At 40.7% G+C, this 72,089-nt stretch overlaps 1 long non-coding RNA gene across 1 annotated transcript; it reads right to left on the bottom strand.

Moving 5' to 3' along the window:
• Window positions 1-16,201: 16,201 nt before the first annotated feature.
• On the bottom strand, window positions 16,202-46,317 carry LOC113942894. The gene is made up of 3 exons (XR_003526101.1): window positions 46,262-46,317; window positions 41,923-42,028; window positions 16,202-16,318 (listed from the first exon to the last, which is right to left on the bottom strand). It is a non-coding gene; the product is annotated as an uncharacterized LOC113942894 (long non-coding RNA).
• Between the last annotated feature and the right edge of the window lie 25,772 nt (window positions 46,318-72,089).

Raw genomic sequence — 72,089 nt, 5'->3', positions numbered from 1 at the left:
TGTGTATGTCCATACGCCAGCTTCTCCCCCTCCCCAGCTCCCCAAAATGAGGCTGCTTTTGAACTGCAGGCCCAGCACACAGAAGCCTGCAGAGATAATTTTTAATTTTATTTCTCTTCCACTGATGATGGGGCTTGCATTTATCAAAGAAGAAACATACAAGAAACACCTTTCAGATATGACAGAAATTCTGATTACAAAAATAAAAAGAGAGTATTTTTTTGCCTGGCAGAAGGAGAATGAAAAGGCTAGGTGTAGTAACTACTGGTAGATTGCAGTGCTGCAGAAGCTTTTTGTGTAATGGCTTGAATCAGCAATGCTTTTTGTGGCAAAGGCCAAGATATTTAGCATGCCTTTATATTTAGCCATTCTGCTATCCAGCGCATCTTTTGAAATTGTGTTTTGAAGAAATACTTAAGCTTAATCCATTCTGCTCAGTAATTTAAAACAAACAAACTAAACAAACAAACCAAACAAACAAACCCGCAACACAAATAAACATGACTTTCATCAGTCCTTTAATTCCAATCATCATGTAGAATCTGGTAAATCAGCTTGGCCTTTTGGAGATAATAATGCTAAGGACAAAGTGACGAGGTCTTGCACGGTGCAGTGCCAGTACTTCAGTGATCTTGGGACCCAAGCTAAGACAACACAGCAAGTATTACAGTGCCTCAGGAATCACTGCCATCATCATCATTGCATGGAGCAAGCACATATCTGGAGAGCCATGGAAAATCATGCTCTTAGTATGAACAGAAGGGAAGGCCAGAATGTTTATGATGGAAACTGGTATTGTATTAGCAGGGTAAGAAGGATCAGCTCTTTTCTTCTGCTGCCATCAGCTGTAGTAGCATCACCAAAACAGTTTCAGAAGGGCTCCCTGGCTCTTTGTTCTTCCCCACTCTTGCCTTCAATCTGTTTCCTTACAACAGAAGGCAGCAGCCCAGGCCACAATCCCTGCTAGAGAGAGATGATAGTTGAGGTTTTCCCAGACAGGAGACCTTGAGCAGTACATAGTCAACTACCTTGGTCCATCACCTTTCAAGTCCTGTTTCTACCAGGGGAGATTTTATATGTCCAGTGTACAGGCCCACATGGAATAGGAGACACAGAATTCTGCTCCTGGAAACCACAGATGTTGTGATTTTGTGCATGTGGGAATTGGAACTTAATAGCTCGTGTCCTTTCTAGGCATTATCTTGATTGAAACAATTGAGTTAGAAATAGAGTGAGGAAAAAGGTAGAGGAAAAAGGTTGAGGAAGACACAAAATATTTGTGCAAAAATTCTTCATAATATAAAAATTATAAAAGTTCCAAATAACTAAGTTCAAGTCCAAGGGAGTAAAAGGATCAGAATCACAACTGTAAGACTCCTGACTGTGAGGAGCTGCTATCCAAACATCCTCTCTTTTCACTGGACATGTATGTTAAGGAGACTGTTGCAGTACTGCAGTCACTTGAGCCTCTCTGTGCTGTACATAGTTACAAACCTATTTGATTTTTTTTCTTATTTTATTATATAGGCTGACAAAGTGTTATTTTGTGTAATGCAGGGAACCAGGGATGTGTAGCCATTCACACTTACACTAAAGACCTGATCGCCTCAGTCTGCCATATACGAACTTAAATGACTAAAAAGAAATCAGCCTTCAGCTCAAATGCTCCAAATTACAATTTGTTTTGCATTATCAAGGAACATGCTGAGGATCACCTGCAAAGAATAATAATTACTTCACTGTAAGCAGTGTTCTTGGAGCTCTCTACCATGTGGTTATTTTCTCTTATTCGGTATTTTGATCTAAAATAATTTCTAAAAATACAGTCATTGCCTTTGGCTTTCATTCTGTTTAAACTATCACATAATGTTGCACATGGACTGTTTTCTTTCATTATTCCAGGCCACCCTGAGTTAGAGAGCATGCGTTAACACTGCACCTCCTATAGAGTAACACATCTAAGCCAAGGACTAGAACATAGGATCCAGTGTGCGAGCAAGTGAGCTAAATTTGCATTTATATGCTTGGCCAAAGTGATGCTGGGGGACGGAGTAAGCAGAAGCTGTCACTTGATTCAGTCTCCCTAAATAAATTAAGGGAAAAAATACTTGATAAATGCATCATAATCAACAGAACTGTACAGTGAAAGAATTATGGCAGGGAGGGTAAGGAGGAAACAGACAAGTCTATTTGTAAAATACCATCCTAACAAGGAGAGAGCAAAAGTTATAAGATCACTCACCTAAATACCTCCCAGGGTGTCTTCTCTGATTAAGGATTTGTGAGAGTTATTGAGTTTTGAATTAGATGCACTTTAATAAAACAGTAGAATGTTCTTATCTGATTGCACCTGTATTGATTGTGTTAAAGAGGTCTATCCTCAGATCAAGGTCAACGATTTTACATAAACTGGCGCTAGCTAGGTGGAATCACTAGTGGTACTTAGGACCCATAGCATGTCCACCCTTTAAATGTATGATACTTAACTGTGAAACCTAGACAAAGAACTCAATGTTCATTACATGTTTTCTCTAGCAGTACAGTATTTACTCTAATTAAAGTGTAAAATTAATTTGGAAAAGACCATTCATGTTAGCAAAATCTCTAGCAACTGTCTTACCAGCTAGAAAAGGAAATTCTACACATATACTTAAACAAGAATATTTCACGGATTTAAAAGTACCTTTGACCATTTTGAAGTGCTGTACTTCATGTTAATATCCTTCTTTACCCAAGTAAAATGGGACATTAGTCTGATTCATTGTTCCATTGGCTTCAGTAAAGCTGATCCAGCTTTCTACTGCAGTGTTATAGTTTGGATAGTTTCTGAGTGATACACTCACAGTTCTCCTCAGTAACTATACATATATATTTTATATATGTATATATGTAACTATATACATACATGTATTTAAAGTATAGTACATATAATTATGAGTATGTATAAACCTTAAAATTACACATACCCACCTATCCGCTCTTAGTTAGCTTACCCTGCTTGGGACCCTGAGTGCAGATCTCAGGAGCCCAGCAAGTAGTGGCTGCCTGCCAATCCCCAGCTTTATTTAGGAGCAGATAAAAAGCTCTTCAGAGCTTAGCTAGACCAGGGAGCTACCACAATGAGTGAACATCCTAGCAGACTGTTCAGGTTAGCAGTAGTGCATGGGTGTGCAGTTGTACCTTACGGGATGACTTCAGCTTCAACATCAGCCATGAGAAGAGATCAGCTTTGCACTTCCAGAGCTGGCAGACAAACCTCCTCCTAGCCACCCTTACTTGCTCCTGACATCATGAACAATGAAGCAGACAAAGAGGACTGTTCAACAGGCTGCTTACCGCTAATGGAGACACAGCAAAGCAGAGGTGATACTGGAGCTGAGGGTGAGAGTCCTTTGTATGGGCATAGTGAGGCTGCACTGTAGCTGAGCAGGGAAAGAGGCAACCCTAAGCTGCCCATTCAAAACTCAGGCTGAAGATGTACTTGGCTTGTGAGTTTTGAAGATAATTGATATCTTGCTACCAATGAGCAGGTGGGGAGACATCCAGATAAATCTGTAGCTCCTCAAATGTTGCAAGAACATTCTTCACTTCACGGTAAGCAACAGAAACTGAACATTAACTGCAGGTAGAGAAGGCTCCTGTTACATTTGTAGGCTGGAAAACGGACTGGCCAGGATCCATAATCTGGTTTCTCTTGGTGGAGCTGCTGACAGACTGATGAAGAGAATCTGAAGGGGACAGCTGCAGGGGAAGAGATGGGCTTACTGTTGACAGAGACAAGGGTGCATCGGCAGTACAGGTGTTGAGGTTGCTGGAAGCCCAGATGGCAACAGATTTCCTAAGTAATATTTCCAAATGTTACAACTGAAATACATGAAGGGGAGAGGAGTCCCAATACCCATTAAAAGCAAGTTTTGTTTGTGACAACATGAAGTTGGTTGGCAAGGCAAGGAAAAGCTGCCACCACAACTCCAGATAGAAATACATCTTGTCCATATAAAATACCGGTCAAGAGCCTGTTAGGTAACTGCTAGTTTTTCTGTGAAAAAATTCAGCCCCAGCCACAGACACAGCAGGAAATCAGGATTTAGGAGATACGAAAGTTTGCCAAGGGCATCTGGAGCTTTCTCTGGAAAGTCTTATGCTTCTGCATGTCCCAAGCTTCAAAGACCACCTGGACAAGATGGTAAAAGAAGGTAAAAAGCAAAACACTCACTGCTAACTTTGAGCCAAAATATTCACATTTACTCTCTGTGGCAAAAGACACCAATAGGAATCCTGTCTCCTCTTCAGCTGGCACATTTTCATGAAGGGTGGGATTTTACTTGGATGATACATTGGCTCCCATCTGTTTGCCTAATTTTCCTGGTGCTGCTAAGTGCTGGGGAGGAGTGAGTGTCTTCATTTTTGAGTTTCCTACTCCCTGTGTCAGCCTGTTGGAGTGAAAGCAGAAGAGAATTAGGAGATAGTGCTTCTCAACCAGTGGTTCAGACTGGACTGTGCCTGAGCACTAACTCATCACGCAAGCTTCTCTGGATTATCTGTTATCACATTTGCCTTAGCAGCTGAATGTTCTCTGTCCATTAGCAGGTAAAACACACAGTGAATTTTTCTCAAAATTGAAGCAAGGATAAAAGACTTATTTCTTATCAGTGATAAGTAGGATCCCTTTTCCTTGCAATTCCACTGAGCTACTAACATACAAGATACCTAATCATCTTTCATGCACTAGCTTCTTGTTTCATTTCTCACTAATTAACTTAATGCAAGAAAGAATTTGTAGGCTTTTGAACAGGCTCAGCTACTTGTTTCCCTGCTGTAGCACTTACACGGTCTAATAAGGAAGGAGCTTCTGATGCAATTCCAGGAAGCAACATTGCTCTTTTACTGCTGCTCAGCAAGGATTTTGATTTTCTCTCATTTGGCAGGAATAAGCAGAGATCTCCTTCCAACAGACAGGTAGTTTGCTGAGAAAGGTTTATGTTCTGGGGCTTGGAGGGAGGGAGGAAAACTAAATGAGCAAGTGAGGCAGTGGCTTCACAGGAGCACAAGGCATCAGATCAATTAATTAAATGTAACAGAGTTAAACAGGTTGCTTCAATGTGATTTATACTGTGGCAACCACAAATTTTTAAAGCTTGTACCATGATGTTTGCTGATTTTCCTAGGCTCATTTTCACTTTTAGAAGCTGCAGGAATGAGGTACAAAAGCTGAAGACTGACTGTCTTCTCATCCTATGAGGCAAAGACCTGCATTTGTGGGAATCCTCAGCGATTTTGAGAACTTGGCCATGCTGGCTTTAAATGAGGAGGCATGGGTCAACACATCAGAGACCCCCACAGACGCTCAAGCAACATGCAACAGAGGCCAGAGATAAACTTCTGAACTGCACTCCTGTGCCACATGTCCCACTAGAGGAGTTGTGCTGCTGCTGGTACTCATGCTTGAGGATTTTAATCTGACCCACTTTACCTGTACAAGCTGCCTTCATTTTCAGAGCAGTCAAACTCTGCAGTATCTTAAAGGAAAATCGGAGTGGCAGTCCAGGTACATCAGCCAAGAAAATATGATGCTGAAGACCTGAAGCAGAGTCTTTGATTAAGTTTCTGTAATGACAGAGGCAAGATCTTTAGTGACAGCAGATACTCATATTTGTCCATTGCCCCTGCGCTATTCAGACAATGGGACAGGATCAGGGCCTTTCTCTACTAGGAACAACATCTAGGCAGCCAGAGAAACTCTTAGGGACTCTGGTGCTTTAGAGATGCAAATATAAACCAACTTCCCTAGACATTTCCTCTCTGGAAAAGGCTCAAGGAAACTATCCCAGACCTGCTAAACCCAGGGCTCCAGTGGAGTTTGCGTGGATGGACAGAAATAAGAGGGAGGGAGTAGGGAGTGTCAGGTGTAATTTTGCTTTGGAGTTGGAAGAGCTTTGAATTCAGATTATGTCTCCTTCACGGTTTCACTTCTGCACTTTCCTGCTAGTTTAACCCAAGCAATGGCAAATACTTCTTTTTTGCAGCCTTCCCAGCACAGCTCTGCACACCAGTGTTGTGGGCACTTCAGAGGCGGACAGAGAAGTCAGGGTGAATAAATTATGACTTTTTAGAGATCACAGTGACACACTTTCAATCTCACCAAACAGTCTGCAATATGTATTTGTGTCTGTCTTCACAAGTAGTGGGGCTGGAGATATGCCCTTTTTTTTACTCTTTAAATAAAAGGGAAGACAGAGTTATCTGTCAGGATGTCTGGCTGCAATCAATAGCGATACAGCAGTAAGCACTGTGGTTGCAATGAGCCAGAACTAGAAATAACAAGCCAGCTCAAATCAAATATCTGTCAAGTCTTCCCTAAACTAGGAATGTAAATGTCTCCAGTTTCTATAAGCACACATTGGAAGCAATCACCATATGTGGGGAAAAAAAAAAAAAGTCTGAAGCCAGGCAAAGAAAGTTCAATTTATGTGCATAAAAGGAAACATCTCAGATCTCTCCTTGAAGAGCTTTCAGGTGCGAAAACATACAGCATACTTTCACATCCAAAGCACTAAGCTCCCATTCCAAAAATCAGCATCATTCATGTTGTGCTCTAAGCAGCACAGCTGAAGGGGTAAATGAACACAGGTGCCAAGGAGATACAGTGCTGCCTGCCCAAACAATGTCTTGGCTGGCCTCTGACACTGCCACCTATGTTGTCTGCATCAACTGAGCACTTATCTCCTGACAGCTATTAAACAGGCTGGCACCTTTTGTGGACAGAGATGTCAATATGAAAAAATCAAAACACAGTCAAAAAGAAAAATAGAGGAAACTGGAAAGCACATTAAACTCCAACTGGGACTACAAAACATAAACCTGGGGTGGAGGAGGAAGAAATAGAAACTGTTGCTGGCGCTGCTCACTGCAAACACCAGATACTTCCAGGTCCACATGTTTTACCTTGTGAGACATCCACCTCTGTTGGAGTAGGCTTGCTTAGGTTCAGGCAGCAAACCTTATAAATAAGTGTTATACACAAAGGTGCATTGTTTGCTATGCCTCTTCTTTGCTTGTATTTTTACACGTTTCCTCTCCTCACAGTCCTTGGACATAACTTTACATAATGAGCCACCTCTCCTTCCCTTCTACCTTGTTCTTGGATGAGTTAGGGGAAAAGAGGAAGAGAAGTGCTGCCAAAGGTTGACTGAAGTCTGGCAAGGACAATCTAACCAGGATTTTCTATAGTTACAAGGGAGAGACAGACATCAACTAAAGCAAGATTTGGAACAGGAGCCCAAGTTGGCTGATTTAAATCAGTTCTCCATGTTTCAAGCTCTTGCTGCCTTATGGCCTGTGGGAGAAAACCACATTGAGAATGAGACCCCAGCCAGGACGGAAAGGTAGAGAGCCAGGAGAGAAAGCTATGGAGCCATCAGCACTGGGAGCCTCCAGCTGCTTCTGGAACTTTTTATACATTTTTGACTGAGTTATCAATTTTTGCTAGTGGGCTGCTTCCTCCAGCCTGCAGTGTGGTTTTCTTTGAGCATACATATTTCCCGGCTTCACTTTACTTTCTCTCTTTTTCTATTTCAACTTTACTTCTCAAGAAACCCATTTTTAGCCCTCCCCAAGCCTCAGTGCCAGCACACTGGCTGCTGCGACCACACCATTTTCTCCCACTGTGAGATCTACGTCTCCTTTCTGCCGTATGAAACCAGGCCAGCTACATGACTCAGGCTGCTGTGCAGAGGGTAGGACATGTCTGCTGGTTGTGCAGCACCTGGGACAGTGGAGCCTGTTCTTGGCAGCTTGTAAGGTATGACTTTAGCAAAGGGATGCCCCAAGAGAGGCACATGCAGAAAGCCACGCAGTCTTTCACTTGAAAATATGATAGTGCCAAGTCTCAGAGTCTCAAGGGGATGGCTAGAGAGTCTGGGGAAGGAGACATGAGCATTGAACACCTTTTCAACTCCACTTTGAATGTGTTCACTTTCTGAAAGTCATACATACACCCCCCAACCAATTGTTTTTTTCATGAGACTCAGATAAACACAAGGCAATGCTCCTTTCGGTCAGCAGAAGTGAATAAGAGCGATAACAAAGGCGACAGGGTAAGGAAGCCCACATCAATAAGATGAAAGCACAATTTTTCTATCTTCTGGAGCTTTCTCACTTTAAATGGCTTGTTTTCATTTTTTCATGTGTGTTAATAATTATAAACCAAGAAACCCAGCCTAACACGCCCAGTCTTCTTGCCTTTTTAGCGCCTTAGAGGTGTATTTTTTCAAAAAAATATTGAAGTTATGGCACTGATGCAGAGAGGGAGACACTGTGAACTGCCCTGCATCTGTGGGGTCAAGCAAGGTCAGCATAAACATCCTGGTAATACCACAACTGCATTGTACTAGGGTTTATATACTGCTTTCAGTATACTACTTTCAAGCCTATATTTAAAGCAGTACAAAAACTGCATGTAGGCAAACCCTTGGGAATATATTTTTGCTCTTCAAACAATTGTAATCAAAGGAACAATACTGACCCCACTGTAGTCAGTGGGAGTTTCACTACACATTGTTTTCAGAAGTTCTTTCAGCTCCTAGAAAAATTTCTGTTAAGTCAACAGGCTCACATAGTGCAAACAGCTTTTCGAGGTTAGATTAAAAAAAAGAGTCAAGAAAAAAACGGAAATAACACAGACTGATCAAAGGCAAATCCATGTTTGTGTCACCTACATACACATTAACACCTCATTAACACTATTTGTACCTATAGAAGAAGTCAAGCATGGGATCAGTTCTGTCACAAAGTAAATAAGTCCTAGGTAGAAATACTGCTTTTTTCTTCTGATAACACCAGAAATAGCAGGTCCTTTACTGCTGTGGCTTTGTTCCTGCCATTTATGAGAATAGAATTGAAAAATTCCAACATTCAATGATAAAGAGTTCCCATATGAGAATTCATAACAATCATGATAAAAACAAAAGCAGCAAATTGAAGATAACAGGATGGGCTTTTTTTAAACATAGTACCAATTTACGGTATGGTAAAAATACTACAATAATCTTTTGGAGAAAAAAGCATCAAAAGAATCATACAACCTCACAAATGTTTCATAGTCCTGAAGGCAAGACAGCATTAGAAATTTGTCGCATCTCAAAATTCTCCTGTGATTTCTGTTTTAACAATATAGTGCCTCACTTCTGCCAAGAAATGGAATTGCTGCTTCCTCCTCTTACCTCCACTGGCTCCCAGCACTGTTCCATGCCATACCTCCAGCTCAGCCATCTTTGCAAACCTCTTCAAAACACTAATCTGCCAGAAAACAAGTGCATTAAAACACTTAGAACAAAACCAAGATGGTTTGCTTCCTCGGTGGCCTGGGGTACTGCAGCCTGGGCAAGCATAGCTAGCGAGCTCTAAGCTTGCATCGCTTGCTATTCCCAAACCTCCTCCAGTGACCAGTGCAGTCAGGACAAGGATTTGGTTGTGCACAAGTTGCTGTGAAGAGAGTTCTTCATTCATGCAACCCCCTCTTATCTCCCTTTCTGTACATTTTGTTTCACAGGACTTAAGATTGGCATACGATCTGCTGAGGCTCTGCAGCATCTGGGGTTTTACTAGGATATCCTCTACCTCATCATTAGCAAGCAAAAAGAGAAAGCCTTCCTTGAACTTATGCTGCATCTGCACCCATTTCACTTCTCTAAAACCAATTTTGTTAAACCAGATCAGATGTTCTTATACTGACTTAGCTAAAATCAATTCCTAATTGATTAAAGCTAACTTGAAATAAAATTGCCTAGGCTATAATAAAGGGTGTCCGTAGCAATTTAACTAACTGGATTTAAAATAACCCCATCAATTAAGCAACTACAACTGTTGAGCTTTTCATGACCGAGTTTGCTTCCTCCTCTGTGCTCAGGAAGCATTAAGTGCAGGGGGACCTAATCCCAATTAGTGCAGCAGAGTGATGCTGTGGGAGAACAGTAACCAATCCAGAGCAAAGTTTATCAGGCAAGGCACTGGGCTGAAGGTCTAAGCTCTCAGCTTTCCCCTTGCATTGCCTCAGGCGTGATATCCTTTCTCCTTGCAGGTTATGAGCAGAGAAGGCAGGAGCTGTCTCATACCTTGCATTTGCAGTCTCATACCTTGCATTTGCAGGGCACGTTGCACCAAGCGGGTGCAGTCTTGTCTGTGTCTTTGGAGTTCTGACATTAACCAAATATCTGTCTTGTGAAACAATGAACATCAGTCTTGCACTTTCTCAACAGCACAGTCAAATATTTTTAAACTTGCATATATCCATAGATGAGAAACAAAATGAAGCCAAAGGATATTTTTCTCCCTTTTAAAGGCTTGCGTTCTGTTCTGAAGTCACATCCATGTGGAAAAAAATACAAATGGAAAAAACTGCTTCAGTCACAAACCTGCTGATGCAAGTGGACTCATGTGATTTGGTGTGCTAACTACACATTTGGGTATTCTCATAGGAAGAGTCTGCAGTACAGCAGGGATTTACCACCACCTTATAAACGAGGATTTGGGGAGGCATATAACACTTGGCTGCTTTCTCTGTTTTTCCTGTGTCCTCTGGAGCCCTTCTTGCCAAGCTGGAACCCACCCCAGGTTCAGAGCACTCCCAGTTTTTAGGACACAGCTCCATTTTGCTTCTTTGTAAATAGGAGTTGGAAGCACTGAGCACAAAACATCTTCCCTCTGTGAGACCAGCATTTTCTGCCTGGTACACAAGTCAGTACTGGGAGTGAGGGTGGCTGAACACTAGTGCCTTCAGGGAGATGCATCCATACAGGCCAGCAAAAGTTAAACAAATCGTCTCTTTCAGTCCTCTGTGCTGCATATCTTTTCTCTGCCAGCCCACAGGGATCTGAAAAATACCCAAACTGCTTAACTGCTTATTCAGAACAGACATGAGCCAAAGCTGGAATGAGTTATGCAAACGATCCTGAAGGCTGGATTTGCTGGTAAAACAGGATTCAAATCCAGGCCACCCTGCCTTTGTTTCTGCAGAACCAAAAGTTAGACAGTGATTTTCTCCAAAACAATCGGAATGTTTCTAGGTCTACTTCATTTCCATATTTTGATTCCTTGGTTTGCCATTCATCCTACACAATATCCTTTCCTTTCTCCTGTTAATCACTGCTTCATACTTCCAAAACTTATTGATCTTGCATTAGCCACATATAGAGGGTTTTCCTTTTTATTATGGTCCCACTCAAACCAGAATCTATATTCTGTATTGAACTCAGTACAAAACAATTATAGGGAACTAATAAACATTTTAAAATTTCTAAAATCTAGCTCGTGGATAATGAAAGAACTTTTCCAAAAAACTGCAATTGATTCCTTTGATTTTTTTTTCCATCAGCAACTTCTTTAGCTACTCAAGAAATTATTTAAAACCTTTTAAAATTTCAATTCTTTTGGGAAACAGAATCATAGAATCATAGAATCGATTGGGTTGGAAAAGACCTCCGAGATCATCGAGTCCAACCCTTGGTCCAAATCCAGTCCATTTACTAGATCATGGCACTCAGTGCCACGTCCAATCTGCGTTTAAAAATCTCCAGGGATGGTGAATCCACCACCTCTCTGGGCAGCCCATTCCAATGCCTGAATTTTCTCTTGATATCCAACTTAAATTTCCCCTGGCGGAGCTTAAGCCCGTACCCCCTTGTCCTATTGCTGAGTGCCTGAGAGAAGAGACCAACCCCCACCTGGCTAGAACTTCCCTTCAGGTAGTTATAGACGGTGATGAGGTCACCTCTGAGCCTCCTCTTCTCCAGGCTAAACAACCCCAGCTCCCTCAGCCTCTTCCCATAGGACTTATGCTCCAGTCCCTTCACCAGCCTTGTTGCTCTTCTCTGGACCCGCTCCAGCACCTCAATATCCTTTCTGAACTGAGGGGCCCAGAACTGAACACAATACTCAAGGTGTGGCCTCACCAACGCAGGGGAAGGATCGCTTCCCTGCTCCTGCTGGCCACGCTATTTTTGATACAGGACAAGATCCCATTGGCCTTCTTGGCCACCTGGGCACACTGTTGGCTCATGTTGAGCTTCCTGTCAATTAGTACCCCCAAGTCCCTTTCTGCCTGGCTGCTTTCCAGCCACTCTGTGCCCAGCCTGTAGTGCTGCATGGGGTTGTTGTCGCCAAATAGAGTCAACACTGGTGAAATTCCAGTCAAAGATGTATGTCACTTATTATTTCCAAGTATTACCAAGTTGCGTGGTTATGTATTGATATACATACATTGTGTCTATATGTGTGCACACACGTGCGTGTACATTTACACTCTTTGCATGTGGTATTATCTTTGTATTAGAAATAGATTTAACTTGCACAATTCAGTCTAGATCCAAGTTTGAATCTTTAAAGTTTCAGAGGTGTTTGGACCTAAGCCTCGTCCAAACATAACATTAAAAAATGGATCCTATTCAAATTTAAGAATCCATTTAAGGCTCAAATGTTTCTCACCAGTAACCTTTCCTGGAGTAGCAATGAAATTTGAGCTTTACAGATGAGACAAGGTCACATGAAAAATACAGGAATGTTATGTCTCTACCAGGATGACATAGCAAGATGGCATTTGAATAAGCAACTAGGATTCTACCAGTGTAAATAAGCATATCTATACAGAAATCAATATACCATGCAAAGGAACACAGCCATTTCAAAATCACATTTTTATCCTTTGTTATGAAAGGGAACAATACTAAGTCAGTAAGGCAAAATGACAACTCTTTTAATTTGATTTCTCTAAGCATTTGACAAGAATTTCACTTCCTCCTTTGTGTAATCAGTAAACCACATTTATGTAGGTTTTTCATGCAGTAACAAAGGACTGTGTACATGGATGTGAATAAATTATGAGAAATGTTGATGAAAAAAGTCAGGAATAGGAAGAGGAAGCTTAGAAATAAGTGCTACATATTATAATCAACCATATTCCAAGTTGAAGCTTTCCCTTTCTTATCAGCCTAAATATACATTTCTCCTAGTTGCAGTCTCAACACTTTAACACAATAAATTATTATGATTACATGCTAAAACACTAACGTATTAAAATGGCCTGCTGAAGACAATTAAATTCTTGTGAAGGCATGCAGAACAAGACTCTGGAATAATTATTAAAATTTAATACTAATAAATAATTATAATCAACACAAAATTTGAAGCCGAAATTTTGAATGTGTAGCTACAGGCAGCACAGGCATCTGAACCTTTGAAGAGATGTCTCATTTTCAGAGCAAGGGTGTGACTACAGTCACCACAGGCAATATCCACAGTGTGTTCAGCTTGGGAAGCCATGGTCTCCCCTCACACTGTTTTCTGCAGGGCACATATCCACCCCACAAACCTTCCTTGGGTTGTCTGTAGCTGCCTCCTGGTCCTCCTTGGCTGTAGGGGGTCACCATCAAGGAACACACTGCACCACTGCCTCCTGGGGTGACACAATGGATAAACTGCGCAGTGGCCCTACCCTCACACACATCACTCTGACTTTAATCAATACAAATCTGAAGCCCAAATTTTGAGTGTGTGAAGAAGTTAGCCATAAATATATACCCACTGCCTTACAAAGATATGTTACCAGCACTGAAGAAAGACAACACCTGTACAGCCAATAATTAGAATTGCTCCACTGCCATTGTTAGACATTTATAGCAAAGACTTCGCCTAATTTAAGGGTGCTGGGTACTTTTCTCTATCAACTCTAGCCAAGGACTGGGCAGACCTGACCATCAAGCAGGCTAAATTGTTCCTCACACCCCATCTCTTAGGGGCAATACCAGCCATAACACCTGCATTTGGCTGTACAGCCCTTGGTGTGACAGCAGTTCTTCTGCTCTATCAGTTTGATTTGCAGGTTACCACAAGAAACTGCAATAGTTTGCACACAATGAATATCCAGATGTATTTCTTACTGGGAGAAAAAAAAAATGAGAAAGGGAGAACATGAATAACTGGAAGAGAATTATGCTCCAAACCTTTCCTGATCACGGAGTATTAACAGAATAAGAAGTGCTGAACTGTGGGCTATTTGGAGATTTATTTGTCAGTCAGTACACAACTTCCCCAAAGTCTGGACTTTATATTTGGTTAATGGTATTAGAGCTGGGAAAGACTATTAGGAAACTGAGAGATGAAAATTATATCTGAAATTAATATTTCTGATTGTTTTTCCTTCCTCCAGGTTATTTCTACAAATCAGATATTGTGAATTCTTATCTTGTTCCCAAATCAAATAACTCCAGTGAGCGGCAAAGGCAGGGTTTGAAGGAGGAATCTCCAGTGGTCTGTGCCTCAGAGCTGTGGTTTATTCTCTTCCTCCTCAACTTTGAGGCAGCTTCATTAACTTGGACTTAGATTCCAGCTTCAGCTCCTGTTGTAGAGAGAAGAAAAGAAAAAAAAAAGGATGAAAGAAAACCCCAACATGATCCAGTCAGACCTTGAAAAATTAGACCCACAGAAGAAAAGAGTACAATCGGAACTTGCAAAGACATTTTTTTTTATTGGCCTTGTAATTTCCTCACTAAACACACTTTTAGCAGCCTATCCCTCTCAGAATCTTAATTATCTGGCAGTCCCTCATAATGGTCCCATTCATGGTTTTGCAGAGCAAAAGCACTGTGATATCGCAAACACAGGAACTCAGAAGTTACAGCATGTTCCTGAGGAAGGGCTGCACACCCACAGATAGTTGGCAGAGGGAATTTGCTACTTGGAGAAATAATACAAATATGTAGATTTTTTTCCTTCTTTCTTTTTTTTTCCTGAAGCAAGGAAGAAGAGATGCTGTGCCTGAGTTCTGTATAAAGGTAAAAAAAAAAAGCCCTCTGATATACAATTCTGAATAAAGCAGAATATTATAGGTTCTCAATCTTTCTCCTCCACCATTTCTGACTGTTCATTGACTACCATAAATTAATATGACGTGATATATTATATAGGCTGGAGACATTTTATGAGCTTCCGAAATCTTTTTCCCAACAGAAAATGTGAAGCATCACTTACTGTTCAGGCTTTTCTGGTTTGGTTTGGTTGCAAATGAACCACACGCTGAAAATATTTTATCTAAATCAAAATGAAGAATAACAAGTTGGTCAGCATCCTTGAGAACTGGACATTTTTAGTGATTCAAGTACATACCTTTACAGACCCTGTCTATGATAAAGAAAAAAAATGCTATTCTATCACTAGCTCTGAGAGTCTGTTATTTCTGAAGTCCACACTGATTTATGCTCTCCAGGTACCTTTTGTAATCAGTTTTGCTTTTTAAATTCTCAGTCTGACTTTGTCTAAAAGAAAAAAATTTTAAAATTTTAAAATTAAAAAAAAGTAAAAACCTCTACAGAACAGAACCCCCACAAAAAAAAAAAACAAACCTCTGAACAGAAACTACATTCTATGCAAAATATAGTCCAGAAAAATATATTAAAATACTTATGTTAAATAAAAATCTTCCCAAAGGGCTGTAACTTCTGTAATAAGAAATATAATAATTTTACTAAATTATTCAGTGTTCAGGGAAAATATCAACTCCGTATATCCACACTTGTCTTGGGATGACATTTTAATTAACACATTTAATATTCCAATAGAAGTGGTCCCAATTACTTCAGGATCTGCTGTGCCAGGCCTACTCAGTAAAGATTGACTAAGGTCCTAGGGATAACTTTATGAATACCTATTGATTTTTATTTCAGTAGGTGTGCTCCCTCCAGAACTGGTGGGCTAGCCAAACACCATGAGCCACATTCCTAGATGCAATGGCAAAATAAAAGCAATCCCAGAACAATTATGAGAATTATGAAAAAAAAAAAAAGACAAAAAAAAGTTTATCTAGGACCCTAGTAAGATTAAGTTTAATTTTGGTCCACTTCATCTCACCTAAAAATTACATTTAATAGTAAACCTATTTTATCTAGTATGTGCAGATGTGATCCAGATCAATTTACATATTAGAAATATCAAGATTAAAAACAAAACAAACAAACAAAGACAAATAAAGAGCCCACCCAACAACAAGAATACACAGAGGCATTTGGATCTGTGAGTATGAGGACTTATAGATAAAACCTCCCTGAAAACTTCTCTTCAAGCAATAAGGCAAGGAAAAAAAATACAAAATTGAGCTTGAGACATGACTCCTTTCCAGAGTCCTGTTTCTAACCTCCAGAAAGCCCACCTCAGAGAGAAACAGAAGCCAGAGTCTCCTCACACATACACAGCAGTCTGTAAGCGAGCTGGGTTAGGAGTCACCTTCAGGCTAGTTGTGTTCCAGGACCCACCGCCACCACCACACTGGCACCTTGTAAGAAAGACAAAGGAACATAAGAGAAAGAAATAACTGTTTTCTTTCATCTGAAAAATGTCTCCTCCAGAAAAGGGTGAGAGGTAGAGTGTGTGCATGCCAGGCTACCCAACAGCACCTGCTCTAGACTGGTACAATAGCATCAGTCTCCACATTTCATCAATAATGAATGCCTATGTTAAAGGAAGGGATTGCTAGAGAGAATAGGTTGAAAGAAAGCATAAGTTAAACAGTAAGAAATTAACCTAATACTTGCATCTACCAACTGAAGGCCAGAGTTTTGCATCTCTAGACAGAAAGAACAAATTGACCTCTTCACAGAAGTGGTGCACTAAAGATGTTTAATGAATTGCTTCAGAAGCAGAATCAGTTCTGAGCTTAACACGGGTATCTCAGGGAGGAAAAAGGCACATAAAAGCACTATGCAAACTGCTGACAGCACTAGCTATATGAGAGACAATCAAGGTACTTAACGTTTTAAAACACGTCCTGCATAATAACCAACGCTGTAGAAGCCTCTGTCGCTCTTCCAAGCACTGAATTAAGAGAAGCATCACTGTACCAGGATCATAAAAGATATCTTTTAAACCTCTTGCATAAATGCATGTGTTCTGAGACAGAGAAATGTGAACTTATATTCTTCATGTATTGAAGGGCCATTTCCCCCCTCAGAAGCTGAGGGAAGAGGGGGAAGGGGGCACCACACTGTTGATTTTCTACAAACACACTTAACCTTTAGTAGCTGCTGTCAGCATTTCCAGTGCTAATACCAACAGTGAACAAAGTAGCTAGAGGAGTGCAGAGCATTTGCTTCTGTTAGACACAAGATCAGTGATTATTGGGTCAGAACCACCTTGTGGGGAGAGTGTGTGCGTCTGTGTGTGTGTGTGTGTCTGTGTGTCTGTGTGTGTGTGTGTGTCCCTGAAGGGCTGGGTTGAACCTCACGGAGGTGAAGTGGCATTGTCTTCCTCATGGCAGGACCCTGGAATTCACATGGGGAAGCCCCGGAGTAGCTGTCAGTCACAAATAGCCCAGGAAAACTATAATACACCACACCTCCTGGAGCCCCTACCCAGCCTCAGATTGGCAGGGACAGTGAGGACACTGCCCCTCACCCTAGCCTGGAACCCCAGAGTAACTGGTGGGTCAGAGACCTCACCTGGGGGGCTTGTCCATAGGGACCAGAGCAGACAAAACCACAGGCATACGTTTGCCATGCATCACTGCCCTGCCGTCTGGACATGTGAGAGCTGGTCTTCCACAAGGTTTCAGTGGTAGCTATCTCTCCCTCTTTCTCCTTCTCTCTTCTTGTTCCCTCTGATTCTCTTTCTTTGCTTCTTGCTTGATGCTTTTGGTGGCTTGGAGTTGGAGGGATTGGTTTTTGACGTAAGTGCTGTGGATTGATTACATCTTGATTTAAGTGTTGTGGATTAATAGTATATTCTGAGTTGATATTGTAGTGGAACATGTTGTCTAGCTTATGTAGTGCCCTTTTTGAACTTTTGCCAAGTTCCCTTATTGTCTCCTCTAAATTAATAAAGAAACCCCTTGGCAACAAGTCTGTGGCTTATTCTCTTGACACTATCTCAAGGTATTAAAGAACCCTATACCTATATTTTAAAGTAAAACTCCTAGCTGAGCTCGTGAGCCCACAGCTCTGGAGCTGGAGTGTTCATAGGTGAGGATTAGGAAATCAGAGGTTCCTCACAACCCAGGGTGACTCGCTTTAGCAGCTATACCCGAGAGGGTGGCGATGCAGGAGAGAAAGTGAGAGGAGAGAAGGGGAGGTGTGTCCATGAGTTCAGGCAATATTTCCTGAAAAAAAAACCCAAACGAAACAAAACACAAGATTGTGGTCCGTAATTTCCCTGAGCCATCATGTCTGAATGAACTAACACTTATCATCTAGAATGTACACGTATCTTCTAGTAAACATTTCCTTTGATGAGTGCTTGCAGTATCATAAAAAAAGTGCTCAGGCTGTGGGTGATAGGGGGCAGCTGCTGCCTTGCAGGCCGGCAAAGGCTGGTGGAAGCAGGGTAACAGGAGTTTTGCAAGAGGCAGTAGCTGAAATGGTTGGTAATAGCTTCTGTAGCCCTTAGTTTCTGGGTCACTAGGTCGAACGCAGAACCATGCAAAAGTCAGCTTCATCTCTCTCACAATCACACAGTGCCTACATGAAGGGAGGCAGTGGCTTCAGCCCAACCTCTCCAGAGTCACTGCTCATTCCTATCAGGAGCCCAGACTGGCTCCCTCTGTGACAGTCTCCCAAGGAAAGCATACCAGCAAATTGGCACATAGCTTGAACTGCTTCCTGACACCTGAAAAGCCTTATTTATGTTAGGCAGGTGATGTGTCCTCATCACAGTAAATCAAAATCATCTTGAACTCCTGACCAACTTACCTACACTCAGCCCACTAATATACCTCTGCTGGGTGTACACCACACACCCCGCTGCTGCAGCAGCTCTCTGTAAAAGCAAACCAAGCAAGCAGAAGCACAAAGTCTTCCCTTGCCCCATTCAAATGCAGACATGCACATGCACCCTTCACAGCAAAGGGGATCAATGTTCAGTCCTGAGGCAACCACAGGGCTCCACTGTCATAACCCGTAGCTGGACAAGGGCTGAGCCCCCTGAGCAGTGCACCATCCACAGCACGCGCTCCCCTCCCACTTGGCAGTGGGTGCTGTGCCCTGGTATAATGGAGTTATAACTGAGTTTTCTAAAATGTATACTGGTTGCTATTTTTTGTTGCTATTACCTCCTCTGACACAGTTTGGGCTTGCAATATTAAGACAGCTTGGGTTTACATACAGATGGAATACAAATAGGTTTCCTGCAAAATAAGTGGTGAAAACACACCATTTGACGGTGCTGCGTGGTTCACAGGATTTATGGTCTCTTGTTTGGGATGAACAGCGCAGTTCTCTTGTGCTGTTTCCATTATGAATAATGCGGCAATGCTAAACTCACACTAATAAAACCTGAATGTATCACCGCACTGTTTGGCACTCTGTATAGGAGAAACCCATCCATTAACAAGGCGGGCACTGAAAACTCTTTGTGATAGGAGCAGCGCAGCGACAGCTTCACAGCAGCTATTCAGAGCCACTTTACAGCTTCCTGAGTAGAGCCTAGGCTGGGCTGCACGCCAGAAGTGCGGAAAATGGCTGGCAGAGACACTGGCCACTGATTTGTACAACATGTGAATCCCCTAGAAAAAAGGAACAGGTACTGACAGCACCTGCTAGAGGGTGCTTATAGAATGTCACTGTCCATCTTTAATATTTGTGTCAGCCCACCTATGCCTTTGGTGACTCCTTTGACAAAGTAAAATGACTAAGACTGTGCAAATGGGCAATCGCCACACCACTTCAGCTGCTACACAGCTATTGGTGACCACCAGGGCCTGCTTAGTCATCAGAAACGTTCCAGCCAAAGAAAAGCAGACAGCCATACTAGGGAGTGGGACAATGTGGTCTGATGAGGCAGTATGCTCAGAGGGGTGCTCCCTGCTCTCAAGGAAGAAGTGAAGGCACTGCAGACTTCCCGCTGCCACCAGCTGAGTTTCGGGGGCACAGCCAATGACCGCAAAAGGGATGATTGCTTACCCAGAGCACAGGCGAAACTAAAAGCAGTGAGAGCTGCAACACTACCTGCTTCATAGTCAACAGTCTCCAGCCTTCCTTGATAATTATTGACATGTGCTGCTTCCTGGATGTCCCTTGACTAGACTGGCTGGCCTACCTGTGTCCTGCTCCAAAGCACCTTCATTTGATGAATGCTTTAACCCTGGAGAGTTACCCAAGAATGTACTAACACCATCCCTTACATTTCTTCTGTGTGAAGTTCCTAACAAATGTCTTATTAAGTTGAACTTCCTTTCTTTAAACAAACTCATGACTTTGCATCTGGATTTCCCTTTCCTCTAAGCAGTGGTATTTAGCCATGCAAAACAGACCTGCAAATTCACCCAATTGCCATGGCACAAAGACAGCCCTGATGAGAAAGTTTAAATTGAACATCTTTCAGCAGATGACAATCCTTGGCCTGACTGAAGCCTTTGAAAGCTCAAAATGCAATGTAAATTAGAGTTCTAGAAGAAAACTATTTTAGCTTTAGGCTTTCAACCAAGCAAAAAAGAGTTAAAATTTTACTTCAAACAGCAGTTCAATCATTCAATTCCCCAGTATTAATGAATGCCTTCTGCATGTTTCCCCAGATAAGGCTCTGATTCACATATATCTTCACATATGCCTCACACAGCAGGCATATCCCAGAAACTCAAAAGGTCAAAAAGATGGCAACAAAGAATTTTGTTAATATTACCTAGAATCCACTCTGTTCCTTTGGCTATTTTAGCATCAGTAAATAACTCTCTACATTTTCTGACCTAAGCAGTTCCATTTGAGAAGCTTCCCAGGCTGAAGGTTTCTAAAATGTTACCAAATGATTAAACACAAATCCTCGAGTGAAGAGAGCAGGTTTTATTAAATATCCCAGAGCAGTGCTGTCTGCCCACACTTATGCCCATGTCTGGCTGCTGGCTGATAAATGCCTTGGCTTTAAGATATTACTTATTAGCATGCCTGTATATTTCCACCTCACACAGTCACCCAAGGGTGATTGCTATCTGTTAATTGAATTCCGTGCCAGCAACTGTGTCTTTGTGTGCCTGCCATTATAATTTTGAGGATTGTGACTTCATTTCCTATTTACAAGTTGAAGTGATAAAAAAGCATATTTATTCATATGTATAAATAAACTCAACATTTCTGTATCTATGTTGCAGGGGGTGGGTGGACATCACATGTGAAATGCACAGATGTGTCCATTTTTTTGCCTTCCTTTTGCTCTTTCTTTTTAAAGACATTCTGCTTCCCACCTGAAATAAGCTGGTGTGATGGAAGATACGTCCAGCGATGGAAGAGGGGGTCAGGGGAACAAGATTAGAGTCTTAAGTTAGAGCAGAGCAAGCTGAGGCTGTAGAATTTCTTGGGTTGAAGCCTTCCAAGTACTGGATTCTATGGTGCAGTCTTACTGCAGCAATGATTTGCACATCTACCATATTTTATTCAAGCATCGTCGAGCTGTTTCCCATCATTGCCATCATAAGAGTGGTTTATGGAATGTTTCTGCCATTTATTTAGATGAGGAAATGTGGTGTGTACATTGTTTGACTCTCCTGAGACCACACTGTGAGACTGAGGTGGGAGTAGGAGAAGAAAGCCAGCAGAAGAGACAGGACCCCAATGATATTTCGTTGAAGACTGATAGGTCTGATTTCTGGGCCTGCATCTTAGCAGCAGGAACCCATGCCTCAGCTAGCTTTTGCTGGTCTCCAGAAAGAAGCTGAAGCTTTCGAGAGGACATTAGTCCTTTTGCGTTTGGACTAGTCTGCTTGAGCAAACAAAGGGAACTCCTGAGCCACCAACCACAGTTGGTTGCTATTACAAGAAAACTTGGTCTGTAATCCCTTTCATAAACACACTGAGATCCACTTCATAAGCCCTCCTGGCTTTCTTGCCCCTCAATATGTCTGTAGGAAATTTGTTCAGAAATCTCAGTTTTTGGAAGATCAGAAGCTGATTTCTCTCTTAAGATCCACAACAAGCAGCTAGGAGAAAAGTAAATGTAAAAAAGATTGGAAAGGGTTGTGTCCACCTCAGGATAAGGGTTTGTGGAAAACCGGGGAGATCTCTTTTACGCAACCAACTCATGTTTAACAGAAAAAAAGTAAAGCCTACAGCCAAACAAGTCCTTGTTGCAATGTTGTGTATGAAGGTGGATTTCTTACTACCCAGGTTACTCTTCTGAGCACACCTGCTGTGAGCTCTCCTGTTTCCAATGTCTCCAGAGAGAGAAACTGAGTAATGAATCGGAGAATCCCAATCCATGATGTGAGAAACTAGCCAGACACTGTTTATTTAGTGAGAAATGCTATGAAAGCATTGCTTTTAATAAGATTCTTAATATTTCCTGGAACTTGTCTACAAGAGAGTCTCCTTCATCACTGCTCTGCTTTACCTTTTTATATAGCCAGAATGTGCTAAGATACATGTCGATTAATATAAACAAACATTCCAGGAAGTTATTAGTAAGAATACCCCAGGAAGTTATAAAACGTTTTTTGATCTGGAAATAAAAGACTTGGGATCAGATTCATTTTAGTATCTTGAGAAATCTTTATCCAAATGGTATTACTGTAGTCCAACCCGTCTTCACTTTAAGAGAACTTCTGTTTAATCTGGTTTTTATCAGGATATTAGCAATATGCAGGATGCATATTGCAATAAATTAGCTTTAGGAAATAATTTTTAACTGTAGACAGTTGTATACTTCATCAGTGATTCAGCTAATATTAAAAACCTGGCTTCAAATATTGTCTCTTTGTGCTAAAAATTATTTGTAAATGATATTATTTAAGAAATGGAATAGTTACTGTTTTCAGAAAAATTTCCAAGGACAAATCATTTGCAGTGTAATAGATGGAACAAAGGAGGCCATGTATTATTGAGATCGCTCAGTCTTTAAATTTATTTTGGCTGCTTATAACTTGGGAAAACTTTATCCACTTCAATTGATTCTTTTTTTTTTTTTAATTGAGTGTCTTCCTCATAGGAGTTATAAATTCTGCTGAAATTAAGCTTCTGGAATTTGCTTGCTTTCTTAACATATAAGAAAACACTGTGCATCCACAAAGGCCATTAAGCACACAATTGTTAAAAACCAAACTTATTGAAGCCTTGTAATAACCAAATCAGTTGATGTCAGAATTAACAGGATTGAAACATTTCAGGAACATTTTGCAGGGGATTTTATAATATTTAACTAATGAATAGTAAATATAAATAATATATGCTCTGAGACCAAAAGAAAAGAAATCAGGCCTACACTGAAACAACTGGTAGCAGGAAAAACTTTCTTCAGATTTTGAATTGCTCACATTTTTTTCTGTCAAAAATATCATCACAAACAAAATGTTCCTACGAAGCATTTCAATTCTGACAAAGCAGCATTTCCTGGTGGAAGATATTCTGGTCAGAAAAACCTTTCAACACAATGTACTTCAGGGTCAGTCTTTGATTATATGAGAACACAGGGCTCTTTCAAATGTCTCAAATGCAAAATTAGTCCTGCTCGGTGTACGGCTCTATCCTGAGAGGTGAATTAGTGCAGGGCATTCTCTTGCTGTAAGCTCTTGCTGTAGGAATGGGAAAATCAGAAACATGCTTGCTGAGCCAGGTCAGTTGCTTAGGTGACCAAATCCAGGAAAAAGTCCTTGCCTGGGAAACTATAAATTTACCTTGGTCTGATCCCAAGGCTTGACTGGAGCCTTGGCTGGGGCCTTGGCCTGTAACACAGCTTGGGACACATGCACCCATTGCAGCTGAAGGCAGCTGGAGGACAAACAGAGCATGACTAGTGAAGGCCATGTTATAATGCACATGTGCATAATTACAGGTTGAATTAGGATTCCACCTTACTTCTGACGCTTCATAAATTTGAGTTCTTGCCTTTGTAATGTTAATATTTTTTGAATTTGTAATTTTTGTTGTATAATTGTATATAGTACATAATTACTCATAATTCATTACTGCACATGCGACTGCAGACAATGTTTAGACATTAAATCTCAGCTCAGTGATTGAATAGAGGGTACAGTAAAAATAAATATCCATGTATTTTGTAAATATTTGCATAATGAGCTATTTAAATGCAAGAGATTTTAACATATGTAAACAATTGGAAATACTCTATGTGTGTAAGTCTAAAGTGGATGCAAAAATATACACGACTTCTTGTAAAATCATATGATTTAGGAGTCAGACATAGCATATTTTTTAGGGCTTTATGTATGACTATTACAGACTGTAAATACAGTATTAGGAACACATTGCTTGGTACAATTAGTCAGCAAACTGTATGACTGAAAGCTTTGCATGATAAAAACAATGGAGTAAATGGACATTAATGGCTGTCCAGTTACAGTGAAAGCTCTTTGTGATCTTAAGACTTAAGACATACAAACAGCTACAGGACTAAGCATAATCAATCCCAGTTCACCAACAAGTAACAGAGGAGATAATTTCCCTTTCCTTAGAAAGCTCCCATGTAACATGCTGTGGAACTTCTCCCATAAAAAGTTTGCCCAGCTCAATATGCAGTAGAGCATGCCATGGGAATCGAGAAGCTACCTCCATCTCCACTGCTTGCTTCTTCTTTTCCTCTCCCAGTCTGAGATTTCTGGACCAGTGTGTCAAATGGTACATTAAAGAAGCTCCACAACCTCAGCTACAGCATAATGTGGCTCAGCATGGTTTTTGCAAAGGAAATACAGCAGTGGAGGATGGAGAGAACAAAACAACTTTCAAAGTGAAAGCTTTTTTTTGTGTTAATAACCAGCCTGAGCTAGCTGTCAGGGAGAGAAACAATGAGCATTGTACTTGGTAGCTAGTTGTACCTTCTGATTAATTACTGCCTCTGCTGAAATCAACTTTTGCACTAAAGACCAGTTAGGTCACATCCACAGTCACACCTCTGTGCTCACAGCTGATTAAAGAAACTGAGTAGTGGATTGTTGCTGCCATCTCCCTCAAGCTTCATGACTCAAAGGGACACTGCTACAAGATGCATCGCACCTCCTGTAGAGCACTCTCTATCTCTGTGGTGGAAGGGTTGAGTAGCAGGTTCCCTGCTTTGGCACATCTGGCCAGCATGGCCAAAAGGAGATGGACAAGGGATCTGCTCCCTTCAGTGGGACTCATTCTCCCAAAATCACCTAGGTGCCAGGCCTCTATTAGAGCAGCCACCAATAGCCCCATGTCCAAAGCAGCCAGAGAGCTCAGGGTGGCAGAGACATCCCAGCCATAACCCCATATGGAGGCGGTACCCCTGTTGCCTATGCCATGATTCAGGGTACAGAAAGACCACCATCAGTGTCCTAAACATCTTCTATTGCAACATCCCAGGCCCAGGAGCTTCATGCACATGCTGAATTCCTGGCACCTGACCAGTTAATAAATGTTTGAGTCACTGAGGAGCTAATTTAAGATAGCCCACAATAAATGGGTGTGTCAAGTAATTGGCAGACTGAAGAAATGGAAGATAATATGAGATGCCTGGGTGTGGTTGTTTATGTGAGACATAGGGAGCAGTTTTTGACTCAGAGGCTAAGTTATCCAGGCCTGATTTAAGGCTACAGAAACTTAAGTATGATTTTTGGGGAAGGAAGAAATTAATTTCATTCTCTTCTATGGGACATTTAATTTCAACACTAAAGTCAAACACATTTTCATTAGTAATGCTCCCAGTCACGAGGTAGATCTGAATTTTTAAAACCTCCCTTTTGAACTCCTACATTGCATTTCAAACATGTTGTGTCCAACTCATGACTAGCCCTGCACCAAAAAAATGTTTTCTTCACAGGCATTCCACATGCTCAGAGGAAAAAAAAAAGCATTTTCTGAAATGCCACACACAAGAAAGCCATTTGGGTTGTGGAGGAGAGTCTCTCAGGGTGCAAACCACAATTATAGTCATATTTCTTACACCTTGCAACAATCAACCCACAAAGCGAACACTCCTCAGAAATGCTTTTAAGAGATTTTCTACTCACCTGGAACAAAGATAACATTTACACTGCTGTTTCTCCTTGAGCAGCTATTCTTAAAACCAAGTTCTTGACTAATTTATTTCCAAAGGAAACTTGAGCAGCTAAAACCCTTGCCTTCTGCAGACCAAGGGAAAAGGACAGTCAGGTAGTATTCCACCCCTATTGCTGCCTCTTTGCACCTTCACCATCACCAGTGGGACTTAAAATCATTCAACAAATGTTGTCTCTGGGTGGAGAAGCATTCATCTCCACAGGAAAGACACAGCAAAGGGTCCCCACTGACATACCTGAGTTCTGTGGGGCTGGTTTCAAGCAAGTATGTGTCCTCATGTTTTCGAGGACAAGGAAAAGATAGGCTAAAAGCAATCAGACATATAAGCTACTTTTTCAGCAGGTAGGGACTGACAGCTTCCTTGTCGTCTCTGAAGAAGGAAAGGTAGTGCATTTTAGAGGCAAATTATCTGGGTCTGAACTAGCAGCCCTTTATAGTCCAGCAATGGAAGGTCTAATTGAGGCTGTATAATTATCTCCTTGCTATATAAAATGAAATGTGCACTCCCTTGGTGGATAACATTGATGAAAAGCCAGTTGGGGAAAAGGTTGAAATACACAGCAGGATCAATTTTATTTGTAATGGGTTTTACCATTTTGTCTGTACATTTAACAGGCTGAAGCAGGGAGAAATAAATATTATGTTAGCAACTGTGTCATAGAATGAGGCTTTGTTTTTTGATTAAAAAAATAAAGGGAAAACAACCATCATTTTATGGCTGTCATAATTTGTTTCACACATATTTTTTCAGTACTAAGGTATACGAAAATATTTAACTAGTAGATAAAAATGCCTATAAACTTGTAAAGAGATCTTTATATCTCCCGGACAAAGACTGAAGAATGTGGTTTTATTCTGTGTTGATTGTCTTGTAATACTTACATGAGTCAATATATAAAAAGATAGGTACATATATACAGTTACACATACAATTATCTCTTCATCTATGAATCACTTCCACATAGCAAAAATGTACTGAAAATATTGATCTCAAACCTTATTATACATTGCATTGTTTCTTGTTTTATTGATATTAACAATTTTTGCCTCCACATAAATTCTATTTTGCTGATATTATTACCACATGATGCAAACTGAAATCACAAACCAAGATACAAATTCAGGTTCAAACACCAGTCCTAAATTTTCCCCTTGCAGAGCAGTTTAGATTTCATGCTTAAAGAACCAGAAAGATAAAACCTTAATTAATGCATTTTTTCATTTTAATATATGGAATATATGTATTAAGCTGGAGGCGAGAGAACATAATCCTTTATATGATAGAATATAATTTGATCTCTTAAATATCTGACATCAATACTATTAATGGTGTAAATAAATAAATAAAGCAAGATGAAGTAAAAATCTGACATGCATCATGTCTAGGGGCCTTGGTTTTGTTTTAAACTCATAAACCTGGGATAAGGATCAAGACTTTTCCACTGAGGTTTTTACCCTGTAAATGTTTATTTTTCTGCAACGTAATTTGTTGCTGCTGTTGGTTTTGGCATCAATACATTACAAGTTAAATTTATGTCAGCTCCAACAGATCAACTATCAGATGTTGCTATTAACTTTGACATCAAAATCATTAAGAAATTGCCATCATGTAAATTAATTATCAGAATTGTATTGGCATGAATGCATAATGATATTACTCATGCAAATAATTAAAGAAAATGCACAGTGAAAAATCCATTAGAATAATGGCACAAAATGTCATTATTCTGGCTTCTTGACAAATAGATGCTATTAGTTTTCAGCATAGTGAACTTTAAGGTTAACAGAAAGAGTCATGGAAGTCCAGCACAGGGCTCAAGCCACTCTTATTTATGCCTTTATTTATTCGGTATATAAGACCGTAGCAGTGAAAGCTAACTTTTTTTATCTTGTCAAGTAAAGCTTTTTACATCACTCTGGAAGAGATTAAAAAAAAAAAAAACAAACAAAAAACCAAACCAACAACAACAACAAAAACAAAAAACCAAAACAAAAACCCAAACCAAACCAAACAAACAAAACCCCAAACAAACAAACAAACAAACAAAACCCAACAAACCCAAAACCCAGACCCAGCAGAGCTACTTATGGTACTGTTGTCCAAATATATATGTTCTTTCATTCTTGCCGATTTCAGGTCTCAAGGGACCTCAGGCATAGCAAATTTGTTAAATGCTAGGATTTTGCTGAGCAAGAAGAGTAACAATTAACACAAAAGTATTTAGGTTATTGCCTTATGCCCCCTACCCAAAAGGTCATTATTACTGATCAGTGCTCAGGGAGAAAGAATTGAGAATTATGGTGCATGTGTGCCTTGCAGAATACACCATCTAAGGAGTCTTTCTGCTGTGCCTTTTGCAATCGGATATGTCTGTCACGTACTGGCCTCATAAGCCACCAGCGTGCCTGTAGCAAATGTGGATAGTGCCTTCCCAAATCTTCGTTCACGAAGCCTAGCCATGATGATGATGATGGTGTGTTCTCTTAATTTAATGTGTAATGGACTGAGTTAGCTTTTTTGTCAACAGCAAAAGATTGTCCACTCTAATAGAATAAACATTACTAACGACTCAGTGGTGCATGCCAGCTTACTCATCAGCTGGACACATTTCTTTTAATGCCTCTCTTCATTCCCTCCCAAGCCAATGGAAGAGCGCTCTCTCTCTCAGTCATGGTTTTGTACTTGATCCAGAAATTATATTAAAGAAATAATGAAAAAAGGCAGTAATTTCTGGGCTTCTTGCCTCCCAGCTCTCATCTTTACTAGACTAAGCACACACCACCATGACCCCAAACCAGAAAGTTCACATCCTAAAAAGAAAATTCAATGTTTTAAACAGTTAAAGCATGGGAGGAAACAGCATTATTCATCTTCCTATAGAAGATCACTCCTACTGATACTCAGAACAAGAGATATATTTCCAGGATATAAGTGGAGGGCTAGGAAACAGTACATCTATGAGCTGTTTGGGGCCCTATCCTTGTTCTTCTGCACATAAATGACTTGCCTTAAATTTTTTCCCATTGCCAAAGTGAGAGCAACAGTGTCAACACAAAGAGAATATAAAGAGATGTGGCAAAGGATCCACAGTCAAAAAACCAAAAGCCACTCCATAAATTAAAACTAGTCAAGCTACCTAAGCACCCATAAACACACAAATCCTAGAAATTTCTCAGAAAATCTGCAGAAGATTCATTTGTGACGTAATGTCCAAAATCTGCAGCTGGATCTGCCAGCATAGACTCCTGCATGTCTGAGGAGTCACTTAAAAATCTCTATTTGGAGCCTCATTGCCACTGCACTCTCTAGTCTTGACATAATGAATCTCAACTCAGAAATAGGACGCGACACTACATGTCACTGGTACCAGAGATTTTGGTGTTGTCTATATCTCCCGGCAGTTCAGTGCTTATTTTCTCTGGTTTGCTTTGGGGAGTGGGGAGAGATACAGATCAAAATATTTTAGGGCAGCCAAGGTTTCTGGGAGCAATTTAGATCAGAATTAACATTAGGGCAATGGTAAAAGTAATTTTTAAAAAAAATACTTGAAAGTTATTTATGGATTTCTTTAAACTTTAAAAGTGGCCTTGGAGACAGCTAGCTTTTCAGGTATGCTTTGACTCTTTATGGTGAAACACAGACATTTTACTTAAACAGTTTGTTTAATGATGCCCTAAGCCTTTTAATTCTGTTTAACAATCCAAGCTTTGCTTCTAATCCATCAAGAGATAGGTCAAACTTGTACCCATAATTTAAAGTTATGTTAATAAGATCTATGACATGTCTTGCAACATTTTATTGATAATATGTAATGTATTATAAGTATCACGAGCTTGCAGAGCTGCTGTCACTCGGGGATTTTGCACATAAGGTATTACATCTCCAAAGCATGCTGCTGAAGTGAAAAAGGACTTTAAATAAATAGGCTGGCACAATTCTACCTTCAAAGGGACAGTCTATAAATTCACAAAAAAGATTTACTGTGAAACTCAAGCCTGAATCAACACAGGACTTACTCTGTGTAACTAAGAAGGGATACGCCACGTGGTAGGGTGTTTATAGTGTAATGCAGAGGTTGTTTTTCAGGCACATTTTTTCCTTCTCTAATTACACTGATTGACACCTCCTATTTACAATCACAGAACCACACTGAGAATAACTGCAGTAATTGCTACATGATAAATTCATGTAAGGAAAATATTGAGTGTCTATTTAGTGCTTTTTAATGTCATTTAGCAACTGGGGAAAAAATATGGCAACAATAGCATCATGTGACTTCATCAATTCTCCATGCAACATGGCAAAGCTGCTTCTACACTACGTCTGTAAGACATCAGAGGTACGGCAGTTGCATCTGGATTAGAATGAACATCTGTCAATGCACTAACTAACTTACAGTTTATGGCTATGCTTACTTGTGTGAGTTTACCATGTCCTGCAGGTGATATTTTTCACTCCCCTGCTGTTTCTTGATGGTATAAAACCTTCCTGGGAAAGGGCAGATGATACATTACTTTGGGAGGAATAAAACCCTGAAGAGACAGTCTTTGCAACATCATCTGAAGATGTAATTCATTCCAGGAGTTGCTTCTTCTCCACCCAAAAATTTAACAACACAATATACTAAGAATCAGCTTGGTTTTTTTCCTATACACAGTAAAAAAGTTAAAATTACAAATAGTACAGGTTACATTTATCCAGTTAATTCTAGTTTTACAGGGGTTAGAACCCCTTAAAATACAACCCTCTCCAAAGAGTTAATCCATGTCTCTGTTATGGCATCAACATGTGTTTTTGTTGTTGTACAATCAGCAGAAGTTCTGGCTCAAGTCACCCACCCTCAGAGCTGTCCCTGACTTTCAGAGGTCAGGATCATGTTACCTCTCATCTTCTTCAATATGAGTAAAGGAAATGTGTTCTTTCCAGCTACTTTGATCTCTACCTACAGAACTGTTGTTTGACATGTAAGGGTGTAATAAGAATGTGATCTGCTAACCAAAGACACAGCAAAATCAAATGTTACACCCTGCAATATGAATGCGACTCATCAGTCCTGTTTAAAATCAGAACAGAAACATATGGCCCAGTGTTTAGGCAGGTAGAAGAGAAAGATGCATAGTGTGTCTGCCCTTCAGAAATACTTCCTGCAGTTTTAGTTAGCATAACTGGAAGATTTCTGATGCGGGGCTGCTTTGGAGAGCAACACTGCACTGGCTTTTCTAAGAGGCAAATTATCATTTGCTACTAACAGAAAAGAAGGGATTACAGACAAGTGCTCAGAGTGGCACCTTAAGAACTGCATGTCCTTAGTCCTGCTGCCTGCTCAGCTCTGCACCTTAAGTCTCTAAGCAAATAATTTTAACCCTTCTTCATCTGAGACTACAAACCTGTGAAGCAGTCAGTCCCACAGGAGTGCTGAATTTAAATACATATTTTTAAAGAGCTTTGAGATTCGCAGGCACACCTTACTCTATAACAGCAGATATCTTCTAGACAAGCTCATGGGTTGTGAGGTATCAAGAAGAAGAGCTAACGCTGAAGAGTTCATGTCTGTAGTGCTGGGAACTTCTACAATCACAGTTTGTTCTTTCATTTAACCTCTCTGAATACACAGAAGGTGTCATGCATCCTCACAGCTGTTCCTGTGCTCATGCTCTCCCAAAGCGACCACTGATCTTAAGTGAGAGCTTGGCTGCCTCGAGTTGACCCAGACAGGCCCAGGGCCTTATGATGTTTCATGTGAAATGGGGACGGAAGCAACTCGTGGGCTGTTAGAAGCAACTGTTGGATCTGGCGCTCCTTTGGACTTCTTTACCATGATTTTTCTCTATCCAAACACGCTCTTTCTTCTCATTTCATTTTGCATGAGTGCTACCCTATTCAAGTAGATTTTGAAGAAGTGCACTTGAAGTGGTAAGTCTGGCTGTGCTGCAGAGCAGCTGGGGTAGATCCCTCTAGCCCCTCTCATCTCCCCCTTATACTGCAGCATGAAAGTGGGTTAACAGGTCCCTTATAATGGTGACTTCAACCATCTCACAGCTCCTTGCACCACAGCCACGATGCTTGTTCCATCCTTCGCCTCAGCTCTCCTCCACATGATTTCAGCACAGGAGCAACATCCACCACGTGCATTCAGGAATCCTGGCTGCCTGGTCATGCTGAAGGGATGGAAGGGGATGGAAAACAGGATGCCCAGCACCAAAGGTCTCCTCATTTTAGACAAAAGGATCCTGATTTACACAATCAGAGACAAAAGCATAATCAGCCCTGCTTTGATTAATTGCAGTTGAAATGGTAAGGAGCTATCAATGCAGCAGCCAGGAGAGCTTAAAGCTAAAAATAACCTGCAGGAGGGGAAGAGAGGATGAGTCTTTGAAAAAACTTTTCTGAAATGAAACAGGAATCTAGGGAAAGCTTTTCTCTCCTTACTCTCCCAGTCTGTGCAGTGAAATGGGAGTTCTTGCTTTCCCTCTCTGAATAAAAGTGCTGCTCGCATCCTTGGCATGAACAGCTGGGACCATCCTGCTATCATCTCCCTGTGCTTCCTCATCACTTCAAAATTAGCATCACTGTGATCAGGCAGCAGCGGAAGAAATGTTCACCCACTGCTTGCCACAGAGTCTGGAGCTGATCATTAAAACAGCACCTGCCTCCATGAGCTGGGGAGTTTGGAATGCCCCATATCTCCAGCAGCTTTGGGCTGGGACTTGCTGTATGAGCAGAAGGCTTTCACCCACCAGAGAGCTCCTGCCACTGCTGGCACCACATCATGTCTGCCAGAGCTGGCTCCCATTCTTGGTGTGAAGCAGTCAGGGAGGCAGAAGTGACTCTATAGTCATAAATAGCAGAGCCAGTCTGAGCTGAGGAAGATGATTCAATGAGATATTTTGGTCGCATTTTTACGAAGGCAGCAAGACTCTCTAGAGAAGTTATTTTTAGTGGACTGAGACCCATGATACTCATCAGTAGGCACAGACACTGCCAGTGCAGAAAACATGTAGAGTAAAACCATCCTGAGGGTGTACCCTGACTAGGTGGTAACTGCAAGTCAGAGAAGAGCTTCTTGTAAATTCTCAGCTCCAGCAACTTCCCAGAGCAAATTTCACAAAGAGACCTCAGCAACACGAAATGTCCATTCAGCCCTTCCTGGCTCATCCTGATAAATGCTTCGTTTCTGGTTTAACAGCAAATTGAAATTGATTAAGCCAGCATTGATATTGTCCTACAAGGTACAAAGAAGCTAAACTCATTTGGGATAAATCCCAAGAAAGAGCAACGTGTATGTATGCAAACAGACACACCATTTAAAATAGATTCATCTGGGATGCATAAAATCTGAAAAATGTTCATTAGGACTGGAAAAGGAAACACTATTAATCAGCTCTAGGCTTCTTATTACTCAGTGGAAGAAAACTTCAGTTGGATAATTTTTTTTTTAAACACACATAAACCCTTAAAATTCTCATTGGAAGCCAGTTAACTTGCTGTAAATATGAGAGGTAAATGAAAGGGGTTGGGGGCTGGATTATTATTTTTTTTAGTTTGCATTCAACAGGAGAAAGATTTATGCATGAGATGCAAATTGCTATGTGGTATTTACACATCTGAAGAAAAACAAATCTTGAATGTAAATGCTTAGAGGGCATATTTTTAAATATGAAAGTGGTAAAATTATTAAAATGTTTATAACTCCCACACTGTTTAAAAGAGATTAAATTGGGGGAAAATGCATCCTTTTATTTAAATTATAGAGTCCTCCCTAAATATTAGGGCAGAAATCAAATACAAAGGTCCATGTGTTTCCATTCTTGAGAGTCTTTTAGAGCAACCTTGCAGTTGGTCCTATCCAGAGTATCCCACTGGGTTAGCAACTGCAGAGAACAATGGCCAGTTATAGCCTTTCTGTTTCTGTCTCAAAATACTACACATTTCTTCAGACAATTAAGAAACAAAAATACATTTTAAAAACAAGTACACTCCATAAGCAGTCCAGTTTGGATAGCAGGATATATGTAACTTGGAGCTGAACACTCCTGAGAATGAGGTGAATAGCACTGAAGCCTGCAATGAATGAGCGAACAAAGCTAAAAGACCTGAAAGAAAATGGCAAGAATGTGAAAAAGATGAGATAAGAGCAAGTGATGGCACCTAGAACACACAGCACTGGTTAATTAATCCATATACACTGAACTGTGCATTTTCCAGTTCTCTTCGGAAAATTTAAAGGACCTCTATTATCCTAGCACTGCTCAATCTTTCATGTATTCACTTCTGGAGGCAAAAAGCTATTATTTATGTTCTTACCAAGAGAAAATAAAGGTAATAAGATCTGGGTTATCAAATCCATTTACATGCTTGACTCTTGTCAGCTTCTAAAACCCTTGATTATCTGCATCGCAGACTCATGTCCTTCCCACTTTTGAAAAAGCAACTTGTCAGGAATGAGGTCGACATAGAATATGAAACTTGGAGAAAAGAACAAGAGTTATACGACCCTCCTGATGATGAGACCTCCGTGTGAAGTTACGGAGAACATTGGACTTAGTTGTTTTTATGGTTCTAAAGCAGAACTTACTGTTTTATGGTATTTTCCCTGTATTGTATCCTGAAAATTGCTTTATAAAAATTCCCTAGTTCTCTGTACCCTCAAACCCCCCTTTCCTGATTGGTTGACACTTGTTGCATTGCAGTGTTACCTTTTATGGCCATCTTCTCCCTTAAATGGATTGTTACCACTCCTGTTTTCCCTGGTTTGGTTGTATTTTGCATACTTTGCCCTTTTCCCTCCCTTTCTTCCAGCAAGTTCTCTCCCTGACATTATATAAGCCAGAACTCCCCTAATAAAGAGGCCATTCTCCTTAACCCTAACCCTGAGTGTGGCTTACCTTCTTTCCTACGGGATCACATCAGCAACTCACAATGCTGTCAACCTGAGAGCCTCAAAAGCTGTAAGACTAGACTCCACAAGCTGAAAAATAACAATGGAATTGCCATTTTATTTCTTTTTGACATTGTGAAATCCGGATGGAGGTTGCTCTTTTCCTTCAGCTGCCCTATAAGAGGTGCATCTTAGAGTCATCTTTCTTTGCTCACAGCACATCTCACCAGTAGGAATGCTAGAGCAAGACCTGAGCACACTAAAACGAGTGTTCTTATAATACAGGCCAGCGACTGCCTACAGCAATTGCTCTCAGGTAGCTCTGCCCAACGCCAGAAAGAAATCAGTAGGAGTCCAGGATGTGTCATGCAGAAGGAACCTTGCAAGTTCCTGTTTCACAAACAATCAAAACTTTCATATAGAACACCAGAAATTCAGCAGAGGGCTTAGAGATGGAGTGAGGTACATTTCCTACCCATTAAATTAGGCAAGAGAATTTCTAGTCTGATTAAGAATAGTCAAAATGAAAGAAAACCCAACCATTAGTCATAATCACTTACTTTTTGAATGTCAGTTTGTAAACAACTAAAGCCAAGTGAGAAAGCATCCACTTTTGTAGCCAAAGACTTGGAGCAGGTTTATGTGGTTGTAGTTTTTATGGCTATCCACATGGCTAATTCATATTGGGTTCCTGTTGATCTTTTAATATTTATGTCCAGATGCCACTGTAAGCTTCCAGATGTTTTTGCACAGACATCAAAAATGTTTACATAGCAATTACCAAAAGAAAGTTTGAGGCATCTTCAAAGGACTGAGAATGACAAAAGACAAAGTGTTTTTTGTTGCTGAAAGATTTCATTTTCTCATTTTTCTTTCTATATTTTATCTATATTTTATTTTATTATTATTATTTCTTTATAGACCATTTGTCAGCCTATTAACCAAAAGTGGAACCCAGTCCGTCTACTTGGAGTGTCCTATTTAGGCACTGTCTCTGAAAATTTTAGGTTTCTGATGCCAGATGATGCCTACATTTTCTAGCAAGTACAAATAAGTAGATACCTTCACAGGTCTCCAGAGGGTACTAGCCATATAATTTAATCTCCCCTTCAGTCTCCACTGACCACAGAAGACTCTAGATATTCCTGAGGTTTAAGCCACACATATTTCTCTGCAATAGAGAGAAGATTGCAGGAGTAGGAGCTGTTATGTGCCTGCTGCCCTTTTGGGTTCAGTCCTAAAGCAGCGGGGCTCTGCCTTCCTGCCTGGTGTCACAGCACGGTCCTTCAGGAAACTTCACAGACGTGCCTGGGGAAGGAGATGGAAGCAAGCTGCCTATCCATCTCTGCTCCAATGTACCACAGCTCTGGCTCAGAGAAAAATGCCTGTTGCACCAGAGTATCTACTTCCAAGAACAGGTATGAAACTAAAAGAGAGCTGTTGTAGTGCATTCAGTCTAATTAGGAAATTATCTAACACTTGCAAGTGTCTGCAGGGAAAGAACTCCAAGGAAGTCAGCTCTGGACTGCAGACAGGCCTTCTAGATGAGACGCAGACAGTCTGAGTGGGAGTTAGGTGAGCTTAAACTCTTCAAGTTATCTGTGTTCTGGCAATCATAAAACAACCTCATGCTTCCCTGTGTTTCTGTATTGTGTCAGGGAAAACAAAAAACACCTAAAACCAAATATAATCCAAATATGAAGCGTGGAGAAAAAGAAACAAAATGTACCTTACTGTTGATAATGATATCATATGCTAAAACAACAGAGTGAATAAAGAGCTTTGTTTAGAGTGAGAAGATGACACAGGGAGGTGATTTATTTAGCACCAACATTCAAAGTGACAGTCCAGCTGCAGAGTGCAGTTGTTTCTGGGAGAGAAAACAGACAGTCTTGCTCTTTATGCACTCTGAGTGTTTGCTGCAGTACATATTTTGGTCCCACAAGAGTTTTGCCAGTGAGTTCAATGGGGCCAAGATTTTCCTTTGGCTAGAAGCAGGTGGCCAGGCTAGCAGCAGCAACAGCAGTTTCAGCCAACCACACTGCTCTTGTGAACTGGAGTGTCTCTGGATTTGCTCATAGAGCTCTGCAGAGACAGAGGTGGGTGGCAAACATGATTCCATGACTTATATTTGTATTTAGTCAGCTACAGTTACACCACAACGTACTTAGGGAGGGATTTTTCACTGAGAAACAAATATTAAAGTGTGAGAGTGTTCGTCAATACTTTCTGTTAATTGACCAAGGATTGAAAGCATATATCTACATCCCAGACAGCATTGTGAAGTAGAGATAGCCAACTGCTTTAAACTGGCTTAGATACCAGAAGAAATACGTCTGCAGCAGCATTATTTCAAACTACCACTCAGTTAGAACTAGCTCAGGCATCTCCCTTGGTTACCTTGTAACCTGCAGTATATTCTGACGCTATGATGTGGAGAGAAATTGCAGAGAGCAAACAGCTGGGAAAACATAAGATAAATTTTAAATTATTTTTCAGAAAAATATATCAGAACTTGCTAGAGAAATTATTTCCTAAGCACATCTTACCTAGCCTCAGCTCTACTCTTTAGCACAAAAATTATGTTAAAAAAAAAAAGGATTACTCTAGTTAGCATCAGAAAATCCACGTAGCCATTATTCAGCATGGCTACTGTCAGATGTCTTCTCAAGTCCATAAAACCAAACACAAAGACCTCTAAATGCAGTCTGCAACCTTCAAAAGGCAAGACAAAACTAAAGAACATCTGAAAACTGTGTGTCAGGTCTTTAGCTGCTGAGAATCACTGTAGTTTCCTTGCTTCCAGTTGAGTAAAGCTCGCACACATCAGCCAGAAAAAGCTGTACTGAGTTGCAATAGTCATTGTGTTCACTGGAATAAAGGAAGTTCCTCGCAAGCTGTAGTGGTTTGAACCTTGTTTTCCCCCAGAGGCTGAAAAAGTGGTAACCCCCAGGGGTGGAGACCCCTGGAAGTTTTGAAGTTCTGCCCAATTAGCGCTCCTGCAGAAATGTAAACATATCACAAGCACCGGAAGAGAAGGGGTTGTAGTTTGGTTGGTAGAAGAAGTTGCCATGTTGTGAGACCACGAGGAAAGGGGCCCGGAGCCCCTCGGGGCCTCTGGGGCCCCCCCAGCCCCAGCTGGGGGCTACAGGGACAGAGCAGAAGCGGCGGCAGTGTCCAGAGACTCTGGATAAGAGCCAGGACAGATAAGAACTGAACCAGAGGAAGCAGCAGAAGAGAGAGCCCGCAGCAGAACTTCAGAGTTCTGGGGGTAGGAACTGTACCAAAACCCCAAACTCCTTGAGACCTCCTGGAAGGAGGAAGATGATAGACTCTTGCTTGAAAAGAGCCTTGGAGTGCTACAGCACTTGCAGAGAGGAGCTGAGAAGCTCAAAGGCGTCCTGGGAAGCTGGACCGGGACGGAGAAGGAATGCGGGGGGGTTGACCTTGGCCCCCCTCGCTGCTGCTGCTAAGCTAGCAGCCTTGAGACAGAGCACGGAGCTCTGCAAAGGGGAATTTGAATCCCCTGAGGAAGGGACTTTCACGAAGATGCCCCTGCATTTCGTGATATACCTGTGGTGACGCGAGTCTGGTCCCTGCTGGCAGCCCACAGGTGAGGCCTTCGCTTGGACCGAAGGAGAGCCGAGGGGCTTGGAGACCCCCTTGTGTGTATTGAACAGAGATCCAGCTACAACAATCCAGTTACTGCTGCATGCATGAGATGAGGAGACCTGCTGCCTTAGAAGAGATTCCTGAGAGACTGGAAGGGATCTGTCCTTCTTTCCCTCCTGGACTTTTATTTGGAGGGGAGAAGAGATCTGATCCTTTGTAAATACTATATGTCATGGTAGAGATAGTTGTGATCGTGTGTATAATGTGTTATAGTATTTATTTGTACAGTCATTGTAATATATTCCCTTTCCCCCATTCTGAGTCTGGTTGTGTTTTGTCTGGAAAAAAAAACCCATCTCACATTAGGTTGAGATGTGGGAGGGGGGATGGAGCTAGGGAATTGGATTTTGGGGCTATCTCAAACCATGACACAAGCCCTCCTGGAACTGGTGATTCGCAGGCCAGTCAGGTGGCTTACCTATGTGATCTACTCCCAAATTTATAGACTTCGTCTTACAAACATAGCCACTCCTGGAAGCTGCTAGTAGTAGTATTGTAGTCACTTCCAGCACTGACCATGAAACTCCATTTTATGATTCTCAGCAGCAGAACCACCAATTCACCTTTGGTTGCTTGTCATTTGCTAATGATTAGTCCAGAGTCTAGAGGACGCTTCTTTCCAATAGCACCAGATTGGAGCAAAGTATGTTCTTGTCTCTGTTTATTAGAATTATTTTATCTTCCCTTGAAATATCAGGGTTTGATCACTGTCAGGGACTGATTAATGAGCAAGATGGACTTTAGATGTCCTCTGGGCAGGCAATTCTTATGACTCATTTACAGTGGCAACATATGTTTGCATCCTACTTTAAAGGTCCATTTCATCACAGAGTAGTATGGTCCTGGCATGGTCCTGGAAATCTATATTTGTCATATGGGAAGCAAGACAAAACTTAACCTATTCAGACTGCCCAAGGAAGTAATAGAGTTTAATGGTGAACAGGGTGGTAGTGCTAGGTTGACTATTGGAGTAGATGATCTTAAAGGTCTTTTCCAATCTTAACAGTGCTATGATTCTATATATATGACTACTCTGCCTGCTTTGATCTTGCCCAGTGCTCCCAACTTGTCATGGCAAATAGTTTGACTAAGGCTCAAAAAAAAGAGCACGTGCACTTGCAGGAAGTCTACAGAATCATGGGAATGGTTCATTTAGTGATGTTTTCTTCCTTTGTTTTATAGTATTTCTGATAACAAACAGGGTTTAGCAATGAAAAATAAGTTGCATTATAACATCGGTAACCTCAGGACTAAAGTGACTGGAGTTCCTTTAAACAAAGGACACCAAGGAGGTATGGGCTCATTTGTAACTGTGCACCAGGACTACCCCAACTCTTCCTCCCCTTTGACTATGCCAATTCTGGTCGGGCAGGTGGTGATAAAAGAGGCTGAGGCGTACATGGTCTGGTGCAATAAAGCTACCTGGAGTGTCACATGAAAAAAGGGAGCCACACCTCTAGGCTGCAATTGAGAATCAGGTCTCTTTCAGTCAGGAGTTTGTCCAGCTGTATCAAACATTGGAGTCTGTCTTCTGTGCCGTGACCCTCAGGAGTCAGTCATCTGCATGGAGCCCTTGGGGTACGGCTCAGGGGAGGGACCACAGTGAGGTACTGTGCAAATGACAGACGTATAGCCCAGGCCACAGCTGGTCAAGGAGAAAGGGACTGGACAGCCCTCTGTTACAGCCCTATGTGGTTTATCTCTCATTTTCTTACAGGTCCAAAAAAGACATTTTAAAACATTGAAAAAAAAAAAAAAAAAAAAAGAGAGGGGGATAAAAAATAACTTTAATTGCAAATAGTGGCATAAAACCTGTGGCATTCAGTCAGCCTTTTTCTACCAGGTAGTAACTTAACTGGCTGTTTTTAAAAACTATTGCCTTGCCCTGTTAGACTCAATACCTGTCACCTGATTAATGTGCTGGTGTCTTATTAACTGCAGTGTTAGAGGAGCTTCTGTAATCATCACCACCCCCCTTCTCTCACCCCTTTTGTAAAAACCTCATGTCGATATTGCTGCTCTGACTGGAAGGTACTGCACTTTCCGGCTAAACATCATAAAGAGCAAAGAATTACCATTTCCATGTAATCCAGCCCATAAATCAACTCTCATGTGTTGTTCTGAGGATGGTGAGGGTCTCTGCAAGTGCTCTCTGCATTCACATTTACAAGACAGGCTGTCTCCAGATAGAAGAAAGGAAAAAAAAAAGGCGGAGGGGAATCAGAATGGCTAAATCGTTCCAGCATCTGATTGATCTTATCTGGACCTCCCTTGCTGCAACAATAATTTGAGACTGTTGAAAATTGCCACCTTATCTGATTGGTGGTCTTACCAGCTGCTATTTTATCGGGGCCCAGTTAGATGAGGAAAGCAGGATGTGGCATGACCTTGGTATCTCAGCGCCTGACTTCAATATCTAATCAGTCAGATGTCTCGCTGAGGCCACTTCGGGATGTTGTGCATATCCCCTCCAGCACCAATTCATTCAAAAGATGTTTGCTTCACACTGGTGTTAGCCCCCAGCACACACACACACAAAGCACATCCCAGCACATCACTGCCCTGCCTGACAGTGCTGCAGCACCTGAAGTTAAGATGCTTTTTGTAAAGCTTTGGCAGCTTTTCTCCTGAAAAGCTTAGTTTGCAGGACTGCACACAGTCAGTAACATTTCAGCATCCTGCTGGCGTTGCAGCCAAACCAAGACAAGTCCTCCAAACTCATTTCATATAACTCGTATAAGCTATACAGTACATATCCATCAGTGTAGTGAATGTTACCAGTAGAGCGGTGCATCACAGACAGTGCCCCATAGATGGTAATAGGAAGAAAATGAGTTTCGTTGCTTCAGACTGGAAGTTGCAGGGCAAGGTTTTTACCCTAGCTCTAATAGCCATTAGCTGCATATCTCGGGAAAGCATTCCACCTCTCTGAATTCAGATACAGACAGCGGATTACACTTTCAAGAATGCCATTGTGGCAGGATTATAGTGTCTGTTAGCTCTGGGGCCTTCCCTTGGTGCTGAATTCTCCTTTTATTCCATTGGAGAAGCAGGGTGCCTGCGTAGCACCTGCAATTCTCTGCCCGAGGGAACAGTAAGTGGAACCATGTTCTGACATTCACCAGTCCTGCTCTTCCTTTTCTCCTTCATGCTGTGTCTGGAGGAGAGTCTCCACACACCCTGAAAAGCTCCTGCAGGAAGATATACTCTTTGGGGCAGGTCCCTGGGACACAGATGCCTCCTTCTCTCTTGACTTGGAGTGGATGTTGCTCAAGGAAGTTAACTCTTGGAAGAGCAGTGATTGCCATAGCTCTGTGCTGTCCTGCTCAACAAGTACAGTATGAACAGCATGCTGGGGGAGAAGTCTGGGCTTGACTCACCTGAGATATCAGTAGACCAACAAGGGACAAGTTCACAAGAAGCGAAACCTGAAGTACAGAGAAATTAACCGTCCAAGGAAGATGAGAGTGCTCTAGCATGTCATTTCTGGGGAAAAAAAAAATAAAATTGTAGTTTCTGATTCAATTTATGACTCTTAATTCCCTTATGCATGTACATTTATTATATAGATTTTTTTTAAAAGGCCGAAATTCAAATCAAAGATTTCGATTCTTTTAAGCCTTTGGTATGACCCTAATTTTCTTTTTTTTTTTACCCAACCCTGGAAATTACTGTGGGGTTTTCTGTTTGTTCCTGGTATGTTTAACATAATTTAATGCAGAATTTCTCATAAAACAGCAACTTCCTTCCCAACTAGCTCTGTGCATCACCTCTGCTACATGCAGTGACTGCTAACAGAGGCTTCAGACATGCTCTTTGCACACCAGGACCGGGCACAAACCCTGGTGTTTCTGCACAGAGGAAGTATGAGAAAAAGGTGACAGTTTTATGCCAAAAGAAGTCACTCACAAGCTTTTATTCTGGGGGTAAATTTCCCTGTGCAGTGAGCAGGGGAGCCCATGGGTCCATCAGGCAAAATGATGGACTAGTGCAGTCTCTGGCCAAGTCTTGGTTTGCTGTTGCTGTTCCAGAACATTGAATTGTGTGATGTCCATGGCCACCTTGGTATTAAAAGTTCAGAGACTTACATAAGTCTTTTCGGGAGGTGCAAAGTTTATTTTCAATGCTGGTATAATTTTCTCCCTTGTTCCCTAAGTAATAATAATAATAAGAAGAAGAAGAAGAAGAAGATAAGAAGAATTTCCTATGTGTTTTTGTTCTGTTTGGGCTTTGCTTCTGGTGTGGTTTAGAAGACTCACAGGGTTTGCTCTCTCCTAAAGCCAAATCTAAACACCTTTAAAGTAAGAGAATCATTACATATATTTTGACAAATAAAGAATATTTCATATGTTTGGAGTCATATTGTTTACTAAAATAAACAGTGTGACAATACTTGTGGCTTGGAATAGCAAACTTATCATGGAGGGTTGCCCACTGCCCCCCAGCTGCACAGAACACACCTCTGGACAGCATTCCTGCAACTCATGAGGACATTGCAGTAAATTCCAGTCCAAATAAAGCCACAGAACAGATAAGCAATTCCATCTCAACACACACAGATGTATATGCACAAAAATGTCCTCATATCAGGACTTAGATAATGCAGCTGAGAATGCAGCCAAGTGCATCTTACTTGATTGACAATATGTAACAGATTGCCTTAGCGTATTCTTCAGGAGAAGCAAAACATACAATTAAATAAAACTAGTTATTAAAAGCAACCCCCTCCCCCCTGAAAATAGATGTCAAACTCTGACTAGATAAATGTGGTATTTCAGGTGGAAAATTGAATGGACTTAATAGGAGTAATATGAACAGTTGGTCCTGGAAAAGCTTATAAACTGTAAATATTGCTCACTGCCGATGCTAACACAATGATGAATGTGTCAAAATATTAGTATCAAAAGACTGCTGGAATAGATTTGCAACGTTGTGGAAAGCGTGAAGGGAGGTAGCTGTCCTTCCCGTGGCTTTATATTAATCTCTGGCTACTGGCTGATAGCAGGGGCCATGAGCACTATAATTAGATTTTGGAAATGTATATAGGGAGGAGGAAATGGAATAATTAAGGTAAGCTATCAGATGCCTCTCCTCATCCTTTTTAAACAAGTCAGAAATATACCCTGCACTCGTTCAGCATGCAACCTTCAAGGGGAATGGTGTCAGACACTGTAATTGGTAGAACTTGAATGCTGCTGTACTGGTGTCCCTTTTTTAAGAAAACCTATTTTCCACACCAAAATTGATCCAGAGAGGTTGTTATCTCATAATGCACACCTAGAGAGGTACTGTGAGGCCTGAGGGTAGGGAATAGCAGGGCACTTCACAGCCTCAGTGCTGCATCCTCTCTGGGGGAACTTGCTGCCGAGGCACAGGCTATGTGGTAAAATATATGTGTATGTGTGTGGAGAGTTTGCAGTTTCCTTTAAAATGTATGGGTGAGGCAGTAAAAGTGTGCTAATGGGATGGCATCTGGCAAGGTCTGACAACTGAACCAGGTGAGTATTTGCTTCCCCTTCTGGGGGTGCTGGAAGGTGGGAGAGCCTCTGCCCTCCAACTCATACGGCACCCCTGAAGGGCACACTGGCTTTTATTTGATTATCCTGCCCCGCTTAAACAACAAAGAACAGCCAGGGAACCTCAGTAAACAAAAAAAAGATATTTTTGGTGTGGAAAATTATTTGACATTATTCTTAAATATTTAAAGGACACTGTGTGCTGGTTTGGAAATCCAGTGAATAATTTAATATTGTTTGACAGAATCTCTTTGGGTCAATTATTCAGTAAGTGGATTAATACATTCTGACTAAAACACAGAACATTGCATTTTGGCGGGCATATCTCATTACATCATATATTCCATGTCACATTGCATTGCAGAGGAGGCCAGTATAATCAAATGGGGCAACTTGAATTAGACAATGCAATCAGAATAATTTCCAAATATTTTTCTAAAGATTCCTGTTCCTGACTGTTTCTCTACCTGGTCTGTCTATACTTATCTGTTGAAAAAGGAAAATAACCACAGCAACTTATTTAAAAAGAAGTCTTGTTGGAAACTGCCAGCAACTCTTGACCTCATTATAACCCTAAGTGTCTTATCTATACAAAACACTTTAATTTTAGAATAGCATCTTTAAAGCCCCAGGGGAAGAATGAGAGCATCTTTTGATGCTTGACAGTAATTCTCTGACACTGACATTGGGTCCAAAACAGATATTCTTATCAAGTCGTTCTGAGGAAAGCAGCTGTAACATAGGATCTCAAGAGCAGTGGGGATACAATACAGGTTAAAAAAGGAAGGATTCTTGGGATTTCAATAAATATGTAGAAGGCTTCAGTGGCAACAGCTGTCTCGCGCCAGGAAGGGTTTTATAGGAATGGAGGGTCCTGCTTATGTTTCAAATCATCAAAAGGCACACCTTTCTTACCTGTCCTTCCACTTTCCATTCTTTCCCAATATGCTCTGTGGAAACAGGTGGGACTTGATTTCCAAAATCCCATAGCTCTAAGTGGGGGTGACAGTCCTTTTAGTAAAGCTAATTAAAATTTGAAATTTCTGTTTTGTGAGGAATTCTCAGCTTCTTCAATATTCCTTTAAGTAGAATGGGGAAAAATTAATAATCTCATAACTTTACTGTGAAAGAGAATATTCCAAAAGCAATTCTATGGTTATGCATTTTTTATAATTGTAGTATGAATATTGCAACATGGCATAAAACCCAAAATCATGCTGTAGAGGACACATACTCAGGTTTTTGGGAGTGATCTAACATGATATTTACTTCATGTTAGATATTTACTTCACTTTATTTCACTTAAAGTGAAATATTTCTGAAAATAGCTTTCATTTCCTGCAGTCAGTATGTTCTGACCATATCCCTTTACCAACTGAAAATTGTAAAGACAGATATGCAAAAATGTATCTAAAGGTCTGAGTGAAATCAAAATAAAAATTGTTACCAAAATAAAAGGTACCTGTTTCTCTGCTCTCACAGTTGTGTTCAGTAAAATCTACTACATAGAAAGGGTAGGATTGCACCTGGCCTTGCCCAGTAGCTGCTTTAGCAAAGCAAAAAGCACATCTAGGAAAAAGGATGAGTTCTCTTCTGAACATTTCCTAAGGGTAACTCAACAGGAATTTTTCTCACTATATGTGCAAATGGGAGCAGGGAGGAGGTCAGGATAAAGCCTCAGAGAAGCTTGTAAGAAGAAGCTTGTGTGGAGTCCCTAGATGTTTAATTCAGACCACCACTAAAAAGTCCCCATGCTCATGTGCATCTTTGCCAGACTATCTGAACGATTTCCCCTCCAGAGCATTATGGGAACCTGTCTTCTTCTTCAGATCTCCAGCATGAGGCCAGCAGTCCTTCTGCAGTTGCTCAAAACTGCTAAGGCCACAAGCAAATTTGCCTTCTCACACTCTTCAGGATCAGAAAAAAGAGGGTCAAAGGCAACTCAAGAGAAGGAAAAAAAACCACAAACCAACATTTAAATTCCAAACAAGTTGGGATGGGAAAATGGTCAGGCTTTTAGACTAGTCAAATTTTCTTACCCCTTTCTTTGTGTGATCCACTTAGGGATCACAGTACGGCCCCTGGTGATGCTTCATGCTGGCCATTTTGAATATCCAGAGTAATTTTCCCCATTCTACTAACTGGAAAATGGAGGCAAAGGGAAAGCCGTTGACCAAAAAGCTTAGAGGTCAGCAGCACAAACCTACACAGAGGTAGCAGCGTTAGCTGTTAGCAGGGTGTGAGTCTGAAGTGGCTGACCTGGAGCCCTCAGATCTGCACTGACAGATGGTAGTGCTTCCACAAACAAACTTCCACATTCCAGACACCACCCAAGGAGTTCCTCTGCACCAAGGTAAAGGTACAGCCTGAGTTCTCCTTCAGACCACTCAGTAATAAAAATTAATATTGAAAACCCCATAACCTCCTAAAAATGCATAACATCAAGGCGTCCTGTCCTTGGCTTTTATGCACATAACTTTACTCCGAGTCAGCCTCATTAAGCCTAGCTGAGTAATTCAAATTCTGAAGTGTTTGGAGGGTTGAGAATTGAATAAACATAGCAGTAAGCTCATAGATCCTCCTTCCATTTTTAAAATATGTACCTCCAAAGAGATGTTACAAGAAATATTTTAAAGACAATAGTTCAATAGGCTGAGATGAGGAAACACACTACCATGAACCTCTGGCTTGTGTTGCCCAGCCACCTCTTCTGATGTATGAGGAGTATCAAAGTAAAGAAATTCATTACATAAAGGGTTAGAATGTACATGCATGCGTAGACACACACACACACTGATATACCTTGAAAGGCTCCTGTAGGCAGAGGCAGGAGGTGCTATATGCTCCTCCTGGCTCATGGAAGGGCAGAGGTGGGGAGGTGAGGGTGGTTAAAGGAGATGGGACTGGGGGCTGGAGGGCCCAGGGAGCTTGTTCTGTGTCTGCCGTACTGTCCAGGGGCATTTTCAGCAATGCAGGGAGTAAAAGGCATTGCCAGTTGCAGCAAAAGAAAACCTGAAATAAATGGTCTGGGCTCTGCCCCAACATGAATGCTTTGACATGGAAAGAAAGGAAAGCATAAGCAAGGAGAAAAAAAAGATCTGTGCAGAAATGTTTTCAGAGTTTTTGAGAACCTCACAGGTACTGATTTATTTTAGAAACACAGGCACTCTCCAACCATTTCACTCAGGCAGCAGAGGTTTTTTGCAATGGCAGGAGAAACAGAGGGAGAAGGAAGGACCAGAATCAAAAATTAAAAGTGGTCAGGTTAGATGTCCAGATCATGCTGTGCAAATGTCAGCTGTGGCTAATGGTATTACTTTTAAAAATGTGCTTTTTAGGATTTATTACTACTAAGGTGTCTGAAAGTCTGCACTGGAAGGCACAGAGATGAGCCCAACTGTTTGCATTTCAGTGATGCAGAGAGAGCTAGCAGTGACTATGTCCAGCTTCTTGAATAGCACTAGGAAATGGCCTCCTCAATAATGTGAGCTTCATACTCTCATCTTCTGTTTCAGCTACAGAGCATCAGTTAGAAAGAGCTCCAGTCCTGACAAAGGAGATAACAGAAAGTAAGTAAGGATCTGCTTTTTCTTTAATAGATCTGACTTTTTTAAATCATTAAATTGTCCTGTTAAAAAAATCAATATTTTATATAAAAGTGAATATTTTCTTTATTCCTGATTCAGGAAGGTATCTGAGTGCTTTCTTAAATAAGGAGTGGATCTGAAGCACACATTGAAGAGTTATTCATAAATGGGGATTTCATTTCTGAACAAGATGACAGGGAGACCAAAACTCTGTGTGAATGAGGTTTAACCCAGCATGATCTACTGAGATCAGGGGATTCACTTACATTTTTCACAGGTACACAGGGAAAATTGGGGCTCCAAGCCTACTGAAAACAAAACAAATGCTCTATTTGAAAGGAAGGTTACACATGAAAAACCCTTAGGAAGAAATATTCCAATAAGGAAATATCTAGGAAAGTTCAAAGAAACAGTCATGGTTTAACTGACACCTGTAGCTTTATCTCTTTCTCTAGTTACAGGGGAAGGAGGGTTAAATGAACAGCATGAACAGGGGCATGCTGGCATGCTCCTAGAGGGAGGAAATGTGGCATTTGACAGGTGCAAGAAGCCAATAAATTATAGGATATATGGAACAGAAAGGCCATCTATTTCCTTGAAAATTGCCAAGGTTCAGTCTGTAGAAGATCAGAAAGAGAGACTTAAGATAGAAGTTAAAGATGAAAACACTTTTTTTTTTTTTTCAGGAGGATAAGAGAAGGGAGGATATCAGTAAGAAAAGTTGGAACTGTAAATCAAAGTTTGCATTCCAGTGCTATAAAAGTATGGTGGCTTCATGTTAATCATGTACCTGAGTTCAGGGCTGAATTCTGCTCTTACAACCAGAAATGTCTATAATATAATATCACGCATGTTCTGAACACTGTGGGCTATCTAGCCTGCTGAAATTTGGCCAAAAAGACCGATTTTTTCATTTGTCTCTAAATTTTATCTTCTCTTCCACAAGGGACAAAGAAATAGCCATCAGCCTGTGAACGTATGAAACACTGATAGCAACAGCAACATGCGGCTCAAACATACGATACCTAAGTGTCCAACAGCCAGTGTCACTGTGCAGTGTTAAGGAGCCCTGGCCAGGCTGGAGGCTGCCCTCTGTTCACCCTTGCTCTTGGTTTGAATCTGGTTCCTACTTGTACTTCTCCATTCAAGTAAAGGCTTTTGATGGTATAAGCAGAAATACTTCATTATCTTTTTTGCCTTAGGCAAATGTGGCTGAGTGCAAGTGTATTCCCATTAAGTCATGTGCATTAACTGTGTGCTACTAGTAGGGAACTAGGAAACAACTATACAGTCTCCAGACTGTTTTATTTCTTTCCTCCCATCCTCCCCTTAGTATGAATGGATTACAAGAGGAGACTCTTTGCTTTTTCCCTTCTAAAAGGGGGGAGAAATGGCAGCTTGAATCTGAGAGCAAGACTTCCCCATAATATAAAACAGTGCACTGTCCCTGATGTGAAAGGAGCTACACTAATTTACATCCACAAAGAATGTGGCTCCCTGCCAAACTAAGTATCCTGTGCTAGTGCTGCACCAGGTATTCAGCTGAGGTATACAAGTGTCCAGTGCTCACAGCACTATGGGGAAATGGCTCTTAAAAAAATAAAATAGAAGCAGGAATAGTAATGTCTTGTCTTTCATTATGTGACTCAGTGTAGACAAAACTAACATTCCGATCAACATCAACAGGATCAGAATATGGTCCTCAGAGAATATTTCATACTGTTACATCCTTTCATGACTCAAACAAAATTTCATTCCTGGATAACAGCCCCGGTTTATGATAGGAAATAAGTGCTCTGTCACACCCCGATAATTAGTACATCACAGGTAGAATGTAAAACCAGGCAGTAAAATGGCACTAAATTTCTGGCAGAACTTTGAGTCACATATAAACCATAAACAAGACACAGACAAGACATGGTTGTAATCCTTCCTTTCAGAGAGGCTGATAATAAAAAGGTCAATGCCTCAGGATAAAACAAAATACTGAAGATGAGCTCACACTGGAAAGCAGTTACAATGCCATTGCCCCACTTCATATTCACACTGCCAAAATCTCAGCACAGGCAGCTTTGGCCATGTGCCTTTCTTAGTATATAAGGAATTTCTTAAACACACTATGAGTTGAAGGGATCTCAGTGAGGTGACTATCACTGACCACATGTGATAGAGACGGAGAAGGAAGTCTGCTGTGAAATGCTGTGAAATATGCTTTTTTTTTTTCCTACAGAAATTATCATTTCAGCATTCTGCAAAGATAAATGTAATTTCTTAAGCACTGTTCTGAGAAAAGAGAAAGAGAAAAGGGGGGATATATAGTAAGAACAACACCCTGCAGGTAAAAATGCAGACCATAGGCAGCAATGAAAAAGTGGAGACCCAGGTTTCCAACCTTTGCAGCAGAAAACATATTTCTCACACTGCACATCCATGAATCATTATCTAAGAAGAAGACATAAAACTTTAAAAATTAAATTAAAAAACAATTTAAGGACTCCAGATAGATACATTAAACCAAATTGGCACTCATAAATTCAGGGTCTTTTAAAAGACTTTCTAAAAAACTGCCATGGAAATTAATTACTCAGTAACAGGAGATGAAAACCACTGCAAACTGCTGATTTGAGTGCAGATTCAAAATGTGCAGAAGGCCAGGGAAAACCTGGCCTCCATTCCTTTCTGCTGAGCAGATGTTGACACCCCAAAAACACCAGTGGGTAAACCAAGGAACAACGAGACTCCGACTCTCCCATGCTGAGGACACTGCTATGGCCGTTCACCCCCACAGTAGCTGGAGGGAGGTTTGTTTGCTAACACGGCCCAGGAGAAAGTTTACAGCAAAAGTACAATACAAAACACACCAATCTGCACTTGGGCGTATAGAGATTCAGTGCACACTGAAGTTCTGTAGTGCACAATGTAATTCCAATTCAGAAGTTATTGCTAATATTAACTTTTAAGCCAAGTTTCCTAAGGAAATGAGGCTTAGGCAATCATCTTGTCTGGCTGGTTTCCCTAATAATTTTGAGCCTACTGGCTGATATCAGCCACGTGGAATAGAGGGACAGACAATTATGTTGCTGTAAGTTTTACTGAAACAGGTGTCTGGAGAGGGGAAAGAAAGAGCAACCAGAATGTATTCCCTCCTAAAGGAAAGGCTGCAGCATGAGATCATCAGTTACCAGAGGATCCACACATCCTTTGGATGGAAAAGCTTTTCTGTACACTCTTGTGACACCAAAAGTTCAGTGGGCACTGACACTTTCAGAGACACCAGAGTCAGTCAGCTGCAGGTGCAAGCCTGCAGGATACCTGGCTTCATTAGTTCCAAAGCCGGCAGAATAACTTGTGCCCCATCTAGGCACAGATTCATGCTGACTCACAATGGAAATTTACCATATGATGCTATATCCTGCAGCACTTCCTATTCTCGGAAACTGTCCTCACTAGAAGCTAAATGTAAAGAATTTCCTTCAGACTTCTGAGACTATCTTCCTTACTTACTAAAAGTTGATAATACTCATGCTTTTCAGCCCACCTTTGACTGCCTCTTTTTATATCAGTCAATAGCTGCAACACATTATAACACTGATACCATCAGCAACACCTCTGTAACAATCCCTTTGAATTCTTTATCTACTTAGTGCAGGAATTATAATGACCCATATCTGCTACATCAAATGGATAGTGCATACCTCTGTGTATTCCCTGTGTGTGTAACCCATTGGTATGCCTACATCAGTATGTAAACCTCAGAATTAAAAAAAACCACAGTCCTCAGGATCTGTACTGGGTGGTGCCACAATACATCTGGTGGATTCCTTTGAGCTTACTTACACTTTCTCGCCTGAAGAGTTAAAATCCAACACGTGAGGGCAGACTTACAACACCAGTTTAGCAGCCCCCTTTTTCCAGAAAGTGTACTTTCCATTTAAACAAAACAAAGCAAAATAAAACAAAACAACAACAAGGAGAAAAAAAAAGAAAAGAAAAAAAAAAAAAACAAACCCAAAACCAAAACCACCTCATCAACATCTTGACTAGCCCCTGCTGAAAAATACATCTCTTTGAGAAATCCAGGACATTTCTTTTTGCATTAATTGCCAGCTTATTAGTGGAATGAATGTTGCCAGTCTTTTCTCAAGCTGCTTGGAGGTGAAGAGACTCTTTCTTTCCCTTTACCAAAAACAACAACAAAACATGCCAAGAGAGAAGAAAAGAGAAAAAAGGAAAGGGAGCTGCTGAGAGCCAGGCTACTTATTCATCTTTGAACACTGGTTTCCATGGGAATAAGTTTGGTTCTTTGTGGAGGCTGAACCACCCCATGCAGTCTAATGCTTCCAACATTACATTTGTGTGGTCAGCTTTCCTTTGGCCTCCTCTTGTCCTCTTCCTCCTCATCCCTGCTCAGCAACAAGACTGGTGTGACAAAAATGAAGAAATCATTCAATAAATTGGCTGAATTAGGTTTGAATTGAAGCCTGCTGAAGCCATTCTACTACCACCAGTGAAATTTGGACGAAGGCCTCACAGCATAAAGACAGTGGCTTCCTGTCAGCCTGTCAAAACAGTTACCCAGACTTTGTCTGCCTCAGCTTTTCTATTTTGATGGTTTCTGTCTCACTTTTTACATTTCTCTTTGTATTTTTTTTTTCCTTCTACAGCTCTTCACTGTTTCTTAGTTTTGACAGATCGTGTAGAACATATAACTCTGGTTGTATTAGTGTTTAAAAGTGAATGATTACCTGTAGACCATGAAGGGCACGGATTCACCAACAGCTGCAAAAAGGATTAAATAAACTGAAAAGTAGATTTGGGATGAAACCTAACTTAAATAGCTTTTTTCCTACATTAAAATCTTCAGAGGCTCACCTGCTTTACTCTCCTTTAAACCAAAGAGGTGAACAAAAGTAACATGACGTTCCTGTGAGAGAGGGAACTAGATGAAGGCTGGGTGATCTCAGTTAGGATGCAGCAGACGTTACAGAAAAAAACTCATGGACCGTGTATTCTGTTTGTTCTGACTACAGTAATTTCCTAGTCTTCTTGTAATTTATTTTGACATACTTTTTTTTTAAAGCAACTGTTTATAAATACATTACTCAGAGGCTGCCGTGCAATATATTTTCATACATTAATCCTCATCATTTTGCTAACTGTCATGATTTTTTTCTATTAAAGGAATAAAGTAAAAGCATGTTATCATAAATCACTAATAAAATATTTAGCACTTCCTATTGCTCCACTTTCAAAACTTCTCCTTCTTAAAAGCTTCTAGAGCCCAAAGTTTTTTTGAAAAAATGAACAAAAGAAAAATATATTAGAAATTCATGAAAGCCATTCACAGGCAAGCTGTCAGGACTACAGGAGTTTTCTTTTGTAAGGATACTTTTTTCTTACAAAAGATTTATTATTTTCAGATTTTGAAATGTATTTTCTTTGCAAGACAGAGACGCTGATGGTTTTTCAATTTTTAAATCTAAGATTAGGTCTAATTGCCTAATTTACTTTACCTATCCCTTAGAAAAGTTAACTGGAACGGCTGCATTTTATACAGTAAATCAAGCTGAAAGAAGCTATTGAAGCACAGAAAAATTGATCAATCATTTGATTGTCGATTCACACATCACTGAAAGGCAGGTAGAGCCATTTTAGTCTTATCGTTCCTATAAGAATGTTAACAATTCAGGCCAATGAAGGTCCATTGTGATAATGGAAGTTATAAAGAAAGCTGGAGCTTAGACCATGCACTGGCATTCATGGTAGTACATCTTCTCCCCTAATTCAGAATAAGTTCAAATGAGAAGGTTATTAGAAACACATGAAAAATAAAGCTACCATAAAAACTACCTTCTGTGGATCCGGGTTTCAATGGTGCAAGTGTACTTCTCCTTTTCTCTCTAGTTTCAACTCAGCTAAGGCTTTCTCCCATCTTCCTACTGCATTTCAGTCTAGGGTGGAAGTAAAGCAACCATGTGAGACATGTTTTCTTAAGAGGCTATAGATATGTGTTTCAGGAAATCAAATACACCAAATTCCCCAAACAAAGAGGAAACACAAAACTAACATTCAGAATTTGCCAGGTTTTACCTAAAACATTTATGACATCCAGTAAAAAGTGGGAGTGCACAGCATTACTCATGCTAACTATCAAATGTCAGGTGAGTCACTTTAGCCCAATGTGAGCAAGTTTTAGCAAAACTTGGAAGAATAGTACAATCTGAAAGAGTAGTTCAACTTCTTGCTCTGAAGTCCTCCTGCCATGGTAATATTTGTTGATATGTATCCTTTAAAGCAGGTAGAAGATCAAGTTTTCATCAAATTAAACTTCTAAGATGAGGTGAGTAGATACATTTGAGACATTTTACCAGAAATAATTAAAAGTGCAGAAGGTAACTGGAAATTTGAAAGGCAATTCAAACTTCTGTTATTCCTTGGCATTCAGCACTGTATTGGGTCTGGCTGAGCTGGAGTTCATTTCCAGATAGTAACCCTCCCAGTGCTGTGCTTTGCATTGGTAGCTAGAAGGGTGTTGATAACACACTGGTGTTTTGGCTATTGCTGGACACAGCATCAGTACTGTAACATTCCTTCCTCAGCTGAGGGCAAGATCCTGGGAGGGGACTCAAGTAGGCCAGCTGACCCACACTGACCAAAGGGATATTCCAGACCATATGACATCAGCTCAGATAGAAAAGCTAAGGCAAGGAGCAGGAAGGCAGGAATTCATTGTCTCCAATGGCTGCCTGCTGAGGAACCATTACATGTGCTGAAGCCCTGCTTCTCAGGAGTGGCCAACCATCACTGCTCATGGGAAGTAGAGAATAAACTGTGTTATCTTTTGCTTTGCTTTTGCGTGCGCAAGCTTCCGCTTTGCTTTCTGCTTTAAATAAACCACCTTATCCCAACCCAAGAGTTGTTTTTCCACCTTATTGTCTTCCCTGTTCAGCTGGAAAGGGGAGTGATAGAGCAGCTGGGTGGGCACCTGGCATCCAGCCAAGGTCAACCCACCGCAAACAGGTAACAATCCAAACCTGAGAAGTACAAACATTTTATAAAGACAGAGACATTAACCCATTAGTTTCAATTCAGCATGGACTCAGTGGATGATTAGAAGAGGAGTTAATATGGTCCAGTATGGGAAAGCCATAAAAGCTAAAGCAAATCCAGGACCTTCAGAACATGAATTTTGATGAGAAATCATCACTCAAGACTGACAAAAAGCTAGGAGTCTAATGGAGAACATTTATTGATATTTTGGGGGGGCTATTAAGTTATCTGGAAAATATATGTATAGCAAACACAAGGTCCCTAGTGAAGCAAAACTGTTTTGATAAGTTTCACTTACTTTCCAGACACTTTCAATGAAAAAAAAAAAAAGAGGCACTTAGTGGAGCTGGAGGCAGAACACAACATGTGGCTCTGCTCTGCTTCAAACACAGCCCCCCACCTCCCCGATACAGAAGTTCTTTCAGATCTTGTGGAGTTGGGACCCTCTGCTGAGGAGGGTTACAAGGAGGTTGAGCTGTAACCTCCTAAAACAACCTGGATGGAAGAAGGAGCAGGTGAGCGTCCCTGGTTTTAGACACAGACTCCCTTTCCAAAAAGAGCGAAGAGGAGTAGGATGTGCTGATACTTGTTCGCTGACTGCCTACTTAGCAGTGCAAGGGCTGGAGTGCTCCCCTGGAAGAGGAGCCCTCCATGCAGCTCCCTACTGTGTGGTATTAGCCCCGAACTACCAGAACCAACAGAGAGAAAAAAATTACATGATTATTCCTATACTTCTACTGCCTTGTGATGAGGGCATTTACCTGGAAGGCTGAATACTTAGGGTCTAGTCCACAGCCAAATGACAGCTCAGGGTAAACCCTGTCACTGTTTCAACATGATAGAAGTGTCCTTTTGCAGTGAATAAATAAGACTATTCATCAATGAGCTTGTTAAGCCTTACATTTTTCTGTTTTTATAAATTATTCCAGTTCTTAATGTGTCATATAGAAGTCATAAATTGGGAAGGACAGAATCTCACACTCATTTTATGAAAGGACAAACACTATTCCAAGGATGTAAGATACAGAAGAAACTCTGTAATTGGAAGTTTCTACTGCCTGTGCAAATTTATGTCACAGAGGAAAAGATTTGGACTCTCTACAAGTTAGAGTTAAAATTTTAATACCTAGGGTTTTTACTTTGATGATAGTGTCTTGATTCATCATATTTTCTCTCTGCAAATACCTTGTAAGCTAGAAATTTCTGCAAGCCTGTCAACTTTCTCAAATGAATCTTTTTTTTTTTTAAATCTTATTGATTTGTTTTCCGGAAGTATTTTCCTTTCTTTCTAATGTTTTATTTATCTAACAGTATTCACATTTTTATCCCTAGAAACCTTTTCATTTGTTTTTTGTTTTGCTGTTTATTTGGCTTTTTCCTTTAGTGTTTTTCTGCAGAAAAACAACTTGCATTTCAATAGTAATACTTAATACAGCTGAACATCCCAAAGTCCTTTACATTTAATTACACTCATAGTAAAGTGACTGTAAGACAAATGTGGCCTTTGGGATCTCCAGAAAAAGGAAAGAAGGCAGGTCTTTCACAATCAGATCATCGTGCACATGCATGTGGCACTTTTCTCGCAAATGAGCACCATTGCAGACTTGTTCTGTGATGCAAAGGACACAGCTGTGAGGAAATGAAAACAAGAAGAAAAGTAGAGTATTTCTTTTCGCCCAGAGCAATACAGAGAAAGACATGTAATAAAAAGCATGCATAGATACCTTGTATTTACTTTGTTCAATTTATAGCATGTACTGGTTTATTTCTTTCTTCATCCTCTGTATGCTTTATTTTCTTCTGTGGCAGTTTGCAGAATATTGCTACTCATTAAATGATGAACAAAGAATCCATAAAATGTTTGCCACATAACAAAACAAAAAGATATTTGGAAATCAAACTGCAGTTTTAATAACAAAATTGTCTAATTTTAGCCTCATATCCCTTACTTAATGAACAAAACTAATGAGGAATGTAACTAAGATGCAGAATCCTTTATGACTACTGCAGAAATTTTCAGTGATTGTGGAGTCAATAAGAGATGTTTTTGGACATACGATGCTTTTAGCAATCAGTTGTTCCATAATTTAAACAAATTATTTTAATTTCTCATGCAAGGACATTCAACAGTTTAGCTTGTGTCAGTCAATTTGTATCAGGTGTGTAATGGAACAGCTTTCATATCTTTGGTCAGGTTTTCTTGACATCTATTTTTTGAAATAATTGAAAAAGAGAAAAATTTAATCTGAAACTGTTTAATAAATATGAGTAATATTCATGTATTTGTCACAGACATGTATTGTGGGATTATCATTCTCATTTCACAGATAAGAAAGCCCTGGCTAAGTGAGCTGGTTAATTTTTTTCGACAAATTGATGTAGAAAGTTTACAGCTATGCCTAGAATAAAATCCCAGTCCAGTGCTTTATCCATCACATTACTGTTTCTCAATGGTGAATTGCAAATGTTCTTGCAATGCATAACATTGAAATTGTTACATCAGACTAAATGAAATAAAATCTAGCTTCACCATTCCATTATGTTTAAAGGTCACATAGTCACTAGTAACAGTTCAAAACACACATTCACACCAAAAACTTGTAGCCACTACTAACTAACTACCTTAGGTATGGGTTGTGGTTTGGTTTTCATTCTGACTTTTAAATAAAACCAAGGAGACAGGATCACAAAATTGCTTTTCCTGAGACTGAATGTCACTATATTGAACAGAACAACAAAACATTGCATTAGGACCTAGTGTTCTTTCCCAAATACTTTGGCCTTTTGGAGAAGGCCAAGAAACATAAGCTCCTTTCACAGATGCTCTAGACTGAAAATTAACCCGAAGTATCCAACCCACAATATCCCCTAGCTACACTACAATTGTACAGACTTTCAATAACCCCGAGCCACCAAATGCAGCGATGCACAGTCCTGTGCAGCACTTCCCTGAGTGTGATTCTGCACATGTGCTATGGGCTGTCTGATACACGCAACCCAGAGGCTGGATGCATGGCACCTGCAGCACTGCAACACATGGTGCTGCAGCACCTGCCACCAGCAAGGCCACCTCATTCTCCATCTACTTTCTGTGCATTACCTTGAGATAGCAGAGGTAAACCCATCCGTGATGGTAAGCATGCCTGGGCCAATGCACTATGGACCCCCAGTTGTATTGGATGTTGCCCACAAAGATATATTTCTATATATTTCTAGACTTAGCTCCATGTCACAATACTTCTTACAAACATGTCTTGAGCCTCTGAAAGCTAAGCAAACAAAACAAAGCAGGCAACGTGTAACAAGAAAAAGTAAAGGCTCTTTTCAAACTAAAAAGCAACAGTAAAATGGATTTTTTTTTTCACAGCTGATCTCAAGTCTGTTCCCTATTTTTAGTATCACTCTCTGTTGTCAGTGGGTTTTTTTAATATGACAGTCTTTTCACCCACAATTCATCCTCAAGCCCAATATGTGATGCCGTATGCAACAGCTTTGCAGATGGGCTTCAACGTAGTTGATGTCTTCTACCCTTACAGCAACCTGCCAACATTGTACTAAGACAGAAAAAACGGGTTTATAAGCATAGGTAAGTAGAGTTATTTATATCCCTCCTTCCTTTAAAAAGTTACAGTTTTGACACAAAATATTGTCTAAGAAATCAAACATTACTTCATGACATATATAGTTCTAAATGCAGCCCACAGCACAACACCAAGACAGGTGTAACCCAAGACCCTCACACACCGTGGGTCCTTTGAAAGTCTCTGGCTCCTCTCAGTGAGTGGAAACACTGAACAAATTTACACAGAACAAGATGAAAAAGTTGTTATGGGACTCAGACTGGTAATCTGCTTTCAATTTTAAAGCTGAACTTGGGCATACTTTTGCATTCAATGTGAATGGTATCCCATCATCAAGGATCATTTCTCAAGGCTATTTTCCATGTTAGGCCACTTCTAAACCAAAACTAAGCCAATCCTTCACTCATGACGTATAACTACAAACTTCCAAGGCCCTGGGAGCCTAAAGTCAATGCCCTAGAGCTGGGAGCAAGGAACTTGGTGCAGCAGCTGTAGGCCATCTCTGAGCAGTAAAGGCCAATTACAGATCTGTAACTCATAACAGTAGTCAGTCAGTGGCTAACTGGACATTTACCACGTACCTGAATCTCACTATCCATATGATGAGACATTCTTCCTTTTCCTCTTCCACCCTTCTCTGCAGTACTCTCTGTCTGTTTCATGCAAGTAGACCCTCTCCTCTGACCTATGGCCCATGGACACAAATTCAACATTTATATCTTTTAATTAGTTTGACCCCACTGTTTTGTATTCTGATAACTGTAATTCCCTCCTTTCTTTCAACATGAACTATAATTTCTGCTTCATTTAATGTCCAGTTTATAGCTGCTCTTTTCTTCTTGCAATTTTTCCTCTCTACTCTACAGTGACAAGTCATATCTGTATATTTGCCCCCTACATACAAACACTATTCAAAAAGAGTCATCCAGTTACTTTTTTTCCCTAGTTTTTTTTCTGATCAAGGCATAAAGCCAAAATATTACATTTAACAAACACAATAATATTTTACTAAGGTTTTACTTATGTACTGGAAGTCAATGCAGCACAAAAATTGTTTCGCTAAATGAAAGCTAGACTGAGTTTTCCTGGCTTACTCTAGTATAAGAAAGCTGAAATGAAGAGAAGAAAGATTATATATTCCAAATCATCTCAGCTACCCTCTTTATCATTATTATTGCCTCCATTTTCTCCTGCATTTTAGAATATATTCTAAATGGAATATTAATATTAATTTCTTTCTTCTTCATGAGCATTTAGATAATTTGGGATAATTAAGGGAGAGAGGATAGGAGAATCCATTGTGGGGTTATAAATCTCCGTGGAATGTGTTAGTTTTGCATTTTAGTTCTGCTAAAAAATGTAAATGCTTCAATCAGTGTGAAAATCAGAGGCTGCCTCACTCATTAACCACAAAGCCTCTAACCTCTCACCTTGCACATATCTGAATCAGAGGATTCTGAAATGGGAAAGTTGGCCCATTTTCCTAAATACAGAAATTGCTCTAAAAAAAAAAGTAACCAGAAAATAATTCCGCTAGCCTCCCTCCCTTAAAGGGCTAATTAGTTTCCAGAGGCGGCTTATCTAGAGAAGCTGGTATTCTGTTGCATGTGATGGGGAAGCTGGTGTACTTGTGGATAGCATTACAGCAGACTTGAAGGGAAGATAACAGGGCTGGGCATCTGCAGTACTAGGATGAATCTCTTCAATCTAAATATTCCGTGTTTCATAACAAACCTGTCAATAAGGGACATGAGGGCAGTTTCACTGCTGTGCTGTGCTATCCTACAGCTAACACAGCCTGAAGTCTCCTAAAGGCTGATTGAAATCGATTCATACACAGGTGGAATGCTACAGATCTCTCTTCTCAGCCTTTATAAAGAGAGATTTAGTGGGAGACTTTTTATTTATTGAGAGATTCGTATTATACCAAATTCAATATTCCTTCAGTCCACAGTTACCCGGAAAGATACACTTAAACAAATGCCTGATGTATTCAGCGTGTGCGGGACCAAATAAATCAGGGGGAAAGAATATAGCTACTACTATACACATCCAGTCTGCACACATTTATTTCTAAGCTAGGGGTTGGGAGGCAAGGAGAAAAGCACTGCCTGGACTGATGATTACATTTCCTCAGTGAATAAAGCCCACATATGCAAAACAGCAATGCAAAATTACCTGCTCCCTTTACATAAAGAAAGTTCATCTGTAATGATTTAATTAATTGAAGGGTTAGCCTTCTGTTACCATTTCTGACCTGAGGTTTTTTTGCTAATTTTCCTAGATCTTCTAGGCAGTATGACACAAGTAATCTCATGGCATCGCAGGACTCTGGTATATTTTCAAGACCATCAGTCCTATTCACAACTTCTAATCCTTAATTTCTATCACACATTATTCTGGTTAACTTTTACAGGGCTTGAATCAGTTTTTAATATATGAACTGGTTCAGATACAGGGCCCAGTTGTCCAAACGCCCTCAAGATGTTGACCTAGTTTGCATGTAGGAAGTTGAGTTTTCATGAACAAATTGGTATGGAAAAAGGTGATATTATTTCCTCATGTTACCATCCAAACAAAATATTGTTTGGTCACTTTTCAAATTCACTCTAAGTATTGTTACCAAAATTACCTTTCTAATTCATAATCTCCTCTCTTCTGCTTGTTCTTGATACTGCTGTAGTCACTCTATCATATCTTACTGACCTCAGCTGTTCCTCCAGCAATATCTGCCTCAGTCACTCCATCTCCACACTACCCTCTTTCCTGATCTGTGATAAATTCCATAACAGTTCAGTACTACAAAATATTTCTTAAACCTCTTCTACCATTTTGCCTTCAAATCAATCCCACTGACACTGGTACAAGTACCTGAGCTGTCTCCTTATTACCCTAAATTCTTTTCATGTCAGGTTTTATAAATACTTTGCATCATATTGCTGAATATTATGCAGGTTCTAGTTCTAAATTTCACAGGAAAAGCACCGTTAAAGAGCAGCGACTCCAACATACTTCTATCAAATATCCTCTCTGGAGCAACAAAGATCAAAAATCCACCGCAATTGGGCTAAACTTTAAAAAATGGAAGTATATGAACATGGGGAAACTTGTTAAAAAATAATTTAAAAGAGGTATCTGAGAGAATTAAAACCTTAGAGATAGCACAGGGACTACCAAAGAACATCCTACTAAAAGCAGAGCTTCAGTGCACACTCTCTGTTAGGAAAAACTTGAGAAACAATAAAAAGAAGCAGGTGTGATGGAGCAGTGAGCTAAAGATTTGGGAAGTAAAAGAGTTTATTAGAATTAAGAATGCATCATTCAAAAAGCAGAAGCTGTATCCAAATGAAGAAATAAAAAGGATCATAAACTCTGGCAGATTAAATGTAAAAGTATAATTAGGCAGGCAAGAAAAAAAAAAAAGAGTTTGAAGAACAGTTGGCTAAAGCAATCAAAAGTAATACTAAATTCCTCTTTCAGCACATCAGAGCAAAAAGCCTGCCAGGAAGTCTGTGTAGCCCACTGACAGGTTGAATACTCAGGGAGAGCAAGGCTGTTGCAGAAAAGCAGAATGAATATTTGTATCACTGTGGCCTTCCAGTACCTGAAAGAAGCCTACAAAAAATACGGAGAGAGACTATTTACAAGAGCACATAGTGACAGGACAAGGGGAAATGGCTTCAAACTGAAAGAGAGCAGGTTTAGATTAGATATGATTAAAAAAATTCTTTACTGTGAGGGTGGTGAGGCACTGGAATAGGTTGCCCAGGGAATAGGGGATGCCCTATTCCTGGAAATGATCAGGTTGGATTGTGCTCTGAGCAACCTGAACTAGTGAAACGTTCCTGCCCATGACAGAGGGGTTGGAACAAGATGATCTTTAAAGTTCGTTCCAACCCAAATCATTCTATGATTCTAAGGTCTCTGTAGAATAAACATAATATTTCCTCACTAGAAGCCTTTATGGAAGGCAATGCTTCAGAGAATCCATCTGAAACATAACTGACTGTGGAGAGGCTATTGTAATGTTAGCACAATTTTAATGAGTTGTCTGAACTGGATAGTGTTTAGCCAAGAGTTCTGAGAAAACCCAAGGAGGTAATAGCTGAATCAGTGATAGGGGTACATGACCTACCATGTTAACCTTATAGGCACTATGGACACTGAAGGCTAGCAAATGTGATGCCATGGAGGATCTGGAGAGCAACAGGCTCGCAAGCTAGTAACTCTAGTGCACAAATTTGTAAAGGCTACAATAAAGGACAAATACGTGCCTGAATGCAATTTCTGTGGAAGAGCCAATGTCATTTCTGTAGTAATACATTATGTTTTGCAAAATCTGTTAGAGCTTTTTGGAGGTAACTAACATATGGGTCAGGTGAGCCAGTCAAAAAAAACCACAACTGGATTCTCAAAATTTTTTGGATGAAGTCTCCCATAAATGATTTTTAAAGAAAGTGAGCAGCCAGAGCATAAATGGGAAGGACCTGGCAGGGACAGATAAAGGGCCAAAAGACATGAAAGAGAAGGCCTGTGCTTGCAACAGAACAAATACCCTTCACAGTGAAATAAAATGATGGACTCTGAGCTGACAATTACAAAATTTGGAGTGGGAGCTTCAGGTTATGATAGACCGCTCCATGGAAGCATCAGGTCAGTGCTCAGCAGCAGTCAAAAAACCAACTCAAATGCCAATAACAAAAAGCAAGACAAAAACATAATTATGACTGTTTATCTGCAGGTTGAATATTTTTTTCAGTAGGGTTTCCTCATCTCAACAAAAGGACATATGGAAGTGGAAAAAGCTCAGAGAAATATCAACTATGATAAACTATGGCATGGTTTATAGAGTTCCAAAATTCATGATGAAGCGGCATGAGTGGATAGGAAATGACTGTTCACTGTCCCTTCACTGCAAGAAGCAGAGAGTGTCAAATGAAGCTGATAAGAGCTAGACATAAAGCAAAAAAAGGAAATAGCCCTTTCATAAGAGGTATGTGTACTACTTATTCAATATCTAAAGTGTCTGTTTTGTAGAGGAAGGACTTTATATTGTTCTGTATCTACCTCTTCAGGTCCAAGTCCTTGAATTGGAATTTCTGGAGCTACTGGTACAAATAAGTAATCATATATATTCAGCCTATCTCATGAGTGGGTTGATTACACATTAAGGAGTCAGTTCATAATAGGGAGATTCACTTGAGCAAAGCACTAGACCACTTCATAGCTTCCTGTTCCCTCTTTGCTCAGATTCAAAGTACTCATAATACTACTGGTCTCAGTTTAAACCAGGAGTGGCAAGGGTAGAAACAAACGCTAAGAAGATGAGCTATAAGTCTGTGTAAATTCTTATATAACAAGCATTGTGCACACATCAATGATGGACCTGTGAACATGAAGGAAAAGCACGAGTAGTTAGAGTATTTGTACATTGATTAAGGTAGCTATTTCCAGGGTGCCTGCTTGGAGAGAACCTTCTGCTTTCATCCTGTACAGAGACTACTTTCCTTATGAATTGTTTTTGCATTATCCTCTGCACTCCAATTTCTTGTATCATTTTTCTGAAAGGTGACATGGGAAGTCTCTGCCTGTACTGGTTATGGTCCAAAACAACTGGAAGAGGGAATCCACTCCAGATACAAACCCTACCTAATGGAAATAATTGACTTTTCCTGTCTCAGAACTAACAAGAGAAGTTAAACATTAACAAGTGCCCCATGGGACTGCACTCCTGTTGAAGACTGGGAGAACTCTCAAAAGAAGGAAAAGGTCCTCTAACATTCACTGACCCAGATCCAGAGTCAGGCCACTGATACACCGTGCCAAGATTTGCACTGATGCAGGATTCAGTCTTGGGAGACAGTTCTCATGGATACATCCTCACTGCAAACTGAGTGATGCCTGGGACTGTCAGGAAGTTTTCACAACATTTACACAGGAGAAAATGAGACCAAGATTAGATGACAATTCTGGACAGAAATCTAGTGAGGTACGTAAGCTGAGGCTGGTTTTATCTGCAACACAAAATAGGTCTGTTAAAGAAAAACTAATTTTTATTCTGGTGTTATGTTGAGAACTATCACAGCTGGGCCTCATATATCTGAGACAGCATAAAGAAGAGATTTCCCAGCAAGAGTGCTTTCCTGATGAGTGAAAAACAGGTCACTGGTTCATATAGTTGCATTATTTAACACATAAAAAAATTAAATAAATTTTTCATTAATTACATTGAAAATTGCACTTAATGGATCCCTTCTTTTCTTCCCTGATAATTCAGGTATACAAGCAAGATCAAAAGCTATAGTCTGACTGAAATGATGGTACCATCTTTTTCAGTTGAATTTCCTGTATAATATTACTGAAGATGAATGATTTTTCATTGTTTCAATAGAAAACTTTTCTACATCTCTTTCAGATTCCCTCAGTATCTGAGCTCCATATGAGCACAGGATTTTATTAGGATATGTCAGTTCATTATAACCACTCTACTAAAGAGAGTTTCTCCATAAGAGTTTCCAGTTTACAAAGAAAAATAAAATAGCAGGTGTTAACACTGAAAAAGAAAATTGAGACAGAAAATTAAGGTTATTAGGGAAGCTGAGAATTATAAAAGGGCAAACAGGGAGTGATTTCAGAAATCACAGTTTAGCAGCAGAGCAAATAAATAGAGCAGCCTGTGACTGAAGTAATCAAACTAGAAGATATTTTAGCAAAATAATAAAATGAGAGGCTCCATGGAGCCTGGTTGCCTGACCACTGTATTCTTTCGCTTTTGGCTCATGATATACAGCCACCCTACTGCCTTGCAGGGCTGAGCTTTGGACAGGAAATCGGAGTTACTCCAGAGGTCTTTAGTTTTTGGGACTGGGTTGAGGCATTGACACAAAACCTGTCTATCTGGCAGCATCTTAGTGTGTTAGCTGTGAAGTGTTAGTAAGATGTGTTCGTGAGTTTTTCCCTTACCTGAAGATGCAGTGGCCGACACTGCAACGTGAGCCAGATTTTCACTTAGTCCTGTTCAACTCCAGGGCAGCCATGCCTGCCTACAGAGCTGGGAAAGGAGACACTTCTACTTTCACCCTTCTCACTGCTGCCTGACACTTTGCAGGCAGGGAATATAATGACCCCAGAAAGATTGCTCTTTCCTCTATCCAGGTACTGGCTGCAGGAGTAACTGGTGAAGGACATCTGGATAGGGCAGGGACACTCTCAGGACCCACTGCTCAGAAGGGTTGTACAGGAAAAGGGGTCTACTGAGAAGATGAGGGACATGTCCCACAGACATGAAGGGCAAAGAAGGGTGTCACAGGTGTTGTCTGTGCATAGAGGCTGTGGCTACAAAAGTATTGTCATTAAAAATATTTAAAACTAGATTTAAATAAAGCAGTTTATATGAACTCAGAGCATAAGATGAACTCTTCTGAGTAGCATAAATTAAATTCACATTGAATGGGTGGCAGGAAGAGTCAAACACCAGCATTTCCAAAGAAAAACCACCTGCGTTACAGCCCCCTAAGCTGTCAGCCAGCCCTGCTGAAGCAGACAATGGTGTAGATTTTAAGGCCAGCAAGAACTGCTACAAAAATCATATAGCTTGACTTCCTTTGTAGCACAAGCCATAGGATTTTATCCAGCAGTTCCTGCAGCAGTAACACCTACTCTTCCCTGCTGCAGTGAGGCTCCTTACAATCCCCTTTCAAATGAACTCTTGGCAGAACTCCAAGGAGAATGGACACGTATCAGACAAAAACTTGTTTGTTTGCTTTTCCTAAAGGAGTAGCTGGGAAAGCAGTTGCTAATAGCTGATGTAGGACTGCATCACTGGTACCCACTGGGCATGAGGCAGTCAGGCTCCAGCTGAGCAGTGAAACCAGGGCTGCAGTTACACCAGTCTGCAACAGGACTATAGCTCTTCCCTACTTCACCAACATCCATGTTGCTCTCCTTTCACCCTCTGAAGCTGGAGTCTGAATGTGTTTAATGCTTTCTTAGCCACAGATCATTAGTAACCAATTCCACTTTCTACTGTCTCAATCGTTTTTATACAAGACTCCTTTTTGTCCTCTCTCCTCCCTCTTCTTTCTTCCTCCTTTTTCCAGTCTTCTTGTGGCACAACAGTCCTGCCTGAAAGCAATAAGCTTCTTTCAGACCTTAAAATCCTAATGGCAGGCATTTGGAAAAGAAGGTCTAAAGGCACCATTATTCCTCACTTTGGCTCCACTGCTGGCTTGCTGTCTACATGCATAATGCTGAGCTTTTTCCCACAAAAATAGTAGTTCTCAGATAGTCACAAATCCATGTTAACTGCTTGGGTTATTTATTCCTGGAGGAAGCTAGCAAAGTGAGAACTCTTAGGATATTTGGGAGGCCACCATGAAGTCAGTGAGCACTCAACTAGGTACGTGGGGAATATAAACGAAGTAATGACTTGGGTAATTGTACCCACCAGGAACAGCTATTCACGCTTTTGGGGTATTCCTACTCTGCTTGCGATGTTCTCTCCTCCTTCTCTACCAAAGCTTTTCTAGTTCACAGACTCTCTTTCCACAGCTCTGCATCTCAGCGTTCATGCTACGCCTGAAACAAGATTGCAGCTTGTCATTGCTTTTCCTTTTCCTGTGGGGCTGTAATGTTCAGAGCAGGAAAAGTCAGGGGTCCACTCCCAGTGCTGTTACTTGTTCTCTCTGCAAATTCCAGCCATTCATTAGCTATTGACTGTCAGCTGTGAGAAAGTGGTCTGCATCCCTGGCAGTGGCTGCTGGCTGGGATAGGCAGCATCTCTCAATAAAATGCTGGAGAACAGCAGGACATCATCACCAAGGGGGAACCTGCTATTGCCCAGGGCCTGACAAACCAATAGGCCATAAAGTTTTGCCAACAGGACATATATTTGGAAGTCTCCACACAGAAATGTGGATTGAAATTGGGAGTCAATTTGTGGCTGCAACGGACAGCAAGGAACCCAGAAACAGAAACCTAGAGGATTACCCAGATGGTAAGTCCCACTTCTACTGCTGTCTTAGAGAGAGTAAAGAGCAAATTGCAGGGTTCGCCCATCCCTGGAGGGACAGTGCTAAGTACTTTACCAGAGGTAAAGCTTTCAGGTTGTTAGTCCTAGGCAGAGACAGGACTCCACCACGCCTCACCGCTGTCAGTCCAGCTGGCATCCTAGGATACATGCAGGACTTGTTGTTCACACCGACACTCTTCCACTGGGATTGTGTGCATACGGTAAGGAGATGTTGCCTCCTTTGCAGCTGGTGTGCCAGTTAGTGCTAGGACAGACTCTTGTGGCCAGTCCATTCTCTGTCGCCAGGGAGGAACGAACACATATTTATTTGAGTTTTAAATTTTAGGTATTTAAATATTTATTTATTATATATAAAACACATATTTACCTATCTGCAGAGAGCATAGAGGGGGAAAAACAAAGTAGCTGAATGTCAGTGTCTTTCCTCATGCTTTATGCAGAAAGAGCCTCCCACAAAGCTGTGGGTCCCACTGCAGCGTCCTCAAGCCTACAACTCAGAGCTCCTCATGCCTTAAGCCCAGCAAAACCCACCAGAAAACCGGTGGTGTAGAGCTGTAGAGCCAGGTGCATTCCCCAGCCTCAGCCTCAGCCCCAGCCCAGAGCACTTGGCACATGGTTACCGTCCATCCCCAAGCCACCGCTCTGCCCTCGCCATAAACAGCCATCCCTGTGTACGGGGGGAATGAGACTCTTGGCAGCCTTCACACAGCTGCCAGACGCCAGACAGAGGAGTGGGGTAGTCCTCTCCAGCTGCTAGAAGGATGCAGTGAGAGGCAGGCAGGAGCACGGGGATCTGGCAGAGGCACGTGGCCCAAATCCTACCCACCTGTCGGGGTGCGACACCAGCTGCAGCCCAACAAGGACCCTATTAATCCTGCTCATGCAGCACGTTTCTCTGCCCCCCCACATCCAACTGAGGTCTCCTAAAGAAATTTTTATCTGTGGTTTGCTAAGGGTTTCCTCCCCAAAGAACCATGATTTAATTGCTGTTATTATCTTCATAAGGCTGCCCAGAGTGTTTTTCCAGTGGTTATTTAAAGCTTATCTAAAAGATACTGATAGCAGTGGAATGCCTGGTTAAAACTTCAGTTCTGGTATGTCAGTAGCAGAGTGTGGTAAAAATAGTAGGTCTCTTAAATCAATCATCACCTTTCTCTAATTTATTGTATTGTTGTATTTTTGGATCCATGCATAGCATGCACAGCACATCATTACAAAAGAAATGCAGTTAAAAGCTGTATGAACAGACAACTGCAGACTGAGTTACTGTCAGCCTTCTCTGGAAAAAAAAGTATCTTGGCAAGGAATAAAAATCATACATTATAATTTTTAAAAAGACCCTCTGATGAGGAACCTTACTGTAGAAAGAAAACTCTCCAAAATACCTCTCTAAAACATTGTACATATTGCTGATGAAAAAAAATTATTTAAAAATCCCTTGAATGGTAACAGCTTCAAAAACAACAGCATGGATAATATGAATGTTTGGTGGGAACAAAAAACTGCACAGGATGTCATTAGTCTATACATATTTTTTCTATCCTTATTTGCTGTAGAGAGAAAAGACAGAAGCACAGAAGTGATGAAATGTATTTTAAAAAGATGGAAGAATTTTTTATTTAATGCACATCCCTTATTTCACCATATCGCTAGTGACTCATGCATAAAGGCTTAGAAATCTACAGAGGGAGATGAGACATCTTAGAAGCAGATATGAGCAAATAGTTGACTACAAGATAGCTGCTTTCTCTTTAAAACAATTCTGTTATTTTATTTAAAGAAATTATTTGCAAAGCTTGTTCTTACTAGAATTGCCTCAGGGATTGTTTCTGAAAACAAATTTTAGACAATGAATTTACAGACTGACCATTCAAAATGCTTAGCTACTGTGAGCTGCCAATTAATTGGTGTGAAAAGTCATATGTATCATCTCTATAACTCACTCCCTGATTTGCAAAGTCAAAAAATTTATATACCAGAGTTTTGGATCTCTCAGGTTCACTTTGGATGAAGATAAGGGATAAACTGAGGAATTAAATGTCACTTCATGTTATTTTAAGTCCTTCCACAGAATCACCAAAGCCCCTCGTTATTCAGCCTGTTACCTGCAGTCCAATCCTCAAGCAGTTCATTCCTTTATAACTCATCCCGGGAAAAGAGGCACATCACATTTATGGACTAGTGACTTTTACCTCTCTTTCCCTCCTAAGTTCTTCCGAAGTAATTTGCCTTGGTGAGAACCTGTCTGCCAAGGATGCAACCTAACTCTACTCTGGCATGTTTAATTACCCAAGTTCCTGAGCCAGAGCTTTGGAATAGCATCTCTAGAGAGAGATGTTGCTGTAATATCTGGTATACAGAAGCAAGTATCACAGAAACATTTTTCTCCATGGAGCAGTTTCACTACCCTGCCAAATCCTTTGAAGCCAGGAAAATGCCTATGCCGCAAAACTAAGAGAGACTGATATTATGAGAGCATCAAATCTGGGTTCATTACAGTCTACATCTTACCCCAGAATCATTCTTCCCACAAGGTCTCCATGCAATGGAATGTGATGAGGAGGTGAAACTGGGAAGGACATAAGATTACCATTACAAGAGCTCACACATCGCCATCCTTTGTGAAGGATGGCATATGTAACACACAATAACATTGGGAAGTGACTGGAAAATTCACTGATCCCAGATAAACTCACAGCATCCCTGCTTGAAGAGGGATTTGGAACTTAACACCATTAAATAAGGAAAAGAGTTCTTTCTACCAAGAACTAGATTCCTCTTCTAGTACATTGAAACAATTACGTAATTTCCATCTCCTTCCCTGCAAATTGAATCTCTCAACAGGTCAATTTCTGCAAGGACCATTGTTTTCTCAGGCATGTCAAAAGTAATTTTGCTGAGCCCCATACTCTCCAAGTACCCAAGCATCTCTAGCACCTGACTGTTCTACACTGCAGCCATTTCTTGAATAGTGCTTGGACATGTTTCAAGTTGACATTTTAGATTGCATAACTCCTGGCACAGCATTGCAAAGATGTCTCCTCCCATTGCATCAGAGAGTGACCTGCTGTGGCAAAGGCTATTACTTCTTTTGAGACTATCGAGTCTGTGGTGCCTCATCGGATTATACAGATTCCAAGGGGAGAGAAAGTAACTGCTGTGTGCTCCAGGCTCTGAACTTTTCAGGGCAACACATCTGGGGAGCCTTCATCTACATATGCGGCTCTAATGCCATATCTCCTTGGTGAACACTGCGTGCATTGAATTCTGCTAACATAGGATGACAGACAAGTAACAATAGGAGCTACGTTGACTCGGTGCTTGTCTCATCCTAAAATAAAATACTGTGTGATGGACTAGCCACAGCTGCACACTTACAAAGAGCAGTCTGTGGCTTCTAAGCAAAGCAGCTGAAAAGTTAAAAAAAAAAAATTCTCAGCCTCCCCCTCCCCACTCATTTCCATACACGTTAGATCCAAGGCCGATATCCGATGACTAAACTAGACATGTAACTAAGAGTGACCTTATTTTTGGGGAGTACTAAGCACTGGTGTTGCCCAGGCACCTTACTCCTTCAAAACTATGTTTCAGAGGATCAGTTCCCCTGAAATTTGGATACATTTGATCAGGTGCCTTAGCATCAGGATTTTTAATGGCTCAATTTAATTTGTTCTTGTGGAAACTGCTTAATTTGAGAGTAAAGACAAATGAATACTGAATAAAAATCATTCAAAAAATCAAAACATTGGATATCTGGTTTTTGTATCATTAACCACACTGAATGCCACTGAGGGGACTGTAGTGGCAGGCTGGGCAGTGCTAGGACCACTTTCCCATCAATGTGGCACAGACTAAGTGCTACAGTGGGTATACTAGTACAGAGAGCAAAAGACGACTGATCACACTCGACTCTCAGAAACCTTTTCTTGAGCAGTACTCTCACTTGTTCAGGTAGCATTGAAGATGGCAGCTTTTCTAGTTAGAGTTGATCATTCAGGAGTCCAAGGACATGAATGAGCAAACCTCCAGTGGCCTCTGGATACATCTGAGGCAGAGAGGGTAATGCTGAACACAAAGGGTGAATTGCAGTTATCTACCATCTTTTCCCCCACCTCACTTTGCATGGTGCTTGTGGCAAAGGTGACAGGAACAGACTACTGCTTGCCTTCAAGGGATTTGAAGAGAGTTCTTAACTGTTTAAAGAAAGCTTAAAAAATTGTAGTTCTTAAGCAACTTCTCAAGGCTGGTTACTGAAGGTTATACAGGGCTAGGTGTGAAGTTGTATAATCCTGTTTTTCAAATGTCAGCAGGAAAAAAGTAAAATTCTCCTTTTGGCTTTCTCCAACCCCTGAGTAATCTGAAACAGAACAAATCAATATGTTCTTGAGACAGCATTCTATGGAAAATGTAAATCATAATGTTATCTGATATTTGGGTTGTACAAACTCGAGAAAATTGCAGAAACTATAATCCTGGGCTGTGAATCACTGCTGCGGATCTAATCACTACCAGTCTGTCCATCAGCTCTACCATCTGCAAAGCAGTGGAAGCATGGATTACACAGCTTGTACTTTTCACCGCTAACGTGCCCTGGTGGTAAGAAACTATAGTGTGACCAAATAGTTAATCAGAAGCAAACCCTCACAGCTGGTTTCAACCTCCTGTGTGCAGATTTCCTCACTCCTTGGATGAGAGCAGGTTCAGGTGTTCCCAGCCAGCACACATCTACTTTTACTTTTTAGAGCAGAAACCACTCAGAGGAGCAGATTGTTTAGGGGCTGT

The sequence above is a fragment of the Corapipo altera genome, unplaced genomic scaffold (genome assembly GCF_003945725.1).
Source record: "Corapipo altera isolate COAL_440 unplaced genomic scaffold, ASM394572v1 2b, whole genome shotgun sequence".
NCBI classification, from domain to species: Eukaryota; Metazoa; Chordata; class Aves; order Passeriformes; family Pipridae; genus Corapipo; species Corapipo altera.
This window is presented reverse-complemented; position numbering and strand designations above follow the sequence as displayed.